The sequence below is a fragment of the Eubalaena glacialis genome, chromosome 5 (assembly GCF_028564815.1).
Source record: "Eubalaena glacialis isolate mEubGla1 chromosome 5, mEubGla1.1.hap2.+ XY, whole genome shotgun sequence".
Taxonomy (NCBI): Eukaryota; Metazoa; Chordata; class Mammalia; order Artiodactyla; family Balaenidae; genus Eubalaena; species Eubalaena glacialis.
In genome coordinates, this window is record NC_083720.1 from 129,161,952 (window position 1) to 129,226,302 (window position 64,351).

Below are 64,351 nucleotides of genomic sequence, written 5' to 3' on the forward strand. Positions count from 1 at the left end.
GTATTCTTAAAGGAATGATTTTTAACAGCTATATCTTAAATTTCTTTATATGGCTGTATCATAACAAGTTTAATCAATCTCATATTTTTAAGTACTTAGTTTTTATGGTTTGGGGCTATGAAAATAAATGCTGCAATGAACATCTTTGAACACAAATCTTTCCAAGCATCTCTGACGATTTCCTTGAGATAAAGTCCTCTGGGTAGAATTACTGAATAAAAGGACATAAACATTCTTAAAACTTTTCACACAGATGTCTCCCCACCATCCACCCCCGAAACATGCAAACACCTCATTTAGAAACTTTATATTTTAGCACTTTTATAAAATTATCCTGACGATTGAGGGATGAGAAGCTCCTTGTGATTTGCTGAAATACATATTTCCCTGCCGAAAATACAAACTCTTATTTTCAACCCCCCCAACAATCCCCCCAAATACATACACACACACACACACACACACACACACACACACAGCTTACAAACTTTAGGAGAGACCGGTGGTCTTCTTGTGACTTTAAGTGTCTTCCTTTTTCTCAAGAGCAAGGCTCTCAAAGTGTGGCCGCCATCAACAGTGTGCGCTTTACTTGGGAAACCTCACCTGTTTCAATGCAAATCCTCAGCACACTTCAGGTCAATTGAATCCAAAATGGGGAGGAGGGGCAGCAATCTGTGCTTTAACAAGCCTTCCAGGTGATTCTTCTGCACACAATTTTGAGACCCACTGCTCTGGACCACAGGGCACTGGTAACCACCAGCTGACCTCTTTCTTGGAGGGAAGCCAGAAGGCTGAGGTCCTGAGCGGAGAACTATGCACTTCACCCATCACGTTCCTGTGCTCATCCCCAGAGAGATATTCCCCTCCCCATCCTCATTTTCCTCGATGATTTTTTTTAACAATAAATGCCTGTTTCAGGGTTTTGGGGAGCATTAAAAAAAATAGTGCTTAAGAAATAAAGCAAAGGTACACATACAAACATACACAAAAACAAGAAAAGCAAAAACTAGTGTCTTTGGGCTGCTTTTTTTGAAATAATAAAACATTGGAAACAATTTCAATACCTATAAATAAGAGAATAGGTAAATAAAATGAGGTTTATTAGTACAGTGGAACAGAATGATGTCATTTAATGAATGAATGGGAACCACCTGCATCTGCATGAATAAATCTGAAGAACAATGCTGAGGGACAAAATCAAGTTGCAAAATGACAGGTGCAGTGTGATACCATTTATATAAACTCCCAAGTATATCAAACAAAAATGTCTATTTTATGACTACACAGAAACTTCCTAAGAACCAAAAGTCTGGATAGAAAGATACTTACCAACTTGAGGAGAGCGGCTAGTTCTATGGAGGGAGGAAAGGAGATCAGGGAAAGACAAAAAAGGGGCTTTAACTATACCTGTCTATTTTCTTTAAATATCTGAAGTCAAGAAGGACTTCCCTGTTGGTGCAGTGGTTAAGAATCAAGGGACCACAACAAGCTCAGTAGTTGTGGCTTGCAAGCTCTAGAGCGCAGGCTCAGTAGTTGTGGCGCATGGGCTTAGTTGCTCCGTGGCATGTGGGATCTTCCTGGACCAGGGCTCGAACCCGTGCCCCCCTGCATTGGCAGGCAGATTCTTAACCACTGCACCACCAGGGAAGTGCCAAATCTGGATCTTAAATGCATAGATGTTTCACCCTCTATTTTCCATCTGAAGTATTTTGTAATTAAGAAAAATATTTTATAAAAAAAATTGTGTTTTGACCAGGAGCTTTTGTGAAATCATGTTTATTTTATTAAATTGCTTATCATAAAAAAAGAAATATTGCTTTTCTTCCTTTTTGACAAAGTTAATCTAGCCCTTATTGTTTGTTCCTTTATTTTTTTCTTTTGAGGAAAACATTAGAGCACTGGGCCATGAGGGACATTGCTTCACTATGGAGGCTCTGACAGACAGCAGGCTCTGTCTGCTTCAAATGTCTCCTTGGCCACTCTGAAGTCAGTCTGAGCATCCTGAAAGTTACAAACGTACTGACATCCCTGGGGAATAGCTCAGTAGTTACTGAACACCGGCTGTGCTATGTGGAGGATACTAAGGACATATACGTGGCCCTGAGCTTGAGAAGCTCACCCTTCATTTGGGAAAATAGGATATTTACATAATAAAAGAAAATTTTAATGACATAAGGAAAGAGAGAAGGGCAGGTTGGTATGGTTAATTCACAAGTGGTGGTATATGTAATAAGTGTACCTGGGAAGCAGGTGGCTCAGTAGCTGGCAGTTTCTATGCATAGGAAATGCAGCGGAAGCTGGGCTTGGGAAGATTCATTTGGGCAGAAGGGCAGGTGGAAGGATGAGAGCCAAGGAACCGGAACAGCCGAATGTTGGTGTGTTTGGAGAGTGCACGTGGCAGGAACAGGAGGGGTGCTGTTCGTGAAGACTAGTGCACATGAGGCTGGAATAAAATGTCGAACTTGAGTGGGGAGAAGAAATTGACTTCCAGGCTTAGGAGCTTAGACTGGATCCTCGGTAGGTAGCATAGTACAACGGTTACATGCTTAAACTCTAGAGGGAGACTCCAGGGTTAAACCCTGACTCTGCTCTCCACCAGCTGTGCGATCTTAAACAAGTCACTGAATATCTCTGTTCTTCAGTTCTCCATACACAAAAGGTGTATAATAACAGTTTCTACCTTATAGGGTTGTTTTGAGAATGAAACGATTGGATACCTATGAAGTGCCTAGAGCAGTACATGTCGCCTAACAGGTGTAATCTAAAATGTTGAGTAATAAGGGTAGAGGGAGACTGTGGAAGACTTTGGTTAAGCACAAATAATTCTAATTTTTAGGAATTGTCTTCTCATCCCATAAGTGCTTTGTATCCACCAAGGCCCCTCAGATTTTATTAAAGAGCTGACATCTTCTTCCCTAATTGGGGAATATATTAGAACGTGTCCACTCTTAATCATCTCTTTGTTTCTCAATAATTTGATTCATCTCACACTGAAATCTTACTCATGACTGTGTTTACATGATTGATCTTCAGGCAGATTGAGTGGAAGAAGTATAAAAAGGTGGGGATAGGTACCTCAAAACAGAATGGAGGTGACTCACTTTCACCAACAAAAGAATCAGGTAATTTAAACCTAAAGCCTATTCTGAAAAGAGAACGTCCAAACTTTTACATGTAATCCTAGAAGATTATGGCAGGAATCTTTCTAGTAAAAATAGAAGGATGAAAATAGCATACAGGTTTATGTGATGTTCCAAGTCAACTGTGAATAAATTAAACTTTTATTAATAGGAGGGTAGCAAAGGATTACTAACTCATTCTAGCTTAACTGTAATCCCGTTATGGAAGGTAAATGATTACCTAATGTACCTCCAATGGTGGACCTTTTATTGATATCAATTTTTATGTTCTTCTCTAATCTCATCAAATAGCATATGCAATTGTGCGGTAGGCTCTCTGAGAATGTGAACTGTCTGCACACTCAAGCTGAAGACAAACAGACCTGACTCCATTTGGGGGTCTGAGATGTCCTGGAGAGTAAAGGAAGCTGATGCACAAAGAAGCCAATTCTGGTGAAGCGGTAGATGAAGAGAGGTAAAGGAATCATATGGCCTCCTTCAAAATTTCACCTCCTTGATGATTTTTTCTTTATCTTTCTCCTCTTCATGCTCTCTTAGGATTGTGAACACGTTTCTTTTACAACATTTATTCATTGTACTAAAATTATTTGTAGTGGTATTGTTTTCCCTAATTCACTGAGTTTCTTGAGTTGAGGCAACCCAACTAAATTTTTTTAACCTAGTACATTTCTTGATCCTAATAGACTCTCCACGTTGTAAGATGATTAATTAAAGAAATTAATAAATTGTAGAGGAGAACCCATCATATAAACTGGGGTTAGATTTCTTCCATTTTCTCCTCCAAACCCCTCACTACCCTTTCCATCTTTGTGGATAGTCTGGGTTCATAGAAACTCTTGCCCTCTGCCTTGTGGCTGGTCTCAGCCAATGGGTACCATAGGCAGGAGATCCAAGGGAGAAAAGAAAGTGAAGTCAGGATGTTTGTTTCCCTGGTTCCCTCCGGTGGAGGTGGTGAGGGCTGCTTGTGTCCCTTAATCCAAGGCCATAGGTCCACATGGCTTAGGCTCTTTGGGTTCCAGCGATCTCCCTTGACCTTTCCTGCTCCCTACTGTTATGAGCCTGGAGGTGCTGTATCACCCTTGAGGTTTCCTTATATCCTGCCCTTATCTTTCTAAGGTTTATTGAGCTCTTCTCAAGTTACCCAGTTTGGATGTGCCATCAGTTTTATGCAGTGACCCTGTTTCCTACAGGGATCCTGACAGAGAAAAAGAAAGTGACAGTGAGGGTGAAGGTGACTAAGAATACGCAGAAGTTCAGACACAGAGATGATGTCCTGCTCAAGTCCTGAAGAAGGATAATGACTGAGTTGAGATGCAATCTTCTTCCCATATTGTCTTCGTTCTCAAAAATGTTGTACATGTCACTTATGATATGGAGTCCTTCTTACTATTTTCTAGAAGAACTTTCTACTGGAACCTGCTTATTTTAAGGCTGAATTTTTGACTCATTCCATGCTTCCTCATGGAAATACTTATTCTTTTTTCTTGGTAATTATCACATTCACAGAGAACAAAGGCAAAGGAATTTGGTAAAGAAAGGATTGGTGAAATCTGAAGTCAATTTAGGCAAGTAGAGAAACGGATGAAAGTCATGTTTTTACAAAATATGAGAATAATCTTACAATGTGAAAGTAGTGTTTTCATGATAAGCAAATAAATAAGCCTAGTAATCTTCCTAAAACCCATTTTCCTCATGGCTGAAAGTCCAGAAAATAGATTCACTCCATGGAGTAGTCATAACGTAACACGTTGCTTTTTGTCAGGAGTTCTATTGGACCACATATTGAAAGTGAATATTAGTGAACACTTATTAAGTTCTTGCTGTGTACCAGGCGCTGGCGCATAACCTCACCTCATCCTCACAACAACCCATGAGGAGAGGCTCATTTCACAGATGTGAAAGCCAAGAGGCTTGGCAGTTTATATAGCAGGACTATGTGGAAGAGGTGAGATTTCAGATATACAGGAGTATCTTACTCAGAATCGCCCTCACTACTGTCCTCCCCTGCTTCCCACTTTCCTGGATGCTGCATGGGAGAGGTTCAGATATCCCAGCCATACTGCACCAAGCCCTGAGAGTTAGAGAAGCATGACCACTGTGCTGTCTGACTAGTTGGAAGGTAGAGGTAGAAAGAACACGTAAACAAGCCCCATTTTATTGAAACCGATCATTGGTAAATAAGAACATTGCGCACCACATCTCTAACATTAAAAACAACATTGATGAAAGTGGAAAATAACATTTATCAAATGCTACTGTGTGCTCAACACTATACTTTACATGCATTATCTCAATGAATCCTTAAACCAACCCAGTGGAATAGGGATTATCATACCTATTTTAGAGATGACAGATAGAGTCATATACCCAAAATCATTCAACCAATAGGTAGTAGAACTGGAATTCCAAGCCAGGCCTCCCTGCCCCACTCCCCTGCTGGACCCACTGTCTCAGCTGACAACCAAATTAATGCAGAAGAAGCAACAAAGCTGTGATCAATCTGAGTCTGGAACAGACTCTTAATGTCGGGATAGACATCTCGAATTCTGTTCCTCCTCCCTGTACAGGAGTGCATTTAGGCTATTTTGAATGTGTTTTAAGGTTTCAAATAAGTTTTTATGAATTTTAAAATATATTACTTAGTGAAAATAGAACCAGATCATTGCCAAGTGATTTGAGCCTTCCTTTCAGGTTTGGGGGTTATTATTATCCCTCATTACTATCACCCTCACCACCATCTTCACTAGCACCATCATCTTGGCTATGTCCACACTTACCACTTCCATTCAACCTTCAACCTCCAAGTTCGAACCAGGGCAATTAAGCAATAAAAAGAAATTAAAGATATTCAGATTGGAAAGGAAAAAGTAAAACAATCTCTATTTACAGTTGATGTGATCTTTTATATGGAAAATTCTTCTATCATAAGATATTAGAATAAGTGAGTTCAGCAGGGTTGCAGGATACATGATCAAATACAAAAAAAAATTGTATTTCTATATACTTGCAATGAACAATCTGAAACTGAAAGTAAGAAAACAATTCCATTTATAATAGCATCAAAAATAATAAAACACTTGGAATAAATTTAACAAAAGAAGTGCAAAACTTATACTCTGAAAATTACAAAATGTTGAGAGAAATTTTAAAAGATTTAAGTAAGTGGAAGGGTGTCTCACATTCATGGGTCAGGAAACTTAATATGGTTAATATGGTAATAGTTCTGAAACTGATGCACAGGTTGAATATAATCCTTATCAGAATCCCAGCTGGCTTTGTAGAAAGTGACAAGCTGATCCTAAAATTCATATGGTAACTCAGGAGACTCAGGATAGCCACAACAATCTTGAAAAAGAACAAATTAGGTAGACTCACAAGTCCCAATTTCAAAACTTACTACAAAGCAACAACAATCAAGAGAGTGGAGTACTGGGATAAAGATAACATGCAAATTAATGGAATAAAACTGACAATCCAGAAATGAGCATTTACATTTATAGTCAACTGATTTTCAACAAAGGTGCCAAGACAATTTAGTGGGGAAAAAATCATCTTTCAACAAATGCTGCTGGGACAGCCAGGTATCCTCATGCAAAAGAATGAATTTGGGCCCCTACCACACATCATATAAAAAGATTAACTCAATATAGACCAAATACTTAACTTGAAGCTAAAACTATGAAACCATTAGAAGAAAACATAGGGGTAAATCTTTGTGACCTTGGATTTGGCAGTGGTTGCTTGGATATGACCAAAAGTACAAGCAACAAAAGAAAAAATAGATTACTTGGATTTCACCACAATTTAAAACTCTTGTGCTTCAGAGGACATTATCAAGAAAGTGAAAAGACATCACACAGAATGAAAAAAAATATTCCCAAATCATATATCTGATAAGGGACTTACACCCCAAGTATATAAGGAACCCTTACCACTCAATAATAAAAACAAATAATCCAATTTTTAAAAGGGCAAAGGATCTGAATAAACATTTCTCCAAAAAAGATGTAATAATATGTAATGGCTAATAAGTACATTGAAGGATGCTCAGCGTCATTAGTCATTAGGGAAATGCAGATCAAAACCATAGTGAGATACCACTTCACATCCACTAGGCTGGTTATAATCAAAAAGAAAGATAATAAAATTGTAGTTGAGGATGTGGAGACATCAGAACCTTCATATACTGCTGATGGGAGTATAAAATGGTGTAGTCACTTCAGAAAACAACCTGGCAATTCTTAAACAGCTAAACATAAAGTTGCCATTTGACCCAGCAATCCTACTCCTGGGTATATACCCAAGAGAAATGAAAGCATATGTCCACACAAAAATTTGTACACAAAAGTTCATAACAGAATTATTCATAATAGCCAAAGGTGAAAACTACCCAAATGTCCATCAGCTGATAAATGGCATATCTACATAATGGGATATTATTCAACTGTAAAAAAGAGTGAAGTACTGATACTAGCTGCAACACGGAAGAACCTTGAAAACATAATGCTAAGTGAAGGAAGCCAGTCAAAAAAGACCATGTAGTTATAAGATTACATTTATATGTAATCTTCAGAATAAATCTATAGAGACAGAAAGCAGATTAGTGATCGCCTCAGGCTGGGAGATTGAAGAGATTGGGGATAGGAGCTAGGGATACAGATTTCTTTTTGAAATGATGAAAATGTTCCCCAATAGATTGTAGTGATAGTTGTACAACTTTGAGACTCTACTATATTTATATATAATACAAAAAATTGAATTCTACACTACAAGTGGATGAATTGTATGTGATGTGGATTGTATCTCAGTAAATCTGCTATCAAAAAAATGCACATTTGTTGGTAGCACGTTCAGACCTGCCTCCAGGGATGAAGCACCTTTCACGGAGGAAGGGACACAGGACCCTTGGCAAAGAAAAATGTCGAGACCTGTGAGTATACAAGGACTTCTGATGCTGTCAGAGAAAGAGACCTAGAACTACAGAGAAAGGGCAATGACTCTCAGAACTTTGTAGCATAGCTTAAAGCTTTGTAGCCACTGTTCCAGGCTTGTCATTTTCATAACTACTATTTGTATTCTTTTAGCAGCAAATTTAAAAAACCCAAACGATCTGGGAAATATAGTGGATTCAGAGAGCAGATTCTGGGGTAAGACTGCTTATATTTGAATTCTAGATTTACCATTTCCTAGCTGAGAAAAGGTCTCCTGTGGGGTAAGTTAAATGTCTTCTGTGCCCTGGTTTCTCCATCTGTAATTGTGCTGTCCAATTCAGTAGCCATTAGCCACATGTGGCTATTGAACACTTGAAATGAGCTAATCCAAATTGAGATGTGCTATAGGTGCAAATTATATATCACATTTCCAAGACCTAATCCTCTCCCCCAAAATAGAATATCCCATTTGATATGATAATACTTTGGATTTAGTGGGTTAAAAATTAATTATTAAAGTTCATGTCACCTGTTTCTGTTTACTTTTTGAATATGGCCACTAGCAATTTAAAATTGCTTATGTTTATACTTATTAACATTTATATTACAAACCTACATTTGTATTTATGGTTATTTTTAAACAGGTTTATATTTATAAACAGAAGTCAAAATTATGTGTGTTTACATTATATTTCTATTGGACAGTGCCAGTCTACAACATGGAAATAATAATGCTCCCCGTTAAATGTGGTTGTTGTGAAAATTAAATAATTTTTAATATACGTAAGATGCTTAAAAATACCTGACCCTTACAAGCGCTAAATAAGTGTTAGCTTTAAAAATGTATTTGAAGGTGGTCAGGTTCAAAGAAGCAGAGAGCAACTTGCCATGGGCAGTACATCTGTGAGAGACAGGACATGACAGTAACGCTTTGTAGAAGAAGACCAGCGAGGCTAAATCCTTCAGGTCTGCAAGAAGAGGCTGACTGGGCACAGGGGCTCATGCCAGAGGGTCGTGCAGTTCCCAGACAGCCATCTCTGCAAAAGTCAGCCGACTGGACACTGGTGTTTGAAACAGGTCAACACCTGTTGAAGAGGTCAACAATAAGGATGCCAAGTAAGTCTTTCTGGCTCCAATATGTCATATAAAATGTGAAATATCACCCTACTCCTCTTAAATTTCTGTCTCATTTATCTAGAAAGGAGTTAATGTTTGTTCTATGCTTCAGGTTTCTTTTTTCTTTGGAGCATGTTAGAGTTGGTAAGTGCCATCCATTCTCCAAATAAGTGGCCGCATTCGACTCAGCCAGGCAGATAAGCAGTTGGGAAATAGCATAACAGTAATATCCAGGACACTGCAGTCATCACTCTTAAGGAAGCTATTATTTTACGTAATAAGTAAGTTATTATCACAGAAGCAGCTGTGATTTACTAAGTGTCACATGGATGAGGTTCCTTAGCCCACAGCATCTTCAGCTCAGTGCCCTGGATCAACTTGCTTTTGCTGCGGCATGAGTATCTCTACAGAACGCTTCCTCCAAGGCCAATGCCACCACCACCAAGAGGACCCCTGAAACCCTCCTGTTTTTATTCCTTTTTCTCTTCTCAATAACATAACAATACGTGTGCAGGTCCAGAGCTTTATAAAAACTGGGCTTAGAGCTTGTTTTTAAGCTTGCCGGTCCTTAAGAGCTTCTGACTGCTTCTGCTGCTATTTTCAATAGCGTATTTTCCAAAGGGCTCTGACCACCTATTAGAGCATCTGGCCTGTTCTATAGAGCTTCAGAGGCTTAGCTGTATATGTGTCTGGGCTCAGAAAGTGGCAGGAACAGAGAAATATGGTGCTCGAAGTAATGGAAGACAAAAGCAATTCAATAGGAATTCCACATATTTATTTCATCACACATCATTTTAAATTTACAACTAGTGGCAGGCTAGCTAAACTTCCCGTGTGTGTGTGCGTGTATGTGTGTGTGTGTGTGTGTGTGTTTAACGGACAAATGAGCACCTGTTATCTGTTTTGGGCCTGTCGCTATCAAAACATGTATCTGTTTTATTAGTAAATATTTGAAAATGGTTAACATGGCTCTTTTAATTTGTACAAATAGAGACACTCTTTTCTTGGTTTCATTTTTTAGAAGTCCAAATCCATCAGGTTCTCAAAGCATTATTAAATTCTCTCAGCCATTCTGGCTTTTGTAGACTGCAGTCCAACAGACTGGAACTTCCACCACAAAACAATTGAGTGAAAAATAAAATGATGAATATTTGAGGATGTCCCTTATAAAGGACAGTGGACCACATTATAGTCTCAAAGAGATACAGCACAAGAAAAAATCAAATGGAGTTCCTGAAATTAATATTTCTAATTCTGATATGCTGAGTCCGACATTTTTGTAGGGCAGAAGGCAGAGGACTGATTAGCTTTCTTCTAGCGATCTGACTACATGGCCAGCAGAAAGAAGAGACGGTACGGTTCATTCTGTGTGCCTCCTACCTCAATACTCAATACAACTAACAGAAGAGATAAATATTAATTCTTGAAGATGGCTGACAAAAGCCATTAAAAGTCTTATCCCTTTCCTTCATGCTCCCCCCTCCAAAAAAAAAGGTCTGTTTTTTCCTGATTGGGCATGTTTCGTAGAAACAAGCTGTGTAAGGTTCTACCAAGGGCTTCATGTACATTGATTGAAAATTGTTGAAACAAAATTGTGCTCTCCTGAATGTGTGTCTGTGTGTCTTGTTTTTTACAAACAATAGTTTCTTCTTAGGGCAGAACTATTTTCATAGTACTAGATGTGATTTGAGAGAGATACAATAAAACTAAGAATGCTACTAAAAGTGTCACATAGGTTGGCTCGAAATGACACTGTAGGTAGTACTGAATGATTCAGGCCCAAGCTTAATTATGTGAGGTTTTTCCCTGCTTTTTACAAAACTCTTAAATACAGGTAAATATGTAAACACTGTGCTCTCAGAGGGCAAGTACTTAGGCAGGTCACATCGTATCCCTGCCGGGGAGATGGATTCCAGTGAAACAGCGCCATCAGGTTCAAAACCAACCGCTGGAACTACTCTCTGGTTGAGGAGGAAACACCGCCTTGCACATCTCAGAGTTCTCCTGGTGCAGCGGGAATTCAGATCCCGCTACTAGGCTTTCTTTTCTCTTCCGAGAGACATAACCTCTGCCTGTGGACAGCCTTTCATACTTTGTCTCAAATTGCCTGCATAAGAACAATAATAACAAAATTACACACATATTAAAGTCATCCCACACCCGTCAGAGCCAAGTTGTTGAGTGAACACTTGAAGCTTCTGTTTCAAAGCCATTTGAGAAAGGATGTGAGTGCCAAAGACGACTAGCTTTCGTTCCCACGAATGGGGTGATTTTTTCCTTCGCATTTCTTTCTACACCAGCAGATACACTTCACACGCCCGGGATACGGGAGTGCTGCGACTCATTCTTCTGGAATGAAGGGCCAAATGTCTCTCAGCTTTCTGCAGATGCTGCTAAGCTTTGTAGGCCTTGCTATGTCCCCCACCCTCATTCCAGGAGCCCCACCTTTGGAGTATTCCCCTTTTGAGAAAGGAGCAAATGCAACTGGATTTAAGCTGAGAATGCTGCCAGGGAAAGAAACATCCCCAGAGCCCTGGCCCAAGTGAAGTGTGGAACCTAACCAGTTAGCCTTGTGCCTGGGCTGCTGGTCACTGCATTTTGACCATTGGAAGGTTGATTTTCTAAAATGTATTAATGGAGGTTTATTCTAGACATGAGTTAATAAATTAGCAACAGTTTAATGTACTATAATCTACAATCTTTTCTTCTGTAAAAACATAACCTGCTCATATTTGTCCTTACATCATCTAGCATTCCTTCAATGGATCATGAAATAAAAAAATAAAGAAAGAAGGTGCTTAACTCTGGCCTACTTATCAAAGGAGATAACGTAAAACATGGCTCTCTGTTTTAAGTATACAGATTCCCTTCATGGTTAAGCGTGCATGTCAAGGTGACCTCTACACCCACTACAGAAAAGTCAGTGCTCCCTAGACCCGAAGCATCCTACTTCCTCACTATAGTATTATTACAATAATTGTTACAAAATTCAAAGGGCACAGTGTAAATGAAAAGCTCTGGAGTGGATAAGGTGTTGGGAAAACTACATGGACAGTTATATATTTAGTTTCTGGGACACTAAGTACTCTACTAAAAGCCTTTTTTTTATAAATTCAAAATCCCAAAATCTTAAGCTTGAGCCAAAACTTAAACCAGGTCAAGTTGCTGTTGTATGGATTACCTAAAAATTGTGATTCATCTGGGCTCTTAAACCATGGTAAATGATTGTCAGATGTTCTGTTTTGAACTTTCTGTCCAAGAGACAACTGTGAAGATAGCTGATAGTAAATATGCATCTAGTGTTTTTGCTGAAACTGTGTGGCAATTCTTACGGTAAATCAAATCCCTTTGTTGCCTTGATAAATTATTTCTGGGCTAGAATATGATATTATCTCCAGAATCAAATGAACTAGTCATTACAGTTTCTTGGTATCCTAGAAACTAACTTTTTTTTTTTTTAGTCTTATCAATTATTCTTTTACTCATTTAAAGAAAAGTCATGTTTCACTGGGTTTTTACCATTTTCCTTTAATTTCTGTAATGGAATGCTCAAAACTGGGTGCAAGTTCCTGGTGAACTGGGGCTGGCCCTGGAACATTCCATAAGCACTGCTTCTTACCTGTACGGAACTCCATCCTTGTCCATCTGCAGGCACACTAAGAAAGGGTACTGAGAAAACTGCACCGTGGAGATAAACTCGAAGCCTCCTTCCGTTTCCGCACCAATTTCCAGGCCAGCTTTCACAAAAGAGGAGTCCACTGTGATGTCACCAGTTATCACCACAGCTACCCTAAGAATTGAGCAAAATAAGCTGTTAATCACATTTAACTGAGCTGAACTAACAGACCACAGGGTCTGAATTTCTCATGCTGATAACTGGAAAGAAACACTTAAGGGACTAATAGGTGACCTAAATGTGCTTAGAATTCTGTTGGTAACCAGGAACTGGTTTGTCCCAGCAATTGGGCAGTGAAGTTTTGCCCTACTCCTGAGTCCTCCCCCAGCCTTCAATTCTAGATGTGGGAATGAAATGTCTATCAGGCATTAATGTTTGGTATGCGCATACCAAGAGCCATGATGAAAACATGCCTGGGACCTGGTCCTATCAGGAAGTGAGAAATACCTGTGTTATCTTAAAACAAAGTCTAAGCTCACCCAGAAGACAGTTGATGTTTATAACAATTTTCTTGGTAAATATCTCTCTGTTGGCTTCTATGTAGCTACCTCAATTCCATTTCATTACTTTCTCCAAAGGGTCTCTGATGACAGAAGTCTGTGGTTGCCAAGATATTCTAAAAATACAGTATCACAAAGAACCATTCCTACAGCATGTATATTGGGTGCCCCAGAAAGGACAGATATCGTAGGTTCTCCAGTGATCACCTAGACAGATTGGATTGACTAAGATAGAGGCTTGGATGAAAATGAAGAGGATAACAATCCTAGTAGAAGACTTACCTCTAGGACTACTCTAATTTAATTGTAGGCTTTAGATGAAATCAGAGTTGTACGTTCGTGCTCTTTTAATAGGCTACTAATTTTTGCTGTGCTTCTCACAGCACACCTGCTGCTATTGCCAATGTAAAAGTAGGTCAGAGGTGGTATCATTTAAATCCCTGAATCCTTTTCCCTGAATTCATTAAATCCCTGAATACCTTCTAATATCTTACACTCAACAAAGGCTTAAGAGATATTTTTTAAATGAACAAATGGAAAATTGAAGATGAATTGGCTATAATGTGGACACTGGCAGATACTTAGGGATACCGTGTCTCTTTTAAAAAGCCAGAAATTTTTGTTGTAGCTGTTGTTGATTTCCTTCTGAAAATAATTCAGTTCAGTTTAATTTGGGTAAACTTCTGTCTAGAAAATACATCAAAAAGATGACCAAGATGACTGATGCAGTGGGAAGCCCTAAATTATATTGTTTATCACTCTGAAAGCCTCTCCCATTTCTCATTCTTTGGTTCCTTTTAGTAACACTGAGGGTCACCTTTCATGTTAAATGTGCCACCTTTTGATTTTTCTCAATTCCTTCATCCATTGTTCAAAATAAACTAAAAATCTAATTGTAGCACTCCTATCTCACTTCTGCCCCACTGTATTTTTAAATATCCCAAAAGGTAAAAATCAATTGCATTTTCATGTTCTTTTCTTCAGTATTACAACAAACAGAAGAATAATTCTTTTGATTATCACATTGGTTCAAAGACATTGTTTTAAGTTCAAAATAAAACACTTTCATTTGATCTGATGGGTCAATTAGAAAAACTAAAGGAGCAGAGAAAATTCTGTTTAGAAAAATGAACACTAATAAAAACACTTAAGGACTCCATGTTTAAGACTTAGATTCTCACAAAAGTGATCATCTTTTTATTTTTCTCCACTGAGGACAGCAAAAGAGGAAAGATTTTAAATCCCAACAAGAGGGATAAGCTAAAAAAATTTTCTTAAAAGTAAAGTCTTCTGACAGCATTGTCAACTAGTAAAGTGGAATACCAAGAGAAGATGAACATTTCATCCACTATGCAAGCTGTCCAGGGATGTCTTTAAAAGCGAAAAGATCCTTGGCTGAGTCATATTAGGTACCTACCTGCTCATAAGAAGCTATGGAAAGAATGACTTCCCATGGTTACTCCCTACTCTACGATTTAATGATTACAAACAGAAAGCATAGATTTCAAGAAGTCGGAAAGTTAATTCCCAAAACATATCTCTGCATATAGAGAACAGACTTGTGGTTGCCAAGAGGGAGAGCGGGTGCGGGAGGGGCGGACTGGGCGTTTGGGGTTAGCAGATGCAGACTATTATATAGAGAATGGATAAACAACAAGGTCCTACTGCATAGCACAGTATATTCAATATCTTGTGATAAACCATAACGGAAAAGAATACGGAAAAGAACTATATATATGTATAACTGAATCACTTTGCTGTACAGCAGAAATTAACACAACATTGTAAATCAACTATATTTCGATAAAATTTTTAAAAAACCTTATCTCTGTGGTTCTTTGCATAGAGTACTATACATATGCTTACCGATTTTTCACTCGGGTTTTAGACTCACGATACCACAGACTAAACTCCATTGAACCTGAAATATCAATAGCCAGACCACCCTGGACATCCATATTTGCCTTAAGTCCAGATTGCAACTGAAGCTCCTAGAAACAAAAATATAGAATAATAGTTAGAAGAAGAAGAATTAGAAGAAGGAGGAGGAGGAGGAGGGGAGGGGGAGGGGCACAATTTAGCCAGCCCCTTTCCAAAGGCACATTCAACCTCCGGCTGTAGGTAATACCATTTGAGTTGTGTTAACATTGAAGTCTTTCCCTAGGCTTGGAAACACATTCTAACCTTGATCACGGAAGTAGGTTATTGATTTGCTAAATTATTTAGTCAATTAAAATACTAAAGAAGTGAAGTGTCAATTGACAAGGGTGCTTTCTTTCAATCTTTGCCTCACTTTGGGAGGGGCAATGATTCTCAAAGTGTGCTTCTCTGACAAATAACATGAGCATCCGGGGAACTTGTTAGGAATGGAAGCCCCATACCTACTGAATTAGAAACTCTGAGGGTGGTGCCCAGAACTCTGTGTTTTAATAAGCTCTCATGTGCTTCTGATGCACCTAAATTTGAGAACCACAAGACTAGGGAAAATGAAAGCATATCCATCAGAAATCCAGTGTGGCTTTGGGATGGGGGTGAGGGTTTGGGATAGATGATCTCTTGAAGTTCTTTACCACTTCTGTAGTTATGTGCTGTGTCAAATATAGTAAACTGCATCCTGCTGGTAAACGAAAGGCAGGATAAAAACTGCCAGTGCAGTATACTACTTCCAGGAATTCCCTAGGAAAGGAATGCTAGGAAAGTAAGGCAAGGAAACTTAACTAAGCCATAATACCCTATTGTTTGACATTTGGAATGACATCAAAATAACAAACAAGACCAACATGAACTCCACGGCATACTCCAGAGGGACAGTACCCATTTACGAACGTAGTCCCTCCTCAGGAATTTTGTAGTTGTCTGAAACCCATTGTTTTATGTTGTTTGCCAGCATTTACCCTTTAAGTCTTGCAATTCTTTGTACATTAGGTGGGGTGATGTTGGCTGAAAAATTCTCCAGCTGGATTGGAATCAGATTGCCTTGGGACAGTGTTTGAAATGATAACAGTTCTGAGAAAAAGGCTCAGTGCCTTTAATTTTGATATTCCTCCAAAGATCTTAGGTCCACAGCAACTGGCAGCATGACTAACTTCTTTACATAACTGCCCTATTCAGACCAAATAAGCCATGCTTTCACCAACTATTAATGCCGCAATTTCACTTCCTAGAAAGTATTGTGTTGATCATTGATCTCCCTGAATTTTCTCCAACTTTCAAAAAAATGTGGCAAGAAATCTCAATCATAGAACTTGGTTTACTAGAAAAGTCTGATTGTGGCATGAAACTACCTTCAGTCTGAAAGACACTTGGATGAAAGCATGAGATTCTCAACACAGAGCTCGGGCCGCATTAGGAGACAGCCCTAAGGATACTTACTGCTACATTAGGTCCAGAACAAAATGTGGTGGTAGTGGGATGCAGGGGTTACCTCAGGCATCATAACTGATATGAAGGAAGACAAATTATCCTGAGAAAACCACGATAATCATGTCCCAATTGTAACCTATGCCCATGAACTGCAGAACCAAGATGCGAGTTCTGCGTTTGCACTGTTATTCTCATTGTTTCCAAATTGGCCCTACTGTATGCCCTGCCTCAAAAGTACTTCCTTATTTGGATCATATTCTCTATTCCCCATTTGAAAACTATAATCTTGTTAGTCCACCTAACTCGGCAGAGGTCTGTGATGCGGACTTTAGCCTTCCCACTGGCCATACATTACGTGGATGTCAAAACACACCAACTGCCATAGAAAAGAACATTTCACGGCTATTAAACAAGGTGGCTTTTGTGGGGAGAGAGCATTTCCACTGCAGTGTGGGTTTTGAGGACTGCCTTGGCTTTCCGGGAATATTCCATTTCTCTCCTGCAAAGGGATCATGGAAGAATTCTTATGCATAGTCACAGAGGAATTTGTTTGCCCCCCCCCCAGTAGAAGGACAGACCACTGACCCCTATAGAAGGACAAACCACTCTTTCCTTCGTGAAAGGGACTAAACCACATAGTACAGTGGTTCTAATTTTTGAGGGGTGTAAAATAAGTAGAACTAACAGTTTTTGAGCACCTACTGTGCCCCCAAAGCTCTACATTTTGTATCTCATTTAATTCCCATACGAATCTTCCATGGTGGGTATTACATCTGAAGACTGAAAAGAAAAATTAGGCTTGGAGGCTGCATGTGGAGCTAGAATGAATACCCAGACTGTCTCTCGTGGGGAGACTTTTCTACTACCATACATGCATGGCTAGCAGGAAATCATAACTGTCATTTGTCTCCTAGTGTGCAAGGAAGCCTGTTCTGAGAAATATTGCAAAAAAGATAAAGCATAGGCTTATGTCCTTGTTTCACCAAGAGGACATATTTATTTAAATTCTTGTCTATGAACTAGAAGAACAAGATACCAGAGCTTTGTATTTGTAGCTAATGTGACCCCTTTGATCTTTTACTTTTGGTCCTAAAGGTGTTTCTTAGAGCTCAGACACTGATATTTTGACCACTCATCCCATTGCTCACATTCAGGAAAATATGTTCTTTGCTGGCTAAGGAGGATCCCCCTGTTAATCTGACTTTATCAGACATCCTTCTCTGAAGAGTAATCCAGTTAGCTGCAAAAAGAGAGCGAGAGAGTAAGCACAGAGTAATTCCATCTGCCCTGGTGTTTGTGACAGGTCATCCACTGCCAAAATTTCCTTCAATGTCAGCACTTGACCTAGAGTGGTATGTGCCCCTGAAGCTAGGATGGCATTACTGGAGTGCTCTGCAGAGCTAGGGAGACTCAAACAGCATATTTGTATAATAAACCCAGATCTGCCAAATACTACAATCTAAATTACACTGGCATTGGGCTATGTTCAATAGCTAAGGGAAGATCTTTCTCTTAGAATATGCCTGCAGTGCCCTAGCTTAATGAAGACAAAAATCATACAAGATAATCTAGATCAGGGGTTGGCAAACTATGGCCTGCAGGCAAATCTGGCCCACTGGCTATTTTTGTAAATAAAATTTTATTGGAACACTGCCACGCTCATATGTTAATATATCACTTATGGCTATTTTCACTCTACAATGGCAGAGTTGAGTAGTTGCAACGGAGACCATATGTCTCACAGAGCCTGAACTATTTACTTTCTGCCCTTTACATAAAAGTTTGCCAACCCTGACCTAGGTTATTACTTATCTTTGCATCAAGATTTATACTCCGATTCAGACTATTAGGCATTGCTGCTGGGTAGGTGAGTACATACAGGTGGTACTGAACTGTTATTATTCCTGCATCTTAAAATGTGGACTACTCTCTTAGCACTCTTATGCCTTCTTCAGAGATTCTTTCATTAAGAATACATCTCTCCAGAGGTAATACTTCAATGGAAAAATGCAGTGTAAAATTCTAATATAATTTGAGAACAATTTTTCTTCTGTGACTTTGAGGACTAAGGGGCATGAAACACATTGCTGGTTGTCCTTCTTTTCATTCATATTAACAGAAACACAGTTTTGTTCAGAGTGTCAATACAACCATTGAAAAACTATATTTACCAGCTTCTCTTGCAGCTAGAGATACCCATATGGCACAGTTTGGGTCAATAAAAAAGGACTTATTTTGGAGATGCTTATCTTTTGTAGAAATAGATAGTACTTGCAGGACAGTTCTTGAAAAAGAGTCTCAGACTCTGCTGCACCTTACCCTTCTCTCTTCCTTCCTGGAATGAGGAATTAGTGCTGGAAGTGCAGCAGCCATCTGATAATCATGAGGTGACAAGCATGAGGTTAAAAACCACAAGTAAAGATGGCCAACCTGAGGAAAAAGAGTCTGGATCCTAACAATATCTTAGGGTTTCCATATCAATCCTGGACTACCTACTTCCAAATACTTGTTACATGATAAAAATCAAACTATTTGGTTAAGCTACCCCAAATTGGCTTTTTTTGTTATATACAGCTATCCTGAACTGTTATGAGGAATAATAAAGACAGGGAATTAGCATCTAGTTTCAACCAATGATGTTTTGTTGGAGTTTTAGTAAATCTGATATTTAAGGTCACTCCCAGATCTTAAAATCTATGATTTCATAACCAGAATCCAACAAATCAAGATCCTCAAATTATCTGGCAAAGAACAAAGCTGATAAAAACTGTGAATCATCTGTTCCAGATGCCTCACTTTATGAGTAGCAAATCCTGGTTTAAAGCTATTAAGTAACCGCCCAAGAGCACACAGAAAGTAACTAGTGAAGGCAAAAGTCAAAACTAGGTTATTAGAGATAAACCCAGGCACATATGGTCACCTTATCTTTGATAAAGGAGGCAAGCATATACAGTGGAGAAAAGACAGCCTCTTCAATAAGTGGTGCTGGGAAAACTGGACAGCTACATGTAAAAGTATGAAATTAGAACACTCTCTAACACCATACACAAAAATAAACTCAAAATGGATTAAAGGCCTAAATGTAAGGTCAGACACTATCAAACTCTTAGAGGAAAACATAGGCAGAACACTCTATGACTTAAATCACAGCAAGATCCTTTTTGACCCACCTCCTAGAGAAATGGAAATAAAAACAAAAATAAACAAATGGGACTTAATGAAACTTAAAAGCTTTTGCACAGCAAAGGAAACCATAAACAAGACCAAAAGACAACCCTCAGAATGGGAGAAAATATTTGCAAATGAAGCAACTGACAAAGGATTAATCTCCAAGATTTACAAGCAGCTCATGCAGCTCAATAACAAAAAAGCAAACAACCCAATCCAAAAATGGGCAGAAGACCTAAATAGACATTTCTCCAAAGAAGATATACAGATTGCCAACAAACACATGAAAGAATGCTCAACATCATTAATCATTAGAGAAATGCAAATCAAAACTACAATGAGGTATCACCTCACACCGATCAGAATGGTCATCATCAAAAAATCTAGAAACAATAAATGCTGGAGAGGGTGTGGAGCAAAGGGAATACTCTTGCACTGTTGGTGGGAATGTAAATTGATACAGCCACTATGGAGAACAGTATGGAGGTTCCTTAAAAAACTAAAAATAGAACTACCATACGACCCAGCAATCCCACTACTGGGCATATACCCTGAGAAAACCATAATTCAAAAAGAGTCATGTACCAAAATGTTCATTGCAGCTCTATTTACAATAGCCAGGACATGGAAGCAACCTAAGTGTCCATCATCGGATGAATGGATAAAGAAGATGTGGCACATATATACAATGGAATATTACTCAGCCATAAAAAGAAACGAAATGGAGTTATTTGTAGCGAGGTGGATGGACCTAGAGTCTGTCATACAGAGTGAAGTAAGTCAGAAAGAGAAAAAGAAATACAGTATGCTAACACATATATATGGAATCTAAGGAAAAAAAAAAAAGGTCATGAAGAACCTAGTGGCAAGACGGGAATAAAGACACAGACCTACTAGAGAATGGACTTGAGGACATGGGGAGGGGGAAGGGTAAGATGTGACAAAGAGAGAGAGTGGCATGGACATATATTCACTACCAAATGTAAAATAGATAGCTAGTGGGAAGCAACTGCATAGCACAGGGAGATCAGCTCTGTGCTTTGTGACCACCTAGAGGTGTGGGATGGGGAGGGCGGGAGGGAGGGAGATGCAAGAGGGAAGAGATATGGGAACATATGTATATGTATAACTGATTCACTTTGTTAAAAAGCAGAAACTAACACACCATTGTAAAGCAATTATACTCCAATAAAGATGTTAAAAAAAAAAACTAGGCTATTACTTATGAATTTATTAAACCACAAAAGCAAACTTCCCAAGCAAGTCCTATAGTCTGTAAATTTTAATCCAATCTCCTCATATATCTTCAATATCATAAATATAAATCAGAGTGCAAGTGATCACTTTAAGGATTTCCCATAAGATCCTTTTTTAGCAAATATTCCATTTTTATATTGCTATGCTTAGTAAGGCAGGAAATGTCAAGCCACTAAAGAAAAAAATTTTAAGCATCAAACACTCAAACTCAAAGGTTATTCAGATTAACCCTTTTCTGTTTCTCAAAAAATTCCATGAGGCAGCCCACTCCCATCTCACAGTAACCTGGTCACCTAAATCTTACCACACAGAATATAGTATTGTCGTACCTTAGTACAGTAATGTAAGATTTAGGGGTGAAGCAAACTGAAAACTATTCTGAAGAATGCAGGTCAAGTGAATGAAAGTAATCCTATTCTTTAACAATGAGTGAACCTTTGTAAGGTTCTGTGAACATGAGAATTTGGGGCCAAGAGTCTCCATTAAACGTGTGGTTGGCGTCAGTGGTTGCTTGTGTCTCTATGAATTTGGCAGGGATGATGCACTATTTGGATCTTACCATTGTTGTCATGATGAATGTCATCAGTAACTTATGAAGCCATGTAGTTCAGCTGTTGCCTTCAGAAAAAAATATCATCTAAGCCCTTGTGCCCAGGAAAGCCAAGTGAAGAGATAAGGCCATCTCTTCTCTGTTGAATCCTAGGTTATTTTCTCCATAATTTCTTGTCTCTGTTCACATCGGTTCCCCCACCGCCTTTTAGTTTTATTGAGATATAAATGACATTATATTATACTCATATTATGTTGAGTATTCCTTCTTTCACCTCAACAGTGAAAAGATGTCTTAATCAGATAATATAGACAAAAGAAAACACATTTACCTGTGGCAAAAGAGAAGAAGAGCAAGGGCAATAATACCAAGAGGGTCAAATGCTTTGAATGTGAGTTCCAAGGTGGGTGGAACTTTGTCTTGTATCCTCCAAGCATGGAGTACATTTAAAGCATGCCTGGTACATTCAGTAAACAGTTGCAGAATGAATTACCTGGGAATGATCTATTAGCAGAATAAGTCCTTTCACCACACTCATAGGGTCGCTAGATGCTGACAACATTTTGGACATCAAATCACTGTATCCATTGAAAAAAGTGACAGGTCTGAGCTGAACATCAAAGAGGAGGGCTGACAAGCCAGCATAGGAGTCAAGGTTCTCCTCTCCTTCATCGGGAGTGGCTGCAATTAAGGTCTCCAGTCCTTGGGCTTCAATGACCACCTAGAGAAAATGGATATAGCATTCATGACATTAGCTCCCTGCCTGTTCTGTACGTGATGATGAGCTACAACTAGAGCTTTCCTGGGGGTCAAAAACTCAAACATTTGCAGTTGCTAGGCAAAAACAAAACAAAAACAACTCTAGGCCTGAATATGAGTTCGTTTTCTTCATTTAATCCTCACAGCCACCCTTTGAGGTTCATATGATTGTATCCATTTTGCAGATGAGGCCAAAAAAAAAGCTCAAATGGCAGAGGTAAGTCTCAAACCCCTTCTGTCTGACTGCAAAGACCGTGAGCTTTCCATTTAATGGCGTCATCCTAGAGACTCAGTCTCTGCAGAACTGTCATACGTAGTGGATCGGCTATCTTGTAGAGCCCCTAAAAAGAGGTGGAGAAGTGTTGGGACAGTCTGCCCTACGAGAGGGTGTGGAACTCTCTAAGCCATGACTCACACCTTTCCACATGAAACTTTCTCCAGTAAAAGAAAAGATGATGGACACTATGAGGAGCCTCACATCCTGACCTCTACCGCACACAGGAATCCTACATACTCTCTGTCCTCCAGACCCAGCACCTGAGCCACTGGGCATTTGGCATTTCAGAATGTGTGTCAGAAAACAGATGGTGATTCCTCAGGACAGAAAGCATGGTATCCTAATTAGAGTCCTATCAAAGGTGTAGTAATACAATATTGATAAGAACTCAAGTTTATATACATTGCATCATTTTTAAAGCTTAAATGAGCTTATTGAGAAGGCTATAGTTTGATATGCATAAAAACTAAAAAGAAAGTATATTTCACAATTAGGAAGCCTTTAGAGATTGTCACCACATTTGGGGTAAAACTAAAGGGATGGAAGTCAGCCAGTTGTCAAATGCCTACACTTTATTCTTTTCTCTCTTAGCAATATTGAAAAAATATAGATTGACTCTTTGGAGCGCCATATTCTATTATGAAAGCTTTTATTATGGGGAATCAGTCTCTTCATAGAAACACCAAGAGAAGGAAATATATTCTATAAATAAATATCTGGAGCTCCAAGGAATATATCTATGGATAAAAATAAAATATTTTTAAAAACATACATGAGAAATACTGGCATGACTTCAATTTTGTGACTATGTGTACCTTTGAAAAAACTATGGATGTTTGGCAAGTTCAGTGACTCAAAACACATAAGTTTTCAAGTTCATGTTTGAAACTCTCTCTGGGACTGTAAACCATACAGCCTCTTGCAGATGATGGAATCATGGGCGACATGATAGATCCACCATTAATTTACACGTTCTATAGTGTTATCATTAGTATATATTTTATTTTACTGCACACTAACCTCTTACATACTTTAATAAGCAAAATTAATGAAAAATGAGATACCTGGATACTATGAAGAGGATTTTTCCTAACGTACTTAAAGATGTTCAGGTTACTTCTCCTTAGAATGCCAGAACCAGAGTAAAGAATGTCAAGGCTGTAAGTAGATGCCGAATGGGGACTACCTAAGGACAAAAAAAAAAAACAACCGATAATTTAACAACAGTTCCAGCAATACCGAGCAGGGGATGGAGCAGGGAGGGAGAACCCCTTTTTGGGTTACGTACGTTCTATGTAGCCAGTATAGGCAGAAGAGGATCCACTCTTGGAGAAACGGTCATAATTATGAGCAAACATTTCCTTCAGAACTCGACGGACCATTTTGCTGTAACACGTAAAAGGAAAAAGCTGCACATTCATGGTAATGGCTGTTTCCTAAGTCAGATTTGGAAAGAACCCAAATCCTCAGTGGAAAAAAGAGGGGGCCAAATTTTCCTCATGCCACTCCAAAACTGGGGAGGTGCCAGCTGGAGTGCCAGCATCAGGATGAGGGCTTTCCCCTTCATTCCTCGGATATTTGAAATTCAGTTTGGTATCAAAATGACAGCAAGGCGAGGACAGCCAGCTATGAGATGGCTTAAGCTGACTGATGGACACACCTCAGGAGTGGAAAACACATGTTCTTTGAATCCTCGTGGTTCTACTGTTAAATAGTATATACTTTTAAGGAAAGTTGTACCAAACTGGAGAGGTTGCCCAATATTTCTTTAAATGTTTTCCTACACCCTCTAATGTTATCACTGGCTAATGATATATAACAGCAAATTCCCAGGAATTTCTTCTATATTTGTGTAGTTTTCAATTAAAGAAACATCTCAGTAAAACCCAATAGTCTCCTCTAAAGTAAGTCTTAAACCTGACCCCATACCTCTATTTTATCTACTTAACTAATTAGTGTTGAGATATTTTCATTCCTGACTACTTAACACTAATCATATCAGTAATAATAAAATTATAACAACTCAGCAAAAAAGAAATCAAAAAATCAACCAAAGAAATCTGGACCTAGTTCTGAGGTAGAACATCACTGAGAGGAAGAATGGTTATCTTATAGGTTTTTCCCCCAGTATCACTAGATTATAAGATTTTAGCCTGAAAAAGGAAAGATGAAGACTAGTCCTCAAATATTCAAAGGGCCTGCATGTGGGTGAATGATTAGATCTCTTCCACTTTGCTTCGGGAATAAAATCTGGGCCAATAGAAGATTTCAGTTATGCAAAGCAGTAATGGAGAGCGTCTCTAAATGATGACACAAGTTCCCTCAGAGGTGGTGAACCTCCCACCACTGGAGAGGTGCAAGCAAAGTCTGGACACCACCTGCCAGGAGACTAGACCCCCACACTGGAGAGAGATAGCAAGCGAGGGGGTCTTTCACGTCCCTTCCAACTCTGATGCTTTCAGTTTTGAGAATCTGACCTGCAGTGTTCGCGATGGCTTCCTCATGTTTCCCAGGCTGCTCTCTACCCCACTGCTTCCTCTTTACTGTCCCCTGAATCACTAGGTTCACAAGACAATGGCAGCAAATACACCCAGGATCTCCCCCACAGAGTCTCACAAAAGCAAAGCAATAGAAGGAGAAATCAAATCCATTTGACCGGGCACACATGGCTGCAGAGAGAATTTGTTTCTTTTCTGCATCTCTGATCTGCTTCCCCCTCCTTCCTTACTTGCCCTGCTCCTTTGTCTGTACTTACTCCTCCTGTTTCTTTTCCCTTCAGTCTTACTCCTTGTTTCTTTCCTTCGATCTTTACTGCCTTTTTTCCCATTTCCTTTCTCCTTACCTATTTCCCACCCTTCCCCCATGTCTGTTTCCCTTTTCAACTGGGAACACTCAAACATGATCCTTCCTGAAGGCAATGCTCCGCATGTAACTCAGGGGAAATGGAGATTCCTTCCCTGGCCCTCTGATTTCAGTGAGGAAAAGGGACAGCAGTGAATCTGGGAGAAGAGACTTGGGAACTGGAAGGAAGAGGATTCCACTAAGTAACTGAGAGCAATGAAGTCTGCTGATTCCATTCTTCCTACTTTGAATAGTCCTAAAACATGGGTCATGTCTAAGGTTTTAAACTCAAATGGTAAATTCATTTAACCTGTGATAAATGAGGCTTCAAAGATTCCTAACATTTGGAAAGTTGAGATGAAAGATCATTTGGTGGGAACCTACCTCATTTTATGATGCTAGTTATAAAAATAATCCTATTGAAAATACAGTTGGATTTTAAAACATTGCTAACATTTGGCAATATGATGTTGCCAGACCGAACGGGAGACCTAGAGTAAAAAAATCATACCCGGAGTTCCAAATCACAGCGCCAAAGTGAAGTTGTTTAATCTGGCCCTCCAAATAGTTTTGGCAACCTCTTTGGTTTTATGCAACATAACCCAGCATAAAGACCACACCATTATTATTAGCCACACATGTACCACATCAAAATTAAAATAAGCTCGGATAAGCAGAGACGGGGCACTCTTTCATACCTTGCAGGCATTTCAAAACGTAGGATGTCTTGGACCATGGAGAGCATGTATTTATTCATTTCTTTGGGAAGCTCCCCAATAGACAGGAGGATGTTTTTTACCTCCATGTAGGATGGATTGTTATTTAAAATGATGGCAGCTGCTGTAGTGCGCACGGTCTTTTCGTGAACTTTACGATTCTGGTGGTATATCCTGTTCATAGTCTTCTTCACCTGTTCGTAAGATGTTCAGGCTTAGTTAGTGCGCATCTAGATTTCTAAAATTGATATCGTGCAGGAAGAGTTAACGCTCATAAAATAGACATGTGTTCCAATATTTCCCATGTTCCTTTGCAATTATGTTGGGGTCATAGTTCTGGCTAATGGACCATGAAAAGAATCACTGTGGGTAACTTCTGGGCCAAGGCAGTTAAGAGCTGGTGTATCTTATCCCTCTCTTTCTTCTACTATGGTAGTGAGCTCAGGGCCACATTTTCCTTTACCTACTTTAGCCATAGAGTGGATGAGAGGCTGAGATTTTTGAGTCTTGTTTGTTATTGCAGCATATCATGGTATTCCCTAACAACCACAGAATTTTCAAAGATGCTACTGCCACATGGCAAAGGGGCTCTGGAGAGAGATGGCTATATGAACCTACATTTCCTTACAATGAGGTACCTCAGAATCTTCCCTTCTTTTTTTAAATTAATAGACTTTATTTTTTAGAGCAAATTTAGGTTCACAGCAAAATTAAGCTGAAAGTATAGAATTCCTATATACCTCGTGCTCTCCATCCCTCCCCTCTCCCCCCGACATTCAACCTCCTCCTCTATCAACATCCTGCATCTCAGTGGTACATTTGTTACATTTGATGAATCTATATTGATACATCATTATCACGCAAAGTCCATAGGTCATATTAGAGGATTTTCTTTTTTCAACAAAACATTAACACAAAAGAAAATTTGCCAAAATAATTACATTCTGTGGCAACAAATAATTTCATTGGTCACTAGCACTGCCTAACAATATGCAGTGCTTGGGGTTCTGTACTAGGCATTTATAAATATTTCTTTCAGTTCTACTTTCCTCTGCCTTTTTCTATCTCCTGCAAATGTTGACCTTGTTCTCAGGTATATAGGAATTAAGAATCACCTAAGCAAAAACAACTAGGAAGGGACAGAGCCAGAATCCATATGTAGGTCTGTCTATCTCAAAAACTCATGACCCTAATTACCACACTTTGCAGCTTATCAACTTTGACACAAAACATAGTTGCAAACTGGGAACATCATTCTCAGCAGGCAGTTTATCTTACACTTTATAAACATTCTCTGCCCTAAAAAAAAGTTTAGTTGGGATGGCTTCCTGAAAATGCAGCTGTAGGAACCAACATGGTAATACTTAAGCCAGGTTATTCTAGTGTCAAAAAATTTAAGAGCATCTTAAAACTTGTGGAAGTAAAGATATTTCAGAAAAGAATTTGTTTCTTTTTTTTTTATTATCATTTGGAGTATTTTATTGAATTTTGATATTAATTTTAAGAAGACCACTTGACAATAAGAATTCATCCTGGGGAAGATATTTTGAAATCATATTTAACAGGGAATTGCTGAAGGAACTGGCATTGGTACCCAAGAGGAGAGAGGACTTTGTCTCTATTCGAATACTTGTAGAATTCTCCTGCTGGAGGGGAAGCCAAACTAAGACAAATAAGTGTTAGTCATGGGAAGGAAGATATCACCTTGATATGAGCAAAAAAATCGGACAGTGTGAGTTGTCCAATAATGAAGAAGTCTCATGAAATATTGAACTTCTAGTCACCAGAAACATTCAAGTACAGGCTGTATAACCATATTGCAGAGATGTTTTCCCTAACTTTTCATGTACCAGTCATTCTGGACTTATTTCTTTTCCTGGAATATTCCACCATTTTCCCATTTGTGGGTCTTCACCCATATGTTTCCCCTGCTTGAAAGACTCCCACTTCTTTCTCATATTCTATCCAACACACATATCCTTTCTTCTGCCTGACCGTTTTTCATCTTTTAGCTTTAGATTCAGCTCCCCTTGCTTTATCTTCCTTTCACACTCTTGACTTCCTATATGTTAGCATTATCTATTACATTTGGTGATAAAACAAGAGAATGTGCTTCAATATTTATGCTTCAGGATATAGGACATTATCTATTCAAAATGTGAGGCTGCTTCAGAATAGCCTTAAATCCAATTTAAGAGTTATTTCTAACAGGAAAGAGAGATTGTTAGTTTGAAAAAAAAAATAGGGTGACTTCAGAGAAGTTTGCATTTGACTTGTGATTAGGCATGCTTTTTTCCTTTTGTGAATGTTGCAAATATTCTTGGAGAATTTACCTCATCAGTTATGAAAGGGGCATCATATCTCTGGAGAGTGGTGGTGGCGAGGTGGCTGATAGACCCCTCTCCTGTCTCCGCATACTTCAGAAGGAGTGGGATGCCTTCCGGAAGCCGGGCATTCTTCAGAGCCAGCAGGTACATCATTATGTCCTCCTTTGTTCCTGCTTTTTCAAGTCCTCCCAAGATTAACTTCTTGGCTTCTACCACTCCCTAAAAAATCACATTCTACATCAGACATATGCATAACCATATACTAAACAAAGCTTGGGTAAGATCAGCTTCACTCTTGTGTCCAAGATAACAGCCTAAAGTTTTAGAAAGTTTTACACTGGTTGCCTGACTGAGGCACACAATGAAAATGAACAAGTAAAGCTTGATAAAGGTGTTGTTGTTTTTTAAAAAAATACATACATTAACATATTAAGAAGCAATGAGTATAATTAATAATGGGCATATTTACTTTTAAACACATCCTGAACGTATAAAGTCATTTTTAAAATTCCCTTGTGATCGATTATTCCTAAAACTGCCCATTCATTGAAATTCTAAAATAATGGTTAGATGGTGCCTAAATGGTGGCACACACCTACTCCTTAGTAACAACTTCGGTGAAAGCACTTAGCACTCAACTGTAAGGTCTTGTTCTAAATGTTTAAAAAGTGCTTGTTTCTACTTGATTCCAAATTTGATTAATGCTGACATACTGTTCAAAAAACATTCCTTGAATGCCTTTTATGTAGCATGTACTTTGCTAGGTACTTTTCAAACATATTCTTTAATCAGAAAAGGCCTTTTAGTTTTCTGGCCTAGAAACTATGAACTAGCAAGTTAATAGTTTAATGGAAAAGCAAATTAGAAATAGGGACATCTAGGCTCTTATTTTACCTTTGCTGCTACGTATGTTTTAGGGGCTTCAGTATCATCTGTAAAATAAAGGTTCCTAAGATCTAATTCATCTATAGGATTTATAAACTCTGAAATCAGGCTGCAGGTACACACACACGTGCACACACACACACACACACACACCATGGGAGAGATGGGGGGTAGGGAAGATATAAAAGGCCCCCAAAGAGAATGAAGATGCTAAACTTCAAATGTAATTAAAGAAATACCATTTCTCAACTACCAGATTGATCTTTAAAAATACAAAAGTTTGATAAGATACGTTGTTATTGAGCCTACAGGGAAATAGGCATTCAGGTGGAAGCATAAAATGCTACAATTCCCATGGAAGATAATTTGGCAAAAGCTAACAAATCTGTATTTTGATCCAATACCCTGGCCCTGAAGCTGTATCTCCAAAATTAAGAGAAAGTGTGCCTAAGATTATTCATTTAAGCATTATTTGTAATAGTAAAAATAGTGGAAATCACCTAATGACCATACATGGGAGAATAAACTGTGGTGCCTCAGTTTAACACACAATAGAGTACTAGGCAGTTGTAAAAGGAAGGAAGAAGATCTCTGTGAACCAGTATGGGGTGATTTCCAAGCTATGTTGTTAAGTGGAGAAAAGAAGACACAAGAGAGTGTATATGGAAGGCTATATTTTGTGCAAGAAAAAAGAAATAAAATGTGTGTGTACATCTGCTTACTGTTGCAAAAAGAAACAGAAAGGAGAACCTAAAACTAATGATACCGCTTACATAGAAAAGGTAGGTGAGAATGGGTGGAAGGGTAGGAATGGGAATGAGACCTCTTTGAGAATACTTTTAAAATAAAGTCTTAACTTTTGAATCATGTTACTATTTCATATGTTCAAGAAATAAAATGAAGTCAACAAGGATGAAAGGTGGCTAAAATTGATTTCAAACAGAAACAAATGAACATGAATGTATATCAGAGTAATAACATAACTAAACAGAAGAGAATGAAAAAGAATGAATCCAAACAATGTTTGAACATAGTCCTCTGACTGTATACCTTTAGTGAAATATATTCGAAGGTCAAAAAGACTGTGATGAAGTCTTGAACTTTATTTAAGTCAGTTTGGTTTTTGTAATGACATTGGTGTAACAATTCCAAGATTATTTTGTACCTGTTTTAGGATTGAGCAAATGAATCATGATATTAATGTTCTTGAGAACCAGGGTTCTCACTGTGGGAGAAGGAAGGTATAATTACGGAATTACGGAAGGAGAGAAAGAACCCTGTAGAATTAGAGGTAGCAGTATGAACTCGCAATTTAATAAATGTAAATATATGTATTTTGTCCATTATAAGAGCCTAGATGCAATGGCACTCAAGTAATAAGAAGTAAAAGTCTTTTACTTCATTTACTGAAGTACTTTTATTACTTCATTTTAGGGGTAAAATGTCAGATGCATGCTACTTACTCTCAAAGGGTTCAACCAAAATAATATAAAATGAAATAAAACAGAATGAGATAACACAAATATGACAATACGTTAACAATTGGCAAATCTAGATGAAGCAGGTATACAAATATTAATGGAATTGTGCTATTCTTACAACTTTTCCATAGGTTTGAATTTTTTCAAATATAAATTTGGTGAAAAAAGAAATTAGGATACAGGGAGATCAAAATGTAAGCAAAAACAAATAGAAAAAAGAAATAGAGGCTTAGTACTCATTGTGACCTGTCTAGCTGCCATTTAGACTGTCATAGGGCAGTAGCTTTCATGCCAGTAAATGCTGAAAAGCTATAGCACTTGATAGCTTCGCAGGTACCTTTTGGACAGTAAGGTATTGTGGATTGTGTGCCCAGCAGATGCCTTAAATTTGTATTTAGAATACATCACTTTCTTTCTATCCAGATGTCTTTGATATGGGCAAAAGATAGATGAGTATTCCACAGCAGAAAGTTGAAAAGAAAATTTGAACATTTGCTATGGTCCATTTGGTAGCCAAGTCTCATTATCTTCAAAGATGCATTTTTTTAAAAGTTGCTCAAAAACATTAACAAAACTGAATGACAGTGATAGTGGATAGTTTACAGCTGTACCCATAAGGTAACTTTAAAGATGTGATAACTAGGCTGTCCCATTAACAGAAGAACTTTAAATGTAATCCTTTGTTTTGCTTCCTTCTCACTCTATATGCCTGCCTCCCTTGGGTAATCCCATTGTCTCCTAAGGTTTCAGTCACTCTCTATTCCTGGTCCTAACTCCTTTTCTGGGCTACGGATGGATGTGGCCATCTGCCTATTGGACAACTCAACCTGGTGTCCCAAAGGATTCAAACATAGCCAAAACAAATTAATAGCTCTACCCTCCTCCCACCCCCAAACCAGGTTCTATAATAAATTTTGCTTAAGTGGTTCACATCACCATACATCTAGTATCCTAACCTGGAAGCTTAACAGTCACCTGGATTCTCACCTCTTTCTCATTCCCCACATCCCATCAGTCACTAAATACTATCGTTTCTATCTCCTAAAGGGCTCTTGAATCTGTCTCCTTCTCTCACCGTACAGCACCTACGTTAATTCAGACCTTTATTAATTTGTGCCCAGGTTGTTGCAAACATTTCTGATCAGATCGTACTGGCCCTAATGCAGCTGACACCCAGTCTATATACCATTTTGCTTCTTCCTAGGTTAAAAAAAATCAGCGTGTGTCATTCACCACCTAAAAACCACATTATTCTCCCTTTTCTCTACAGAATGAAGTCGAGACTCCTTAGCTTGCCATTAATAGAGATCCAGCCTACCTCTCTTCTCTCTTCCCTTCTTTCCTTCATCAGCACTCCCACCTATCTGCCCCACAAACATACATATTTTTTGCTCCAGCCCCACAGAATTTCTCACTGTTTTCAAGCATACCAGGTTCATTTTGAGTTTGGGCTTTTTTATACATTATTGTATCTCTCCTAGAATGTCCTTTATTCCACAAAACTATCTCTTCACCTAGAAAGCTCTTCTAGGCTAAGCTATTTGATATTATCATTTTGGTGACAGCTTCGCCAGCACTCCCAAACAGAATAGTTTGGTGCATCTTCTGTAGTATTTGCAGAGCGCTCTTTTTTTTTTTTTTTTTTTAATTTATTTTTGGCTGTGTTGGGTGTTTGTTGCTGCGTGCGGGCTTTCTCTAGCTGCGGCTAGTGGGGATTACTCTTCATTGCGGTGCTTCTCATTGCGGTGGCTTCTCTTGGTGCGGAGCACAGGTGCTAGGCACGCGGGCCTCAGTAGCTGTGGCACATGGGCTCAGTAGTTGTGGCTTGTGGACTCTAGAGCGCAGGCTCAGTAGTTGTGGCGCATGGGCCTAGTTGCTCTGGGGCATGTGGGATCTTCCCAGACCAGGGCTCGAACCCATGTCCCCTGCATTGGCAGGCAGATTCTTAACCACTGCACCACCAGGGAAGCCCCAGAGCACTCTTTTTATATTTCAATATTATTATTTATCTGTTTGCATTTGATAAACAGACCAGGAGTTCTTTGAGGATGGTAGAATGTTTTACGTATCTTTATATTAAGGCATTAGCATCATGCCTAGCACAGAGTAAACACTCATTAAATACTACTGAATGGATGTTTTTGTATGTGAGTTTTGTGTTTAGCCAAGATATTTGATATATGATTGCTGAAGTAAACCAGCCAACTCAAATAATTATGGAAATTGAAAAATATAAGAAGTCATAGTCCTTCGATGTCATAAAAACCATACAAATTTGATTTCTGCCCCAATGGTGGGCAGCACGGTAAATGTTAAATAGATTGGTCCAGAACTATAAATATGGTAAATGAGATTGGATTTGCACTTACTTTGAGTTTGCAGCCTTCATTCTGACACAGCTTCCTGACAAGGGCCCCAATGATGATCATAACGGATTCTCTGATGTCATTGCTCCCAAAGGAACCTTTGAACTTACTCTATTAGCCAAACAAGGATAAAATAGGTTACCAAAACATTTAAACATTTCCAAGGGATATTTTAAGGAAAGAAACAAAGTAGCCAAAGCCTGAGGAATTTGTTTTTATGTTCCTAGGTTGCAAACTCTGAATTTTGCTTTGGGGACACTTAACAAATTCACTATCTAGCTTTGGGTTGAAGAGTCTTAGAGTCCTTCCAGGTATTTTTAACGTGGGTCTGTGAAGTCCTGAGAGGTTTATGGACTGGGCTCATTGGGTCAGTGAATCCAAAAAATGGTCTGTAAAATTCTATGCATGGGTAATGAGGGGCTTCACTGATTTTATCAGATTTTTCAAACAAACCCATTTTCTAAAAAGATTATGAACTATTCCCCTAAATCATAAGTGAATAAGTGCACTTTTTGTTTTTAAACCTTGGATCCAAGAGAACTCTAGCTTTTGCTTCCAATATAATTTTTAATATCAGAAGAATTATATCTTATATATATATAACATGTATAAGATTATACATTATACAATGTACTGTACATCAAATACCATGAAGATTTTTGAAGTCAAAATAAATCTTTTAAAATCAAATTTTGAAGCATAATCAAGACTTCTCCCCTCTGAATTTTGTCCTATGTTACATTATATGATAGGTGAACACAATCTTTAAATTTCCATAAAGTATAGTTTAAGTTATTTAGAGGAATTACAAAGAAGACACTATGTGAAATAATCTACTGTACAGTTAATGATTAACAGAAAGAAAATAGTCCAAAGGAATTTGAATATGAATAACCAGAAGGCTCTAGTTTCAGCCTGTATTCTGATGCTAGCAAATTTAATTACTGCCTAGGTTCCTAAGAGCAGCCGAGAGCCTTTATTTTTGCAGTTTCCATTTGACTTACAATGAGGGCTCTCAGGAGTTCTTCATCAGGATGGGAGGCAAATCCACAGGCATAGAGAAACCTCTCCTGGAGGATAATGCTACTGTCACTTTTGAAATCCAAAAAGTCCAAAATGGCATCTAATGAGTCTGGGGTCTGAGCAGAGGTGACAGCATCCACCAGCTGGGGTCTACGGAAAAGGCATAGTCATGGATCTCAATGTTTAGGGTGCTTAAGAAATTATTTTGAATCGCTACCATTCATAGACCCCATTGGTTTACGTTTCCTAAAGAAGTGAAAAATTTTTTATTTAAACAAAAGAAAAATGAATGACTTTCTCCAAAGACCCTTCCCCATTTTATTTGATATCTCTCCCTTAACTCCCTTCTTTCTCCTCAATGTATACTCAGAATATACAAATTAATTTTACTGTATTAGCCTAAGCCAAATATAATTTGAAGATTTATAAATAAAATCATATAAATAATATTGTAAATTAGGTTCAAACTCTTTTCTATATGGGTCATATATAAAAGCTATGGTCCCCAAAATCAATTCTTTCTCTCATTAGCTTTGCAAATATATACATTTCTCAAATGCATAACTTAACTAGGGCAGTATCATTTAATGGAAAGATGGGACATTCTTTTAAATTTCATTTATATCCAAGAGAGAAGTTTTTGCTCATTTTTTAAAAAATAAAAAGCACCATGGTATAGTTCAAGTTCAACCACAATGATTAGTTGTGAGCAGAGCGAAACTCCTGCAGGAAAGTGCTAGTTACATATTCTACTCATCAAGAATCTTTGGTTGGCTGAGTCTTGGGATGGTAAAATTTCTGAAACTAGTTGCCATACTAATGAACATATTAGGTATGTATTGATATATATTTTATTCCACATTCACATAACATACCATACATGTATTTAATATGTTATACTTTTTTAAAAAGATATTCTTGCACTAAACCATTTTGATCCTAACAAAAACCCTAGTGAATGAAACAAACTGAGAGAGAGATAATACTTATTAAGTGTCTATTATTGCACTAGAAATTTTAGGTGTGCAACCTCTTTTTGCTTTAACTTCTCTATCCGTAACATGGGGCTAAAAACAGTAGCTATTTTAGGATTGCTGGGAGGATTAAATTACATGATCTATGTAAAACACTTAGAATAGTGCTTGGCACATTGTAAATGTTCAATAAATATATGCTGGTATTAATACCATCACCTCACTGAACATCTCTATCAGTTTAATACTAATATTCTCCCTTATATATAAAGAAACAGAGATATCAAGTCATTTGTTCAAGGTCCCATAGCTGGTAAAAATATAGCTAGGATTGGAACTCAGGTTTTTCTGACTGAAGTACACGGTCTTTAATTACAGTGTTTCCTAAAGTGTTTTTCATGCAATACTAGTCCTACCAAATGCTTTAAGAAAAGGGATTTTCAAAGTCGTGTAAGTTTGGAATATGTTTAAGGAAACTTATACATAATATTATCAGATTAAAGATGCTGGATATTTCTGTAGCAGAGAACTGTTTAACTTGGTTTCTCCCAGTGTTCTTCAAACTCAGTTGCTCACAGAAGCCTTTCCTCTTGGCATACTTGTTAATATTCTATAAGTTATAAGATACACATAATAAAAACTTCAGGAAATGTTACATTCCACCACCCTGACTTTCACTATCCTACAATAAATAGAAGGAATTATTCTCTGTATTTTACGGATGTTGAAAGTGAGGCTCAGGGAAGCTAAATGTAAATGACCTACTTAAAGGTTGTATGCTGTTGGAAGTCAGAATTTAAAACTAGGTCTTCCGATATTAGTGCATCCTAGTATCTTTTCTACTTTACTACGTTACGTGTGTGTTACCTATGATATGGTACAATATTGTGAAAATAACGTGATTTAGAAACTACATCATGCAATCATACAAATTATTGCCACTTTAAAATTTTTAGGATACAAATAGGCTAGGGCTTAGTGTAATCTCTGTTCTAAATAGCTAATTTTTGCACTATTCTTGTCATATTTTTGTTTTTGATAAAAAGATAAGTCACTCTAAAATATATTTTTCCTAAGTTCTATGATTAAAACAGAGTCTGAGAATTTATGATTTTGCATATATTTAACTTCTGGTTTAAATATTTATTTTTGAAGATAGTACCCAACTAACTTGTGGTTTGTCATATGGAATTCATATCAATTTTTAAAATGTCCTCAAGGCGAGTAAATAACAAATACAGTCTAGAATAAACAGACTTCTCCGAAAAAAACCTAAATTCTCTTATTCTTGGGTAATTGAGTCCCTTGAACTCAGTGACTACTGCTGCTCTGTGTGTGTGTGTGTGTATGTGTGTGTGTGTGTGTACATCCGCGTGTGTAACTTGGCCACTTTCTATTTTTTATTATCTTAATGGCTAGTTTCCACTGTTTGTCAAATGAATTGAGCCATGTTCTATATCATCAGTTAGGATAATTAGTGTCATATGGTTGAATTTGTAGTTAGAGACAAATTATATATTACAAGACCAAAACAATTTTACTTAGAAAGCGTATTTGTATTTACAAAGTAAATTTGGGAATTAAGTCAACTCTCTTTACTGTGCATGTCAAATAAAGCACTCTCTCATCAAATATTCAAATGATGTACATATTTCTTTCCTCTGGATTCTTTTGGCTGTTTACCTCAGTACTCAATTTTCTTTTTAAAACACGGCTTCAATGGGGATGATCACATAAAAATGAAAGCACATTTTCAACTGAAAAAATCATAATCGTTTTTTGTTTTTATAATCAACTCTGAAATCTTTTCAAGTGTAAATAAATAGCTAGGGAACACAATTTCACAACAGTGAGGCAGCACAGGCACCGTGGTGTCACAATGAAGCCCTGCCCCCCCATCTATGTACCAATCCAGACCTGATGTAAACTCATGAATACTCAAAAAACAATGTTCGCTCTGAGTCACTACTGAAAACTTGTTATCACATGTCTGGTCAATTAACCACTGCATTACTGCACTGAGGTATAACTGTTCAATGAAAACGCAAAACAACAAAACAATTGATTGGAAGGTGAGGCAGTTGGTTAAAAAGGGATCTTACTTGCTTAATAAACAATAACCCAGTAATGCTTTCCCACAGACAACCCCACACAATGTTCAGGGCACTTACAGTACTTCCTTGTTTTCAGCCTTTAGGATTTGGAGGATCTCTTCTTTCTTTGCAGTCCTGAGGCGCTTAATAAAGGTCAGGAAGCTTCTGACAGCCTCAGCCTTGGAGAGGTTGTCAGGCTGCAGGTGTTTTCTGATGGACTGCCAGTGCTCCGAGAGCTGCAAAACACGGCCGCAGGCCCATACCACATTCATAATTCTGAACATCCACATTTACAAAGGATGTTCTTTCCAGAATAAACTTTCCTTTGTATCTGACAAGCCAAAGAAGCTTTTTGTGTCTTACCTCAATATATCTGATCGCCCCCTGTCCGTACCACACTCCTGTGGCTCTCAGAGGCTAACACAGAGGCCTGCTGACTCTGTGTACAATTCCCCTGTAGGAGGACTGTTTTTGTCTATTAGCACTTAGCTCAAAGGACCTCAGACTTCTGGGCATATGGGTCATTCCATGGTTACAACAAGGGAATTCTATCTGAGGCCAGACTTTGACTACCATAGTGAAATGATGCCAAAATTTCATTAACAACAGGATATTTTGGAGGGGAAAAAAATCAGAACTGCTGAAGAATTGTATCAGGTTTCTTATGTACTGGAAACTTACTGAAAACCAGTTTCTGTAATAATTTGAGCTCCCTATTCTCTTTATTTTACTGCTGTATGAAATGCAAACAATAGTAAATAGTTTGCAAACAATAGTAAAACATATTGCTGGGGTCCGAACTGTTCATTTCATATATCCATGTTAAGTAGAGTATTAATTAGATAAAGGTAATTCTCACGTACACCATCGTTATGCTACTGTGGTTTTAAAAATAGTAAATAGTTCTAATTAATGACATCTTTTGGCTTAGAAATAAGCTAAAAACTTATTTTTCGTAGTTTACCACTTTTCCCCAGTTGTAAAACAATGTATTAAATCTCATCAGTGACCTCTAACTCTGAATAATGTCCATGCTGCCAGTTTTTAAATTACTCATTCCTTCCAATAAGCAACAGATATATATTTTGCTCTTTTTCCAAGTCCCTTTTGGTTACCTAATCTTAAGAGGATATTCCAAAACAAAATTCCAGTTGTACTTAGCTAAAGATTTACTGGGTCATTTCTGAGGGCAGAGAGCATATCAGTGTGAAGTCAGATTTTTTTTTTTTCTTTAAAGGGTTGCACTGGTGACATTATACTGAAGTTGGAAAACAAATTCCTCAAAGACATAAACCTTTCCCACAATAATGAAGAAATAGTTATGAAAAATCTTAGATGGCTCATAATGTTGGATAACTGTGTGGGGGAGAAATTAACAGCATAAGAAAAGATGATTGGTTTCATTAGTCACCTTTCTAAATAATTTCCATCTCATATGACATTAGAAAATTACACCAGAACATGAGATGATTTATGGAAGAAAAACAAAAGAAAAAACCAAGTGTGAGAACAATTATTTTTTGGTCTCATTTTGTTTTTCCCTTAATTAAATTTTGGTATATTTGAGAAACTAGGAAGGAATTAGTGCCTCACACTTTAAGCAAATTATGGTATTAGTCCTTGATGTGTCTACTTTTCTCAACACTAATAATAGCCAAGGGTAGAGCATCTTCTGGTAGCTATAAACAGAGCCTGAAGCCAAGGGTTTGCTCTCCTGACAAGAGGTGAAGTATTAGGAAATGCTGGAACCCAGTGTCATATCTGTGGCCATACATCACAACTGATTCATACAATAAATGAAATTTCTCTTTGTTGGATTAAAAATGTTACGAGATGATCTGCACTTTGCCTTGGGGATGTGCTATCTCACTTCTGGCTGTAACTGTAGGGGAGGTTGGGGCATGGTAAATAAGTGTTCCCAATTTAGGCAAAGAGTTTGGTATCCTTTTTTAGTCCTCACAGCAATTCTCAGAACACTGAGGTCAGTAAAACATTTCATCTGTGGACATATTACTACCAAATGGCAGAACTTTCAGGATTCAGACCCCTGTCTGTGCTCTTGATGCCATGCTTCCCCTTAACTTCATGAGGCCCTTATCCCCACTGCATTCTAAGTGCTGCTTTGAGGAAGCTCTCCTTAAGTCATAACATTTTTTATTTGAAATGAGTGGATGGTAATCTTTGGTTAATTATTGTTATATTATGCATCACCTTAGGTACATATTATTAGGCTACTGCCATTATAACTCAGTGGTGGCTGGTAGTTCTTTGTAAACTTTCTTTACAAATTAACTGAAGCTTCCATTGGAGACAAAAGGAAAACAGAACTTTAAGCCATGATTATTCCATGATCTGGCCACACAACGCAGTTGCTCACACTTACAGAAGGGCATCCTTTGCACTCGCTCTCAAAGACCTGGCCCGCAATGGGAATGGCCGTGTATTGCGAATCAACTGCTTTAATGATGGCTGCAACCTGTTTCCCAGGCATCAGTCTTGGGCCTGCTTCCGTTGTCTTCAGCTCTAATTTCTGCCTGCATAACCAAGGAAGAGAAATATCACATTAGCAGCATTCTTTTGAGTGAACAAGCTACTAATTGTCATTCTTTTGGCAAACAAGATACTAATTTATTCAAATTCTATAAGGCCATGTCTTTCAAACTGTGATATCTCCGGCAGTAACAGAAACCTCAAGATAATTATGAAATTTTTCTGGAGCAACAATTTTACTCAAAGATTTGAAAATTTAAGTCTGGAATTTTAAAACATTATGACAAGAGACTATAGGAAAGAAAATTTGCCTGGATATGTGATGTCACCCCTTTTGGATTTAGCCCAGCTCTCTGAAAATGATGTCTTCAGTACAACCACGTTTCACTTATTAACTAAGACAATTAGGAAATCTTGTTTTCCAAAACTGGCCTCAATAATATTTTTATCTGATATGCTCTTTCAGAAGCTTGCCTCTCTCCCTTCAAGAGGTGGAATCTACATCCCTCCCCTTGAACATGGGCAGGACTCTGTGACTGCCCCGACTCATAGAGAACAGTAGAAGTTTCAATATGTGGCTTGTAAGGCTAAGTCATAAAAGGGAATTCAGCTTTCATCTGGCATGCTAGCAGCACATACCTCGAGAGAATTGAGCTGCCATGTAAGAAGTCTGGCTACCCAAACCTGCCATGTTGAGAGTCCACATGGAAATAAAGAGAGATGTATAAGGAGCCTCAGTAGTTTGAGTCTCCCAGCCCAGACACCAGATAGGTGAGGGAGCAGCCTTTGAACCAGCTCTGGTCAGTGACTGTCTGCAACTGCACAACAGACATCAAGAGAGGCATGCCTAGCAGGACCAAGGCAAGTGCCAGGATTATGAGTGAGAATAATCAAGCGATTGCTGTTTTTTTATACCACTAAGTTTGGAGTGGTGTGTTATAGAGCAATGGAAACCTGATAAACCTAAGTAATTAAAAATATTAATTTTATATGAAAATATATGAAAACAATATGGATCTAGTACAAAGTAGAATGCAAGGTTCTAATCCAGAGGAGACTTCAATAAAATTTCAAGCATTTATGGTTTGAAGCATTTCTCCCAAGATTTTGCAACCATGTACCTCTGACATTAGGGCTACTTCAGAAGAAACATTTGAGGAACAATGACATAAGATAAAATTTACATTTAATGCTAGAGATGTTCTTCTGAGTTAAAATTTGAAAATAATACATACTCTTAGATTTGAAATTCTAGTTCTTTAGCCTGTGAGAACTATTCTGACCAGAGAAATTTTCTCCAATTGAAATAATAGGCTTGAATATGTAAGTACTATAAATCACATCAAAAATTCTGTCACATCACTTTACTATGGAACTTTTCTGTGCTTATTAACAACAATAACAAAAAATAATCTTGAGGTGAGAACACACAAATGCCACCATTTTTTAACTCTTAACATTAAAAACATTTGACAGAGAAATTAGAAAATAAATGAGAATGAATCAAGTAGTTTGCCTTTTCAAAATTTAAATTCTATTCAATAAACTATTTTTAATGAAATTCTGTTTTAAAACATTAAGTATTTATTACATGCCATATATTATTGTAGATAATATGAAAAATAAAGATGAACAGACAATCACTGTTTAAAAGGAACTCAGTCAAAATGAGGAAGCATGACATATACATGTGCATGTATATATACACATATATATTTTTTAAAACCAAGTATAATAATATATCAAAGAACAGTAAAGAAAACTTAAATTCTAACATTATCTTACTTCGATAATACTTTGCCTGCAATTGTTTGTAGAAAATTCAGCTTCAAAGCATGTATCTCTTCTGCGAACACAGCTACAACAAAGCTGTCTTCTATCTTATAGGTAGTGACAGATGTGGCTTTCGAAGTGACACCCAAGACCTAAATAAATAAATATACGTGGTTGTAACAAGTAATTAGCTTTTTATCTTTGAATCAAGCCAAATAGTGAATTATCTTTTCATCTTCACAAGAACTTCCCCATCACCCAAACCTATAATATATTAAGATAAACCTATTTATATAAAACTAATACCCTAAACTAAAAATTATAAGTGTTCCCAAATTATATTGTTACCTTATTCACCTATTATTTTTAAATAATCTCTACAAAAGGTAATTACTTGGTTGCCTCAAAGAAAGTGATAGCAAGCATACCGGATTTAGGGTTGTAAATCCAGACCTCTCTGTTTTGCATGAATCCAAGGCCTTAATTTTGATCACCTTGTCTTGATGAGCCTGGTAGGTCACTTTACAATCTCCAGAGATATCTACCTAAAAAGAAAAGCAAAAATACAATGTTTGGCATTCTCACATGGACCATTTGAATTCCAGTGGGAAGTGGCTTGAAAATTGGGGTTCTAATATGTCATGGGGGACTGCCTTTCTGCCCAGGCTGACAAGCTAGGAAGGCAGAAGAATTCAATGTTTCCTGCAGCATGTGGATTCTTTTCCATTCCCTTTGTTTGAGTCTTATGATTGCCTTCATATTGCCCCAGGAATAATAAAGGATTTCCTACTTCTCTCTAATGTCTAATAGGAATTGGACAAATGGCCTGGTCATAATCAAAACCTCTCGTAAATGGGTAATTATGTGGCAAGGGGAATTGACTTTTAATGCTGTATGTAGGCTGTGTGTGCGTGTGTGCGTGAGTGCGTGCACATGCTTTGATGAGTATGATTCAAAATCCTTAAAAACCTGTGGGATTAATTCAACTCATTATAAGTCACATCAACAATTTGAATGTAGGCAAATGTATCTCAATACAGACTCAGTTTAGCGTCTCTGAGTCTTCCCTCTGGCCTCTACAAGCACCACCCCCAGTCTTCATTCTAGAAAGCTAACCAGCATTCCCTTGGCCCAGCCTTGCCATCAGATTTTCTCACCCACTGATGGACTGGCTGAATTCAGACAAGAAAAGTTGGACTCAGCTTTGCTTTTGACTCCAGGTATGGTACTGAAGGAGTCACTAAACTTCCCTAGTTCAACCTCGGTTTCTTCGTCTATAAAATGAAGGGGGTTTGTATAGACCAGTGGTTCCTCAAACTGACAATGCATCTACATTAGCTGAGAAACTGTTAAAATACAGATGCTAATCTACTTAATCAGAATCTCTGCAGTGAATCCAGGGAATCTGTATTTTTAATAAGCTCCCCATGGGATAGTGATGCACAGTGATGCTACTGGAATATTCTCCAAGGTTTTTTGCATCTCTATCATTCAGTCATTCTATAGGTCTCCTTAGTATGACTGATTCTAATTCCCTCTACCTTGTATTCAAATACAAATTGGGGTAAACGGCAATTCGTTTCGTATGTAAATGAGATAACCACCCAAGTCACCTTTTCTAAGCATTACCATAGCAGTAACTTTTTTTTTTACTGAATTTCTGCAGATAGAAACCCGTATAAACAATTTTGGTAACTTTATTGACAAATACGTTTCTGGATCCTTAATAATATTAGTAAGTACCTCATTGGTAGTTCCAGAGCTTAACTGCATCTGAAATAGACTAGCCAGGCCTCTCTTGAGATTTTCTATGGCTACTGGTTCATTTTGATATGAGTAGAACTCTTTGACCTAGGCAAAAAAAAAAGGACAAACATAAATGGAGCAAAAATGCATCATTTACCAGATTTGGTTAAATAAATAGCAGGGAAGGTTAGATTCTCACTCCCTATCAATTCTGGGAGAAAGAGATCTGTTAGTCCAAAGCTGGGACTTCTTTTTTTGTGAAAAGAAGCTATTTACATTTCTAAGAAGCTAGACCGTCCAAATACGACATTTCAGGAGACTGTTAATGAAGGCTCTGAATATGATGAGCGTAACATAGGGAAGGAAAGAGAGCACCAATACGGGGTGGGATTTCTGTGAAAACAAGAAGGATTGCCCAAGGAAGAGAAATCAGGAACATTCTCTTCAAACATGTCAATGCATTCTCTACCTGTGATTCTGCTTGAAACAAAAACTAACCAAGGTTTAAAATAACATCAAAGAAATAGATTATTGGAAGAGAATGGCAATCTCCATGCTTGAGACTCCTGAGGCAGCATAGCTTCTAAGGGCTATGATAAGGGCCCACACGTGGCCAAAATGCCCATGGACAAAATTCCACAGGATTGATGTTCCGCCCTCCACAGCATTCATGTTGGCCTTGGGTATAAGGAGACATACAAGGTTGGAAGACTTGAGGTTTAGGGTGCTAACCTTGCATGGCCTGCCCCATGCGCTGCTTTGAGTTTCTCTTTAGAAGGTGGGAAAAGGAGGTTGGAATGAGGAAGGTGACTGTGATTTGGCTGCACTAGTAAATAAATGGCTTATCTTAGCTTTGTTTCATCCTCGAGATTTATAGGCACAGAGGTAATAACGATGTCTCATACCATTTTGAACATTTAGCTCATGTTTAGGAAACAAGGATAAAAATACAAAGAATTTTCTGGAAAGCAGGCTGTCATTTTTTACTCCGTATTGACTCCAAACATGTCACATGATTTACAAATGGAGAGGTTGGATATAGCTTCCTTGTAAAAATTCCCAAGGTCTATGATAATTATAGCTGGCATTTCTACCAGAAATATCCTGAATGCCTTCTTATTTCTCTTTAAAACCAACCATGACTTCTCAAGTAAAACTGAAAGCTCAGTCATTATGCAATAAATTCAATTAATACCAATCTGAACAATTTAGTGTACATGAAAACTCCCTCATCCCTTAGAAGAAGAAAATACTTTACCTGAATTATCCTAACAAGTGCCTCAAGTTTTCTATTTTTATTTTCTACATATACTCTGCCTAGTGATAGATTTATTAGGTACTTTATCTGGCAATCAATTTTAGTCATTACAGTGGATGAACCTATAAATGTTGGAATTGTGTTTGTCCAGCTTAAAAAGGAACTGGAATAGTGATCTCAGTGTCTGAAAATCTATCGCATCATATTCTCAAACAAATCACTGGCAATTTCTCAGAACCAAGGCTGAGTTTCTGATGTTCTATTTTGTAAACTAGGTCTTCTTTCCTTTTAGGAATTATAGTGTAACTTTCTTTTCAAATATTTGGGAGTATGGAATCTGCAAATATCAGGACTAATAGAGCTTTATAACTGGATCGCTTGAGCCCATACACAGTCAGAAGGGCTTACTGGTAGCAATACACACATGCCTAAGGCCTGTGACTTTTTTGGTCTGAGCCTTAAATACTTCAGAAAGTGAGAGGAGCCATTAAGTGGGAAAAATGCTTGTACTATCATCAGTATCCTCACTTTGTTTCCAAGCTACAAAATATGCCTGAACTATTTATAAAGTTTTAGCTAAAATTTCAGGAAACCCAGGTCTCAGATTTAATCTTTAGACTATGCATAAGGTTAAATGCTCTCGTGTTACTCATACTTCTTTTGATCTTGACTGCTAGATACCTAAGAAAACGGTATGCTGATTTTTTTCCTGGAAGGCTGAGCAACGTAAACTGTGAGACAGAAAAAATTTTTTTCATTCCTTCTATTAGCTTTTATTGTTTCCCTAGAACTAGAAAAGTGGACAAGTCTCTTTTTCCTTTGTCTGCCTGCTACATTTGGGGCCTAAATTCTCTTCCTTTAGTGCAGAGCAATGAGATCCAAAGTGAAGACAGCACTGGTATCCATATTAGCTAAATGTCAAAACTGTTAGCATTGAGTAGGGTTTTGATAATTAAGAAAATAATAAATAAAAAATCAGAACTTGGAAGTTTAATCCACACGGCTGACACAACCATAATCTTAAATTCATTATTTCACAACAGGAACTAAGTAAGTTTTATTATATTCAGGCCATAAAGCTGATTACTTCATTCAGTTCTGAAATGAGCTCTGAACATCCAAGAGCACAGGACTCTTATCTAAATTCACAGTCCCCAAAACTTCCAGAGACCGGCAGCATCGTAGACTAGTCACAAACTAAGACTTTAACCCAAGGAAACTAAACATGGTGGTGGTGGTGGGGGGTTGTGGGGAAGGAGACTCAGTGCCTCTTTGGGATAATTTTGAGGGCCAATCTCCCCTTGGAATCAATAGGGATTATATATATTTCTTTTCCTTAGGAAAAAATTACTTCTATACATTCCCTTAATTTACCCATTTGTTAAGAATAAGAGAAAGCAAATTTTCATTAACTGGTCAAAGAGCAAAAATAAACAAAAAGGATCTCAGCAAACAGAGATTAGTCATTTTATCTGGTCTACTTAGCTGAAGCTATGTCTCCTTCATATGTATCTAAGACAGAGCATAGCTAAGAAATGATACATTGGAAAACAGACAAGTGAAGAAATATATAAAGAATTAGAAGGTTTTCAAGGTGCCACATTTCTTTTGGAGGTTCTGTGTGTGTACAGGAGCCACACTGCCAGATTCGGAGAGCAAATCAATGTCTAGGAACAACACAAAATAAGGGACAGACTTGGCAGCCACATGATTAATGTAATCAATACTGAGCAAAAAGCAGAAATAGAAGTCTGGTAATATTCTAGTTAATTGGATTAGCATCCAGTACTGTAACTTGAGGCATCTTTTGCATGTCAGTCTTAACCAGAAAACTGTCATATTTCCGACTTCATCTATGATTTGTAGATAAAACTAGAGTCATACCCAAACATTTAAGTAGGGGAGATAAGTAGGCATGGAAAAAAATATGTGCAATAAATATGCATCTAAGTATTTCCAAGAGATATCTTTTACAATGTAAATGTGGGAGCTTAAAACAGGGGGCTCTGGGAGGACAAAAATACATGCTGATGAGTATCCTTGAAATCACAGAAATTTCTTAAATTGAGCCTGGGATAGAAAATACTCTTTGAAAAAACAGCAGTACAGTCTTCCCTTTCACAATTTCTCTCATAGTAAAATGAAGTGATAGTTTAAATAATGATCTTTCTGACAGTGATGTGGCTAAAAAGTCCAAGTGGCTTCTTAGTCTCCAGGGTCATGTTTTTTCCAACAAGTACTTTATTGTGTAATTGAAAGATACCACAATGTACTTTGACCTGTAGCTACAGTAAATCATCACAAGTAATAGCTCCTGTAGAAATGGCATGTTGGAGTCACTGAAATAATGATGTGGCAGCTCCATCCCAGCCTTTGAACAGGGAGGGCACTGAGTCCTTTTGTATGTGTAACGAAAGACTTTGTACTCAACCGCTACCCAAGGGGCTATAAAATGATTGGTTTGTCGTTAAGATTATAAATGCAATTAATATTTTCTAAATCAAGCATCTTGCCACATTGGAAGGTCAGAGATGAAAATAACAGTAATTCATGTTGTTAATAAAGTTGTGCCATATGAAAATCAAGTCAGTTATAGATACAGTGAAGAATAAAAAGAAGACTACAAGGCAACCGGAGAGACTTTTTTTTTCCCCCAAATACATTCCAGCTCGAAAAAACAGTAAAATATAGAGGTTTCCAGCACAGACCCTCTGTTTTAAATACCAGCTCCACCACTTGCCAGTTGTGTGACCTTAGGCAAGTTTCTTTACTTCTCTTAACTCTGGTTTCCTCATCTATTACAAGAGGACGAAAAAGCAGCACCTGCTTCCTAGGGCTGTCATGAGGAAAAAGAGGGAATTCATGTAATGCCTTCAGTCAGTGCAGGCATTAAGCACTAAGTATGTTTTAGCTATTATTAAGCAAACAATAGGCACAGACTTCCTCACAGTCTGACTCATTTTAGCCCCATATAACCTTATTTGTTCATTCCTTTAATTTACAAACATTTATTGAGTTCCCACTACGAACAAGGTGCTGAATATACAAGATAAAGACACAACTGCCACCCAAGAGAAGCTTACTCTGAATGTGGATGGCAGACAAATAAAGAGAGAATTACAATACACTGTGATAAATGCTTGGATAGAAATAAGCTCAGGGGAGTATGGGGTTTGGGAAAGGCTTTCAGAACACCAAGTTGGTCAGTGCAAGGCTTGGTTCTGGGTGCTTTGGGGAGGAAGGGAGTAGAAGGGCTGGAATATAAAGAGGAACAGCAATTTTCTCCACCAAAACCCATAATCTAGCAATGAACACAAATGACCAAAAGGAAAGTAATGAGGGGCATGAGTGAGCTATAAAGTGCTAAGAGGGTTCTGAAGAGGGATGGTTATTTCCAGCTGGCTAGAAGGGTGTGAACTTTATAAAAGAAAGGGCCTGCAAGCAAAGCCTGAAGCCTGGTAAGTATTTTAACAAGTGGAGAAGGAAGAGAAGGATTCTTGAAATGGTGATTCATGTTTGGTTATAGGAGAGTGATGATATAATAATCCTTCTTGTGAGTCCCTTTTTAGTACTTTATTAAAAATGAGCATCATGAATAGCAAAATATTTCATGTCTGAAATTTATATTTTAAAGTATTTGTTTTTACTTTTAGTTTGAATCTACAAATTTTGGATCTAGAGAAATTTTAGAGATTTGTAGTTTTGACTATAATGATCCCTTTCTGTTTTTCTACTTTAGTTCCTAAAAGTAAGCTTTCATCTTATACTAATATGTTTTTATACATGTCAGTATAACATCTATACTTTTCATAAACCCACATATGTAATGCTTGATAATTCACAGATCAAAATTGCTTTTCAATTCCAAACATACTAAGACCATTTTAATAGACTAGACTCAAACCGTAAGAGATGCACAGTTACAGAATTTTCAAAGCAAACTTCCAATGTATATTATAGTGTTCATTCATTACTTTAACATATAAAATGCTTTTCAGTCGTAGCTATAAAATAATCTAAATGCTTTTCTAAAGAATCAACTCTATCTTAGAAATGCCATACCCCTTCAAAAGCTTCAATTTTGTACTTAATCCAGTTATTGATTTCTTACGACAAGTTAATATCACTTATCTAAGTTAGATCATTTCATTCTCATAATTTGTCTACTTTCCTGAATTTATCCAATCATCTCTGATGACCTATTGTGTGACAATATCTTTTGAATTCTTCCTAATTTAATAAGGAATGTACCTTTTAATTATGCCTCTTACTAATAAACATATACTTGATCCTATATAAAGATTTTTCATAAAAATAGGGAACATAAATGGCTAGGAAATATAAGTGAATCCAATGCCTTGATTTACTTCTGAAACATTTAATTTGCAACTTCTGTTTATTAGTTCTTGAAAAATTCCATTTTCCATAAAAGTAGCAACACCATGATCACCTAAAATAATATCTACTGAAGGAGAGAAAAATATGAAGTTGGAAAAAACAATGTGGAACTCCAAAAATCACTTTTACCTTTCCATGGACTAGGTGAAGGAGCATAGGTCTTTGCAGAGCTTCCAAGTTTTCCTTTCTTATGATTTGGGATGGCTTTTTTCCTTTGAAAATGCTCTTCTCTCCTCTCTGTTGATTCACATTTTCGACATTTACATCTTTTATCTGGAATCATGGAAAGAAACCTATTAGAAAAACTTCCTATGTCTGTTTCCATCAGAGTCTCCTAGAAAGTAAAATGGTAAAGCAATAAACAGGGTTGGTCATAATTTCTTCTGTCATTCTCAATTCATGATTCGTAGGACCTAACTATCAACTTTAAAAGAATGGAGAAGGTATTAAAAATTAGATTTTTGAATTAGGTAAAAATACTGACATCAAGGAAATCTGTGACTTCAACTCTACTCAATACTCTGTAATGGCCTATACAGGAAAAAATTTTTTTAAAAAGAGTAGATATATGTATATGTATAACTGATTCACTTTGCTGTACACTTGAAACTAATACAACATTGTAAATCAACTATACTCCAATAAAATTTTTTAAAAATTAAAAAAAAAAAGAAATCTTTGACTTCTGGTCTACAATAATTGTGGCTAGAAGATAGCTCTTTTATGTCATTGTCACTCTCCATTTATTTTGAACTGCTGCTGTCTGCCTGCTCTCTTCACTTTCTGTACCATTTGTTTGAAAGGAATCCTGCCCCACTGTACTTTATTTGTACATACAAAATTAAAATGAACACTCTGATTACTGAACAAAGAGGTACAGAATGTTTTCTGCAAAATACTGTTCTATTGAGAAATGGCTTAGTGAGGTGGATGATAAAATTTTGATCCAACTTGGAAAACACACACAGCTATTAGAGACAACCAAAGAAGCAAAGATCACTTGATAAACATATTGCAGTGACACCTCATTATAAAGTATATCAGTAACTACTTATCAGTGACAATGAAGCAAATCTTGGTTCTGTGTACCTGTTTCACACTGACATGTAGAAGGAGAACTTACTATACTAGAGAAACTATTGCCTTTAGGTCTTTGAAAAGCAAGTGTGGACTCACCATATATTGAAGCTGGAACAGGCCCCAGAGGCCATATAATTTGAACCTCTTTGTCAACACATAAATCTAAAGCATCGTAACTGACCAAACACTGCCATTCAGGGGAGCACCTCGTTCTGTCCTCAAGAAGAATGCAGAATAGGTTTACTCCCTCATTGGTAATTTTACTTGTTGGATCAAGGAACTCAGAAAAATTGGAAGGTCACAATTTATCTCCTCCTTCAGTTAGAGTGGTCTCGATTGCTTTACACATAACATGGATTCTACACTCCTTCGTTTCAGAACACTTCAAATGGATTCTAGTTTAATGTGCCTATTAATATGACATATAGAACTGGACATCATACTTCAGTTACTCACCCGTATATACCTTCGTTTGCCTGCTTCAACAATTTGGAAAGATCAGATCACTTTTGGTTAGCAAAAACTTCAAAACTGTATCTCTACTTATTTTAGTGATGGATAACAAATTCAATGACTATATGACCAAGAGTACAAACAAGTGCTGTTGAATGGTACACTTCTCAAAGACTGCTGACATCTAATCTTTGCATCTCTCTGGTAGAAAATGCCCACCATAATTTGGATCAGTTGGTCGTCATCACCATCAGGACTCCTCCACAGTAAGACAACATCCACATTGGATGAAATTCGGTAGCCCGCGCTGTCTTGGAGGTTTCCTTTGCCCCGATCAAGAAAAACTTCAGTGGAGTATGTGAGTTTGTATAGTCGGTCATTATTTAATGAGAGACCAGTTGTGTGACCTGCATAAAGATAGTGACACAAGTCAAGTCTTAGTTGTAAGGCACCCATCAGGCCAGGGACTGTGCTATCTAGCACAGCGGTACACAGTGGGAGCTTATGTTTGCTAATGGAAGTAAATTTTTGCTAAGTGAAACATGGTTCTACTTCTCCATCTGCTTGAACAACAATAAAAACCACAACTAACAAAGAAATAAGCTTCCATTTCAGAAAACCTTAGTTTGTGTTCTTAATCAGTAATCAGATTATCTAAATATTGCCCTGGTTGAACTATAGAATATTTTTTAAAGAAATATCATTGTATTGCTTTAAATTATATGAATATGATTTCTTCCCTGCCCCCCACCCCAGCTTTACTGAGGTATAATGAATATGATTTCAAGTAGAGATTCAGCCAGAGATTGCTTTATAATTTAATAAAAAACATTTGTTATTAACATACCATTTAAATACAACAGATCAAAGCCAAAGTAATTTTAGTAGTTAGAAAGCAGTCCCTTACGCTGGATATTTTGAGTATTTAAAGAATAACCCTCTAATGTAATTTATCCTATTAATTTAATTAGTAAACTTTTAGTATGAACGTACATTTCAAGGCTACACATATGTAAATTTAAATTAGCTATTCCTGAATAAAACAATGTTTTCCTACATAAAATCCTAGCACAGGCTTTAATCTGGCAGGGACAATTTAATGTCAAATAGTATACAAGTCATTATTATGACCAAAAAAAATTGATATATGGAGGAGTTCACATACTCTTCAAGTCAGTTTATCTTAACCCAAAGAAATGTAAAAGAGTAGGATCAAGCCTTTCCCAGAGATGACTTGCAGTTTATGGTCATACAAAGTCTTTGTATGTTTTCTATCCACAGCTCTCAGGAGATAGTAAAAAAACGATTTCAGTGTACATTTTTCCTCAGTGCTAACAGGGTAGCATTGCCTAACTATAATAGGGAACCATAACTTTTTTCCCTCAGGACTTACGCACATGGGAGAGGGACAGGAAAGGAGGCTGAGATGACTAGGACAGAAGTGAGGCAGCTGAGAAAGGAAGTGAAATTACTTGGAAAGCCAGAAATTAGAAAACCTCTGAAAAGTCTTTACTATTTACAGTCTCTATCACCTACTATGGCGCCTACTGTCCAGAGGAAAAAAAGATCAAATACATTGTCTCTAATAAACTGTTCTAAGTGTTTTATACACATTAACTTATTTAATCTTCACAAAAACCTAATGGGGTAGGTACTATTATTAGCCTGATTTTATAGATGAAGAAATCGAGGGACACAGAGATTATACAATTTACCCAAGATCACCCAGGAAATCAGTGGCGGAGCCTCTAACACCCTGTCTGGATCTAGAGACCATGCTCTTACCTATACTATACACATATAAACCTTTAGGTTGAACTCTTCCATTCCTGGGGAGTGAGCTAGGAATTCATTCATTCATTCTTTCATTCACCAAGGATGTACTGAGCACCTACTGGGTAGTAGGCACTTTTCTAGGCTCTGGGGCTACACCAGTTAACAAGCAGACAAAATTTCTACCTTTGTGGAGCTTACCTTTAAATGAGGAAGGGATGGGAAATTAAAAAAGCAAGTACATAAACAAATTATCAAGTATGTTAGAAGTGCTAATGAAGACAAATGAAACAGGAAAGGGAACTGGGATCCTAAGGGAAAGAGCTTTGTGAGAAGGTAATATTCCGGGCAAATACTTTAGGCCAGCCACATGGATATCTGTGGAAAGAGCATCCCCCTCCCCTCCTTCCCCGCATTCCTACCCACCCCCCGCCCCTCCACAGAGGGAGTAACAAGTTCAAAGGCCCTGAGGAGAGTTCATGCAGGTGTAATGGAGGAACAGCAAGGAGGCCAAAGGGGCTGGGATTGGCTAAGTGAAAGACATAGCAGAAGGAGATGAGGTCAAATAGGTACCCATGGGTGGCTGGGAGACTTGGGGGGACATTTGCATAGATTTAGAATTTGATTGAGTGAGATGGGGAGCCACTGGAGAGTTTCACGTGGTGAAGTTATACATGATCTGACAAACCTTCAAAGAAAGGGAATAAGGAGTTTAATAGGAATCAAGAAAAGCCAGGAGAAGGAAGTGTAGGAGGGGGTCTCCAAGTGTGTACACAAAAACAGGCTGTGTCCAAACACCAAGTCAGGCAGAACCTCAGGTATGACATACAGAAGGCAGACAAAGTCAGGAGAAACCTTGCAGGAGATGAAGTCTGGGACTCCCTCTAGCCTCCCTGATCTCCACCTCTTCTGCATTTTAACTGGGGACACTGCTGCAGGGTCAAACACTGGCTTTCTGACCAGGAAGATATTTTGGTCAAAGAGGCCTTCTTTTTATGACACCTATCAAATTCCACGTAGGGCAAAAAGGAAATACATGTTGTCTTATCTAATCCTCACAGCAAGTCTGAAAGGTAAGCAGTATATGGCAGCTGAAAAAAGCTGACTCCACGTTTAATCCAACATAGCAGATATAACGCAGAATTTGATGTTGGAATATGCTAAAATTCAAGTTTTGTGGACTACCTGAAGGTGTCTTCTGATTAAAATAGCTATGAAAAGTTTGCAGTAAAGTAGCCTCTCTTTAATTCCAAAGCTTTCCAAACTATCATGTTGCTCTTTTTTTTTTTTTTTTTCTTTTACTTGACTGGTCAAAAGAATGTGAACAGCGACAATATATTTCAGTTCCTGACTATGATTTGGAAGTGATAAAGCACAGGAAAGACTGGGCTTTGTTCTCCTAGAACTTTTTCCTACCTCTTTCAACAGGAGATAAAGCCTAAAATGGTTTAAATAAGTGCTGACGGTGCTGAAGTGTCGTCCCTTTTATCCTTTCCTCTTTGATAATTATTGATATTTCTGTTTCTGTTATTCAGAGATCCAGCAATACTGGGCAGTGGGGGCATGTGCCATTTATATTGGTGACTAAATTTCTGTCTTAGGGTGTTGCTCTGTAGAGTATGCAGAATGGCAACTGGAACTGATGGTAGATTAAACGAGAAATCAATTTTAGCCCCAAAAGGAGTCAGTACCTCTTCAAGGTGCCCCTTCAAGTGAAATTTTTAGTCATGTAAAAGGAACAAAACTCTTAATTTTGAACTTTTTAAGAAATATCTTCAAATATTCTTTAATTAAACTTAAATCAATATAATAGTTCATTGACTTAAGCAAAAAGACAAAATAGGGATAAGTTAATAAAGGTGAGGCTTGAAGAGACCTGCGTTGGTGATAAGGAAGATAGGTAATGGGATTTACGAATCCAACAGAAGACTAGAAGGCCGGAAGTAAACGAGTAGTGATGAAGGATAAGGGAGAAAATGTGGAAGATGATTATTGTGAATGAACTGAAAAGCATGGTAGGGCCAGGGACTGAGAGAAAGACTGGGAGTGAAGGAACAGTTCAGGTTTAGAGGTAACAGGATTAAATAGAAAGTGTATGGGCAGGTTATCAAAAGGAAAATCACTATAAAGAAAACCCAAAGAAGGCACTGAGAATGGACCCACCATTACAAAATGTGATTCAGAAAAAGTAGGGGAAACCTTAGTCTTCCAAACATTCAGTCAGCATATCAGCATATCTCTTCTAAATAGACCCTTTTCCATTCTAATTCTAAACCCCTCCTCCAACCTCTTAATGGTCCAACCTCTCTCAACATCCACCCAGATCTGGGGATTTGCTAAATAGTTGCATTGAGAATTAAATTTGAGATGAGTTTTGAAGTGATGCATAACATCCCAAAATTTATAATGGCCTGATTTTAAAGTAAACTCTTCACATGTAGTTCGCTTATTAAATGTCAATCATTGCAAAGGGCAAGGAATCTATAATTAAACCATGGTACTATAATACAAAAAGTTACCCCATCTGGGTAAGAGAGAGCCGTCAAGTCCTGTACTTTTTATTCATGGTATGTGGCATAAGCAGCTTATACCATGATGCTAATAACGCTTAAGCATTGGAGCCCTCACTTACCCAGGCTTCTTCCAAGATCTTGGAAGGGGACCCTAGCGTTGTGTACATATGCCATATCTTTTTTTCAGTAACATTTGCAAAAGTAGGATATTTTTGTAAAAAAGTAGGTATTTTTTTCTCAAAGATGGAGCCTAAATTGCATAAGCTTCAGGTTCTAAAATTCTGGATTTGCCACTGAACTTACACACAAAAAACTGTAGCTATCTGTTATGTTCTAAGTCATATTTCCCTGTATGTCATTGCTCTGTGTGTGTGTGTTTAAATCTTTATAAGTGCATGTATTTGAAAACATCAAGTTATCCAATGTTCTCATTTGTATTTGAAAACATCAAGTTATCCAATGTTCTCATTTGTAGGATGGGAGGAAAAAAGAGAAGCTCACAATAACTACTATATCTCAATTATTTTTCTCAAAATAATCATGGTATTGGCTTGATCTCATGGTGTATGAATCATTCATATTTCCAATATTCAACAGTTTATTTGACAGATAATAAAATGTAAGCTCTCTATATAGCAATTCTCTGTCAGATATGATTTACAAACTTTACTTTTTTCTCATTAAAATTTCTTTTCATCCAAGTAAGGACTGTATCTTTAAATACTGAACATTTTAGAATCTGGTAAAAATATATATATTATCTTTAGTTCAAGAACCTAAAGTGTGATTTGCTTAGGTGAAATAATTTAATTCCCCCCCCCCGCCCCTTTTATTGCTCCAATAGCAAAGATTGTCTCTTTTCCTCATGTGGAAATTTTCTGTGCAAAAAATCTTGAGACAAACTTTACCTTATGAAAAAAAGCCATAGTTACCCCAAAAGGCTTTTAAAAGTTTACAGGTGAATTACTTTTTATCACTTATTAAGAGCACACATTTATTAAAATTGGACCCTATCATGCTAAGTTTTTTCTTAGGCCAACTGGCTTTGACAGTGAGTCCTCTTAAGAGATTCTAAAAAGTGATGATTCTACAGGTGCAACATCTAGAAATTCAAGGCATGCATAAACTAGCTGATTTAAAACAAGATTCCATATTCATACATTTCATACAGATTTTTAAAATCATTACTCAAAATGTTTGCTCTGAAAGTTATCAATTCATGTGTTTTTTAATCAATTTTATCTTAAAATAGAAACTATAATGAGCAACACTATTTTTCCAAAGATAAGTGTCACTTCTTAAATCTCTGTCATGTAGTTTTATTTTCTGTAATTCACCAAGTCTGATAGTCCTATCACTTCTGAATGGTAATGGAATTAAATACAGCCTTTACCATTTCATTCATAATCCTTTGGCAAGTCAAATGCCTTTTTCATTGGGTCTAATTCTTCTTGATACCACATTGCTAGGCAACTAGAAGGAAATTTAAGAACTGGTTTTTTAAAATCTACTTTTACAATTCAAATGAAGGAGCTGCATTCATTGAGTGACCAACAGCAGCAGGTAACAATAGTTGGCGTCTTTTTTCTCCCTTTTAAAACTAAACCATGAATGAGAGAATGAAGCAAGAAGCATGCTAGTCTGAGGGACTGAAACTAAAAGGAACCTCTGTTTTCTTTATGTAGGAATTTGAATTTGCTTTTCATTCCAACCCAGTCATGCCTTCACCAACATTCCAAAGTTACATGGTTTTGAAGATCGCTTAGTTAGGAATTCTTTCACTACACACACACGCACACACACACACACTTTTCTCCCTCAACGATTAAAATTAAAGTTTAGCAGAAAGCAACACAAACTTACCTTTAACAGAAGCTGAATATGAGGAAATGAAGCAGAGAAAAAACACAGCAAGAAGAATCATATTGACTAGCTACCCTCTAACGCATCCAGTTCCCAGCTAGGAGTCACTGAGAAGTGGACTCTTCCAGTGGCAGTGAGGGAGTGACCCTCCTCAGAACCTGCAACAATAATGGTTATCTTTGGGGGAAAGGTCAGATTCCAAACTCCGAAATCAGGACCTAAGTTCACAGAAGGGCTCACTATTAATGATTAAACTTAGGTGGGCTGTAGTTTTCAGTCTCTCACTCTTTTTATTTATTTTTTACTCAATAAGAAAAATCAAGAAAATTTTCACTTTTGAGAGCTAAACTAAACCAGTCTACCATCCTATAAATTTAGAAGTACTGAGGGCCATTCAAGGAAAACTGGTGGTGATATTTTTCTGCTCAGTACATAATTATCATCACGCCTATAACATTAAATGCCTGTCTTCACATTTACCACTTTATGTGGGAGGGTGGTGAGGATTTGCAAACTCAGATAAATTTGAATTTTATTGTCTTGTATGGTCATCTGAATATTTTGATACCATGTGTATGCTATTATTAAAAAATCACTCTGAATTTTAGAATTTAAATTTTAAAATTTTAACTTGTACCACCACCAATCACTTCAAAATAATGTTAGATAAAACATTCAGTTCTGAAACCTAGATGGTTCTCCTTATGTGTGAGTCAGCATTGTCTACCATTAACATACTAGCAGGCAACTGAGTTTATCATAATAGACCTCTAGCTATATCTATGACAAGAAACATCTGTCTGAGTCCCCAGACTGGCGGGATGGAGTCCCCTGTGCTTTCTGAATCCCATTTCTAAGAAGAAACTCAGAGTGGGGATTCCAGCCCTTAACACTTTTGCTACAGAAAATTAATTACGACGCTTCTCTAGAGTTAAAGTGAATACCCTAGTATGGCTAAGGCCACACTAACTAAACCAACTCTGTCCTTGTAAACTTGTGCAAGAGAAACCTGATATGAATAAAACCTACTAAAATGAGGTGGTTTGCGGGGGCACGTGGGGATGTTTTGGCAAGGGAAGGAATAAAGTGCTGGCGAAGGGCTTTTTTGAATGAACTTGAAAATACTTATGGCCGTGTTTAAGCATAAAATGGGTTCCTAAATCTACCCTCATCTCTCTCCAAACCCTTTTCTAGAATCCTAACCTTAAGCTTAAATCTTCTAGACAACCCAGGTAAAAGACAGTCAACTTTATAGACAGGGCCACAAGATGAAATCTAAAATTTAAAAATCTCACAGTTAAGCATATTTCCTCTTGAAATATATTTCTGTATAAAGAACTCAAATGTGAAAATTGTTTGTCTTTATCATCTATTGAGATTAGAACTTCATTTCTTATCATGTTTTATATATACATCATGGCTAAAATACCTATACAAAAATAAAATATTTGGTTATGACAATCACTTTAAAGTCATATATAATAAGTTATCCTGGGGTAAATAGAAAAGGCCATTCTTAGAAAAATAACTGTTGAAGAAATATAAGTTTTTATGAATAGTAGGTATTATAAATACAAGATAATGTAAAAGTGCTTTATTGCTTTACATTTGAATAGATTTCTATGTATTCCCACAATTTCTGCATTACATACATAGTGACATGAAGCCACTATTGTCACTTAAACTTTACATACTTATTTATTTAAATTAAGGACTAGTTTGAATCTTATGAGAACTTTGTATTTCCATTTGAGGCTCACAGCTACATGTTTGTGGTTAGACCATGTGGTGCATGATACATGTCTATTTGGGTAAAGGACTGTTCGTTGTCAGGTGTTTACCAGAATCCAACCAGTAAAAGGCATATCACCATTGCCTAACAAAATCTGTTTCATTGAGCATTTGCTTTTCACTAGAAAGCTCCTATGAGTCACTGTATTAAGTAGTCATTTCAACATAGGGTGTTCAAATATGGCTGCTTCTCTTGGTAATAAAAACCATCATCCTTTTATATTTTGCTTGTAACTTTTTACAAAGACATTTGAAAGACTTCTTAAGATTGTTTCACAGAGATGAAATAAGAATGCCAAAGTCTTCATATTCAGTGAATTCTGGGTACCAAAGGAGAGGCATTCTCCTCGGTTGCTCTGTTAATCAAGCAGAGCAAACATTGTACAATATATGTGGGAGATACCTCCAAATCTCATCACAAGTAAATCAGCTATTTACATGGCATGTGAAGCAGGACAGAAGCACAGCACAATACAAAAATGAGAGCTGCCATCTATGGAACAATTACTATGTACAATACACTATGCTAAGCACTGAACATTTTGTAGTATATCCTAACAACAATCATTTCACATGTTAGCAAAATGATATTCAGATTTATTTAGTAAAATGATTTAGGGACCATAGAAAAACAAGCCTTGAGACCTAGATCCAATATTCTCCTTAAAAAATATTAGAGATAGGAGGTAGAAAAAATTGATTTCTTATGGATGACATAGAATTATTAATTGGGGCTCTCTTTTAGAAAGTTCATCACACTTTTGTATGGAGGCTAAAAGAGCACTTGATTGCTGTGGTTAGATGTTCCAGGCTGAACAGATTGTTCCAGGGGAAAAAATTGATCTGTGCTAGCCAGGTCAAAATCAAATAACAGATTTTAAAACAATGCTATTGCAATGAAATTCCGTTGGTAAGTACATGACACTGTGGAATATTTGCTATATTACTATTTTGCAGTAATAATAAGAGACTATGAAATAAAGACGGCTGACTGATTCCAAAGTACAGTAGTGTTTCTGTTGAGTATCAGAGGTTGTTAGGAGTTAACTCATTTCCTAGATTAGAAGATAAATGAACTTCACCCCACTAAAGGTTAGAAGGAAAGGTATTAACCTATTATATATAGTTAAGTCAGAATGTATGATAGCTATAGACAAAAAAAAAAAGTCTTTATAACATAAGAACACTTTACTCTGTTCCAGAAAGAAGCACATTAATGAAAAAAAAATTCTTACAGGGACTCTTCAAGTTATCCCTAAGCAGTCATAATAAAGTCTAATAGTGTTTTCAATTCAATGAGGGAGTTAGCATTTTCAAGGAATCCTGAAAAAATATTTTTGGTAGGTTAAGAATACAGTCAGCCTTCTGTATCAGCAGATGCGGAACCAGGGGATACCCAGGACGGGCAACTGTAAGGGACTTGAGCATCCACAGTTTGGTAACAGCGGGGGTCCTGGAACCAGTCCCACATGGATACTGAGAGAGGGCTGTATTTTTTTTTTTTTTTTTTTTTTGCCTTTTGTCAGTTAACATTTTCTCAATTTATTTGTTTGTTTGGTTTTTTCTTAATTTTCATTGGAGTATAGTTGATTTACAATGTTGTGTTAGTTTCAGGTGTACAGCAAAGTGAATCAGTTACACATACACATATATCCACTCTTTTTTACATCCTTTTCCCATAGAGGTCATTACAGAGTATTGCATAGAGTTCCCTGTGCTATGCAGGAGGTCTTTATTAGTTATCTATTTTATATATAATAATGTGTATATGTCAATCCCAATCTCCCAATTTATGGGACTGTATTCTTATGATGTGATGCTCTCTTTCATGCCAAGGCAAAAATTATAGAATACATATACTATTTTTTAAGGTATTGTTTAAGAATTCACTTTGAGAAAATACAAATGCACTAAGTGCCTTTCCTTAGAAAGAGTAAACAAGACTTAGGTTTGAAAAGTTTGGAATCTAAGACTCTCCAAAAAGGATAGTAATTTTCCATAATGGAGTTATTAACCAAACTTTACCTCCACCTCCCACCCCTCCACACACATGTATTTGACAACAACCAAAAAAATCCTTATGGGTCAATAATAGTCACCCTAAGAGAAGTCTAACTTTACACTAATTTTGGCAGCATAAAGCCGAATTTCTAGCATTTAAAGGAGAAAATTGATGGCTTTCTTTCAATGAACTATTGTAAAGAAAACAAACTTAAATTTTGATCAGAGTCATTTTATTTACTAAGACATTCCAGAGGTTTCCCATATAGACTGCACCCAGTTGTCCTCATTATTAATATCTTACATTAGTGTGGTATATTTATTAATAATTCACATATTAACTAAAATCCTTACTTTATTTAGATTTCCTTAGTTTTAATCTAATGCTTTTTTTTTCCTGCTCCAAGATCCCACCCCCATTATTAATCCCATTATTAATGTAATGTAATTTTTTACATTAAAATTAGTTGTCATGACAGTTTCTCTGATTTTCCTCATTTAAAAAAATTTTTTTTTATTGGAGTATAGTTGATTTACAATGTTGTCTTAATTTCAGGTGTACAGCAAAGTGAATCTGTTATACACATACATATATCCACTCTTTTTTAGATTCTTTTCCCATATAGGCTATTACAGAGTACTGAGTAGAGTTCCCTGTGCTATACAGTAGGCCCTTATTGGTTATCTATTTTATATATAGTAGTGTGTATATGTCAATCCCAATCTTCCAGTTTATCCCTCCCTGCCCCTTACCCCTTGATAACCATAAGTTTGTTTTCTATATCTGCAACTCTATTTCTGTTTTGTAGATAAGTTCATTTGTACTCCTTTTCTTGTTTTTTTAAGATTCCACATATAAAAATTATCCTCATTTTTGATGACATTGACAGCTTTGAAGTGTTCTGCAGGATCAGGTCAGGTGTTTTGCAGTATGCTCCTTTATTGGAGTGTGTGGAATACTTTTCTCATGATTTGAGTGGGCTTGTAGGTTTGGAGGAAGACCCCAGAGGTCCCATTTTCATCACACTATATCAAAAGTACATACTATCAATGTGATTTATCATTGTTGATGTTGACCTTGATCACCTGGCTCACAAGTGTCCTCAGGTTTCTCCACTGTAAACTTACTCTTTTTTTTACCTTCTTTTCCATACTGTACTCTTTGGAAGAAAGTAGTAGGAGCAGCCCGTACTTACGGAGTAGGGAATTATGTTGCTCCTCCTTGAAGGTGGAGCATCTATATAAATTATTTGGAATTTCTCTGCATGAGAGGTTTGTCTCTTCTCCCCCATTTATTTATCATTTATAGCTGTATAAGCACATGACTATTTATTTTATATTTGGGGTTATAATCTAATACTACTTTTAAATTTACAATTGTTCCAGCTTTAGCCATCGGGAGCTCTTTCAGTTGGCTCCTGTGTTCCTTTGACATACCCCATCCATGTGTGTGTGTCTGTTTAAGCATTTCCTTCATTTCTGGCACTACAAGATGCTCCAGGCTCATCGTGTATGTTTTCACCCCAATCCTAGAATCAGCCCTTTCTCCAAGTGGCTCCTTTTACTGAAAAATGGTATTAGAAACCAAGATCTGAGCACAAAGTGTGCTTGTCCGTACAATATTGAGTCTTTTAATCCATGAACACAGAGTATCTTATATTTATTTAGATCTTTATTTCCTTCATCAGAGTTTTGTAGTTTCACTCATATAGATACTGTACATATTTTTTTAGACTTATACCTTTCTTTTTGGTGCTAATGTTTTCTTGAATTTTAAGTTCCAATTCTTCGTTGCTAGTAGATAGGAAATCAATTGACTTTTGTATGTTAACCTTGTCACCTGTGACCTTGCTATAATCACTTATTAATTCCATGAGGGGTTTTTTGGTTGATTTTGGGGGGATGTTTTTCATAGACAATCATGTCACCTGAGAACAGTTTTACTTCTTCCTTTTATTTCCTTTTCTTCTTATTGCACTAGCTCACACTTCCAGTATGATATTAAATATATATGTGTACTTTTTATATTTCATATTCTTTTCTGAGTTGTTACTGCTATCCAAATCTTTTTTCCAGTCACTTTATTTCTGAGTTTTTCTGTTTTATGTTTTTCTATCTCCTAGCATTTAAAAAATTTCTCGTTTTGAAATATTGGGTTAGAGTTTTCATCTTTTTTTCTGCTTCATATTCTCTTTTTTATTATAACAGCTTTAAATAGGATTCAATTACGATTCTTTTCATGGCATGTTTTTAGGCTAAATAAGTTATTCTATACGTGTAAGAGACAGAAGTGGGTAGAATAGCTTTTCTAGCTTCCAGAGCTTCGTTTTCTGATGTTTTCATAAAATGACACCTACATATCCTGGTCATTTCTTAGCTCCGTCTCCTCTTCTTTTCTCCCACTTTTATCTGGACCTTTTTTCTTTGCCTCTGTTGTCCCTGTCCTGTTCAATTTGGATTCTACTCCCATAAGTTTCTTCTTAGTGTTGGGCTTTTTTTCAGGTTCATTAAGTTTTGAGAGTTCTTGGACCCTCACACCCCACGAGCACTTCCAGACCTTCCTGTTCATACTTTTGTATTCACTCTGAAATTAGAGTCTGTCAGTTTTACTACTAATCTCACATCGATCTCCCTTGCTTTTCAGTGAATACCTGTTGGCAGTTTGAAGTCCTCCCATTCTCATGGCCTTCAGCTGCTCTGTTGTCGTCCCACTATTTCCTCTTACACAGATGCTGATACTAAGTTGGTGGTTTGCTCCCACCTGTTCATAGTTTGAGCTTTATAAGAATTCTTTCTTGTTGTAGCCATGATTTGTTCTTGTAATTAGCGTCATTTTGCTATCCTAGATGTTCTACCTGTTTTATGAGGAGATTCAGACTACACTGTCTCCATAGTCATCTTCCTAGAGTCTTCAATAACTTAAGAGGGGGGAATAAGGTATTTTTTAAAACATTTTAAAAAACTTTTTCTATATTTTTGAAGGCAATCCAAATGCAAGTTGAAATGATTATAGATGATAGGTTGATTTTAGATACCTTTCACATCATTTAAAAGAAATTAGGTTCTTTTTGGCTTTCTTAGCCTCAGATTAATTACCCACAAGTGTAGCTCTATTCCCAGACCTCCCCAACCTGCTGAAGAGTACTCTCAGACTTAATAAAACATCAGAACTCGGCTTAAAATAACTTGTGATGACTGCCCTATGTTTTCAGGCCAAGCATCTTAGAGGATCTCATATTTTATTTATTACCACATTTTTGTGTCCTAAAATTCTGTTTTTATCTGTACTACAATCTACAGTCCAATTTAACAAACTGGCTGCCAATTGTCTGACTGTGGTCCAAGACATGTTTTGTTTAGCCTGCTCAGTACTTAAAAACAAACAAAACAGTTGCCAACACTTAAAAATCAGATTTCACGTAAAAATACAGATTTCTGGCTGCTGTTAAAAAAATTGAGATCTGATGTCATTAGGCTTACTACTTGGAACTTGTACCCTGATTAAACAGAGAATATGCTCTCAGGTTTGTGACACTGTTCTCCTAGATAGCTCCCCTCATTTACCTTCTAGTCCTAATTGGTATGATAGGTTTGTAACCCATGGTCTAGCATCTCTGATCTCAACCTCTTGTGTTGGCTTAAAGTACTAAATATGTGCTGATAATTTCTAGATCTGTTACTTCTTAGATGTTCTGCAGACTCCCCAGAACCCACATATTCAAAACCAAACTAATTTTTCCAAAACCTAATTTTCTTCCACTATTCTCCA

The 64,351-nt window shown here is 37.2% G+C and overlaps 1 protein-coding gene across 1 annotated transcript; it reads right to left on the reverse strand.

Annotated features, from left to right (window-relative positions):
• Positions 1-9,940: 9,940 nt before the first annotated feature.
• MTTP (microsomal triglyceride transfer protein) lies at positions 9,941-56,931 on the reverse strand. The gene is made up of 18 exons (XM_061191689.1): positions 56,791-56,931; positions 50,861-51,048; positions 49,238-49,381; positions 43,450-43,557; positions 42,135-42,251; positions 41,719-41,858; positions 39,827-39,977; positions 37,522-37,679; positions 34,358-34,526; positions 33,357-33,464; positions 28,628-28,840; positions 26,277-26,488; positions 24,026-24,123; positions 23,802-23,923; positions 22,195-22,422; positions 15,230-15,354; positions 12,807-12,977; positions 9,941-11,294 (listed from the first exon to the last, which is right to left on the reverse strand). Exons 1-18 carry the CDS (start codon positions 56,849-56,851, stop codon positions 11,123-11,125), a joined length of 2,685 nt encoding a protein of 894 aa, XP_061047672.1. The 5' UTR covers positions 56,852-56,931; the 3' UTR covers positions 9,941-11,122.
• Positions 56,932-64,351: the final 7,420 nt, after the last annotated feature.

Excerpts from the sequence above, each read along its gene's own strand:
- MTTP (XM_061191689.1), bottom strand. The coding sequence starts at position 56,851 with ATGATTCTTCTTGCTGTGTTTTTTCTCTGCTTCATTTCCTCATATTCA. Across the intron at positions 49,382-50,860 it reads ACCAACTGATCCAAATTATG|ATAAAAGATGTAAATGTCGA; the intron begins GTGGGCATTTTC and ends CCATGATTCCAG. Across the intron at positions 33,465-34,357 it reads AACTCCTGAGAGCCCTCATT|AGTAAGTTCAAAGGTTCCTT; the intron begins GTAAGTCAAATG and ends TTTGGCTAATAG.